The sequence below is a fragment of the Aulonocara sp. 'chitande type north' Nkhata Bay genome, linkage group LG3, assembly GCF_057382095.1.
Source record: "Aulonocara sp. 'chitande type north' Nkhata Bay isolate Kocher_YH1m ecotype deep benthic linkage group LG3, A_spYH_male_GT1.1, whole genome shotgun sequence".
Taxonomy (NCBI): Eukaryota; Metazoa; Chordata; class Actinopteri; order Cichliformes; family Cichlidae; genus Aulonocara; species Aulonocara sp. 'chitande type north' Nkhata Bay.
This window is the reverse complement of record NC_141346.1, coordinates 61234714-61306802: the sequence shown is the minus strand read 5'-3', so window position 1 is coordinate 61306802 and position 72089 is coordinate 61234714. Positions and strand designations below refer to the sequence as shown.

Sequence of the window (72089 nt, the reverse complement as noted above, 5' to 3'; positions counted from 1 at the left end):
GTAAGAAGTTATGACCTGCTGTCTATCTGTGTCAGATATAAACCAAGTTTAGTTGTAGTTTGTTTTCGTTGTGCTGACTTTTTACAGTCGCTTAGAATAACTGGTACTAGCTAGCATGACGGAGTTTATATACTGCTGGGCGGGTGCTATGAAGTTACTGATAGTAAATTTTATTTTATGCTTAAGGTTAGTTTCTCAAACTCCTCAAAATCTTAACAAATTGTGCCAATCCTTACATGTTGCACCAGGCTGATTTATCATCAAAAGTGGAGAAGTCTGTGACAGAGGAGACAGAAGAGCAGCAGAGAGAGATGGAGCAAGAGAGAGAAATAAAAGAGCAGGAGATGGAGATGGAGAGATGACTTTATGTCATCCATGAGGGATGCATTTGACATATGTTTCACATATTATAGCCCGACAAGTTACTTATAGCAATTTAAATACGAGCAATCACTTTTTGGCACAACACCGGCTATTTTTTGTGTTTCTTTTTATCGCTCTGTAGCTGAGTTCAATTGAAAGCCTGCATGCGCTAGTACCTCTTGCCACAAGTTCCCAGAATCCTTTGCGGTTTTTACCCCTGAATGACGTCACATTTTTGGTGGGCCGGTCTCTAGTCAAAATGCCCAGGCCGATTTTTTGTCCCAGTTCAGCCCTGTGCAGGACAGACAGACAGGTGACAGTCTCAGGTGTACACACTGCTACACAACAGCACCAGAGAAGGAGGATTTAGTGTTTGTGTTATTACGAGTGCTAAACAAGAGGAGTTCCAGATGGTGCAGTGGACACATGTGTGACTGCTGTGATTAAAGCATCTTTCTTTCAGCTTAACGAGTGAACCGTCAGCTCGTTCAAACACACGTTAAAGTCCGTTTGGCTCGACACCACCGAACAGAGGCAGCAATATAACATAGCTAACATTAACGGTGCAGTGAATCCTGCTTGTGCCGTGATATTCAGGACTGCAAACCGAGCAGCATCGCTGACTTTCAGCTTGTTGTGTTTGTGGATATATGACTGACTTTAATTATCCACAAAATCATCACATTCTCTGTAGGATTAAGGTCGACTATTGAACAGCGTATATTTTAAAGTAAAGGCTTTAAAACCAAGTAAACGCTGAAAGTACAAACATCACTAATGTCACATAACTTTGCCGACATGTGGCCAACAGGAATGTTTTAATGTTCTTCATTATTAAACATCTGCACATAAATAAGTGACATAATATTCAGTACTTACTTCTGAAAGTTTACTCTTCAGCCGCCCCTCTTCCGCCGTTTTCTTTCGGCAACATTATCCACACCCACCGCCGCGCCGTTCTCTCAGAACTGAAGAAACATCTTGGATAAAATGTCTTCAAGAAATTTAAAGCAGTTCAGACGCTTTTCTTTCCCAGCTCCTCAGACTGTCCACCCTGTTAGCTTCGTTAAGCAGCCATGAAGAGTAGAAGGCCAAGTATGAGTTTCAAACAATAAACACATTTATTTTTAAACCCTGCAAATAAACAACATTAACATCAAAAGTTTTACATTTCCTAAATGTATCCCACAATCTGAATATAACACCCACTTCCCCACGTTTGATCCGCTGTGTTAAATATGATTAAGAACAGAATTCAATCATTTGCAAATCCTATAAACCAGTATTTTAAATAAAGTGAGAAAATGAAATATTTAAAGAAAAATATTAGCCCATTTTGAATTTGATGGCAGCATCCTCTCTCCAAAAACTAAAGGCTTTACGATGTTTAGTGCTGGACCATGTTGGTTAATGTGTAAACTCAACAGTTTCCATTTTGATTAACCTGACCAACATCTAACATAGAACACCTTTGAAGTGGACCTCGCACCCTGTGGATAACTTCAAACACGTCGAGGTCTTCAGAGGCTGAACTTTGACCCAGCATCACAAGGAGCGCCATAAACACTTGTTACAGTTATTAGAAGGAAGCCAGCCTTTAGACATCCCCACAACGACATCGTGACCAAGGGTCTGTTGCATGATTTTTAAAATGGCTACAATGTGTCGTCTGCTGAGTCATCGTTTAATACAACAACGTACTGAAAGAGAGCATTCAGCATCTGACTGAGCTGGACTAACCTTCCCTTTCAAAAGTGAAAACTGCAACATAAAACTGGAATACAACCAACTTCTAATGAAATGTAACATTTTATAACATGAACACAGATTCCAGGTGAGCTGTGTCTTCCAGGACTGGATTTACCAGAACAGGTATGAGGACGGTGCCTGACGGGCATGTACGAGCTGGAGTGGATCCCAGCAGACACAGGGTGAGGAGACAGACGACCGTTCACGCTCACACTTATTCACCAGTTAACCTAACCCCACTACCTGAATGTCTGTGAACTGTGGGAGGAAGCCAGAGTCCCCTGAGAGGACCCACACAAACACGGGGAGAACATCCAACCTCCACAGAGACTCTCTCTGCACTAAAAGCACAAAATAAAAATCACACCGTCATGTAATTTAAGAAACTGGTCTTAAAAAACATTTAATCTAATATGTCCACATGGAGCCCGTGTTAAGGTCCGTACTGGGCTTCAGAACATCAAGTGAACAACGTCAGATGGGACCTGAGTGCGTTGTCTCCTGATAGAAAGTGCTGAGGATCAGAAGGACTCAGGGACAACACGATATCTGTCCAGCAGAGGGCGGCATTATTCCAAACGGCTCCATCCTAGAAACATGATGTGGAACAGCTGACCTGTAGATCTGCTCAAGAACAATCGTCACAGTCTGATCACAGTCAGTCCCACGTCTGCCATGTTCTCAGCTTCCTTTAGTACAGGTAGCTTTAATGATCATTTCAAGTGTGGTTGTTTCATGGAAACAGAGAGCAGACTGCAACATCTGTGACAGCCACCTCTAACACTCTGATGGACGTGTGGACAGCAATGCTGCCTGGAACAGTACCGATGTTTCAGGGCTGATGACGTTTTTGGGAGGGACATCTACATCCTGACATATCAAGGTTACTTTACTTTTACGTAAATTTGCTTTACAGAAAAATAATAGCATTTGTCATCCCTTCACAAACACACACATCGATTTAAACCTGACAGACACACATTTGGAAAGTAGACGCGATGAATCAAATCAGAAAAACAGTTATTAGTTATTAAGTTTAGTGACGGCAGCAGGGACAAAGCTGCTTTTATAAGACTTTGTCCTGCATCATTCTCATGATAAAACAGACTCAATGGCCCCAAGATATTTATATGACTGCACTTGCTCAGGTTTGTCCGGATTTCAAACTGTTCTAAAAGTCTTTTGATTGAAATCTGGGGCTGTGTTATTGAAAGCAGCAGAGAAATCGATGAACTGAAGTCCTTTACTCTCTACATGTTTGACAATCAGGTGAAGTAGAATCAAAAGCACGTCCTCCACCCCTCTGTTGGGCTTATGTGCAATCTGCATTGAATCAAGCTGAAGTTCAGTGTCTTCCATAATCACATTTCTGATGATTTGTTCAAAGACTGAGGTGAGGGCAGCAGGCCTGAAGTCGTTTAGAACTTTTGGACGACTAGATTTAGGACCAGGAACCACAACAGCTTCTTTCCCAAGAGAGGGCATGAACGATTTATTCAGAATAACCTAAAATATAGGACTGAGTTCTTGAGCACAAGTGTAGGAGCCATATGAGTTGTTCCTTTTTGTTTTGGATTAAGAGGGTTGGTTTAAATACACACCTTGTATTGGTGCACGGGTGTGGGGCGTGACTCGTGGGCGTGTTAGGTGATAAATGTGGTTGCACTCACCTGTTCACCGCACCTGATGAGCAGAAAGGTCGGGTGAGCATGAGGGGAACCTGTTGACCCCAGCTTGAGTCATTTTGATGCATTTTTGGCTGTAACTTGATGTATGTTTTATGCACTAATTGATGCCATAGGCCGATGTTGTAGTTTGGTGTAGTAATTGGTGTAATTCTTTGTGAGTTGCAGTCATTGTGTTTGTGCAGTCTGTGCATTTGTTTAATAGTTCGATGTGCTGATTTGTATAGTGGACAGTAACATGTGGAATTAAAGGAGCAAATAGTGCAGAAGTGCATCTCATGTGTTTGTTGTTGTCGTCATCAGCGTCCTCATGTTTAGCCTGCTGCGGCCATTTGCTGGAGGAGCCACAACAACTTGTCAACAGAAGAGTTTGTAGGTTTTATTAGATTATTTATATATAGTTTTATTGGTGAGAGTTTTATGGTTCGCTGTTGCCTTTTAGAGTAAGCCTGTGGCTTCACACAGCTGTTTCAATCAGGAGTCTTGTTCCCCTGTTAGGTTTCAGCAGTTTCACCTGCATTAGGCGTTGTACTGATTTGCTTTCTATTGTGCATCAGGCGGCTGAAGCCATTGGCTTGGGAGTACCGCCGCAGTTTGTGTTTAAGACAGTTTGTCTTCCTCACAGCTGACGGTATGGAGGTACATAAATACCCATCGCCAGTATGTACGGAAGACTAGGCTGGGTTAGCTAGGTTTAACAGGCAGATTAGTGGGGATGTTACTCCTGTTAATTGTGTGTGTCCAAGGTTTATTGAAAGGAACGTCATTAATTTGATGTGTTGGAATGAAGCTCTGTGGCATAGGTGCAGTTCAGCGTTTGGATTTTGTAATGTTTGAGTTATGAGTTATGTGAGTTATGCAAACAACAAAGTTTTTTGCAGCTGTTTACCTAAAAATGCAGCCAAGGCGTTTTTAAAATAAACATTTCAAACTATTTACAGAACAATCAGCTGTTCGGCATCAAATCTGATGCCACACAAATTATTTGTGCCACTGCAAAAAGTAATTTCTGTCCACTATGAGATAAAGGAGAACAACAGCCTGATACCTGCAGGCCTGACAACAGCAGATGTATCACTCCGCATCAGCCACGCCGCTTTGCTAGCTAAAACACATAAGGACGCTGTCATAGCCTGTCAACCATGTTGATTAGCTGCGTATATACACGAATGTGAATCGCATCATTGGCTGGACTATGGGATAAGGTGGCATCATTCTAATCGCATACAGGAGCAGCCGGACACTTACTGACTATTAACTACTCGATTTAAATCAAGACGCAACCTCTCGCGCTCTCACACACACACACACACACACACACACACACACACACACACACACACACTTTCTAACAGCCATCTTCAAGATAAAACAAATCAAGCTCCAATAACTAGTGAAAAATGTAAAAACTCTCCAAGACATCTGGATTAACGTTAAATCCTAATAACTGTGAACTCTTTGCCATAAATGATAAACTGTAAGATTCCTGTTAAATCAGAAATAAGATATTTGGAAATTCATCTCACAAAGGACCAAAAAGTAAATCGGTCGTTGAACGTGGAGAAGAAACTAAAAGAATTCAAGACCAAACTGAACTCTGGGCTTTTGTCACGGTTCTGGGTCATTTTGACCCAGCATTTTCAGTTCTTATATTACTTTGTATTATGGTTTGTATCCCGGTGCTTTTGTTTATTGGTATTCCATGTTTCTGTTATTCTTAGTGAGGGATTAGTTCTTAGGTTGTGTCTCGTGTTTAGTATAGGTTCAGTGTCAAGTCTGCGTCTGTTTCTTGTTTCCTGTTTTATTGTGAAGGGTTGTCTCATGTCAGTGGCTGTATCCCAATTCAGGGTCTGCAGCCTTAAAGTACGCATTTCAAGGCCGATTACGTCACAGCGGCGCGCCGAAGGCTGTCCCAATTCAAAGGCTGCTCCAAATGCGGCCGTGAAATGCATCCTTCATTTCCCTGAATTTTAAGGCTGTGGCAGTGTAGACTTCGTGGCCCAACATATCCCAGAATGCATAGCGCGGCAGTGGGTGTGGATAATTTAGCCGAAAAATGGCATTAAAACGGATCTCCAATGTGCACTGGACGACAGGAGGGGGAAATCCTTGTGAAAGTGGCCAAAAGACACGAAAAAGGTTACGGCAAAAACAACTAATCATCCGTGTGGATACTAACTCACTCGCCTGGCTAGTGCGCTGCAGAGAGGACGTGAGTAACATCAGTTCTTTTAAGTGAAGGATGTTTTTGAAAATACTGAGAAAATGTCAGGAGGCGTTGGACAAATGGACATTTTTGATAATGGCAAAGAGGATTGAACAACATATGTGGTGAGAGATGAACAATATTGTCTGGCTAACAAAATAGAGGATGAGAAGAAAGTTGCTGTGTTCCTGAGTGTCATGGGAGGAAAAACATACAACTTGTTGCGCAGCATCAAACAAAAACTAAATGTGCAAAAGAGACCGAAAGCTGCATGAAGTAACTGAGAAAGACTCAAATGATTCTCAGGAGGATTTGGCATGCCTGGAGCTGTACACAATGCAAGAGAAAGACAATGATGCAATATGGCTCACACCAAAAATACAAGAGGTTGAGTTACAGATGGAACTGGACACTGGGTCTGCCCTCTCACTGATCTTATATGAAGATTACAGAGACAAATTCCCCAATCTGAAACTGAAACACACCTCGGTGAAACTGAAAACATACACAGGTGAAAGAATAACTCCTCTGGGAAAAGTGAAAGTGGAATATGAGAAAAAGAAACGCAACCTGGAACTTTATGTCAATGAGACTGGAACGAGGCCCGAGTGCACATTCTGTGGATGAAAGACTGAAACAGAAACTTAATAACCGTGCCCAGGTGATCAAAGATGGAATCAGCACCCTGAAAAATATTAAAGCACAGATCATACTGGAGGACAATGCAAAACCAAGATTTCACAAGGCACGTCCTGTACCTTATGCTTTATGCCCCAAAGTCGAAGCAGAGCTCCAGCGCTTGGAAGAGCAAGGAATACTCACCAAGGTGGAATGGTCAGATTGGGCTACACCAATAGTGTCAGTAAGCAAGAAAGCAAGTGACAGAGTGCAGATCTGTGGTGATTTTAAGGTTTCAGTGAACCCAGTTCTCCACATAGATCAGTACCCACTTCCGCGGATAGAAGACATATTCACAGCAGTCGCAGGTGGCAAACACTTTTCAAAAACTGACCTTGCCCAGGCTTATCTCCAGTTGGAAGTAGAAGAGACATCCAGGAAATATGTGGTGATAAACACTCACAAAGGCCTATGTTGGATGTTGGATAACACCTCCCACCCACTCCATGACATGTTGGTCAGTCACAGGAGCTCGTTCAGTGAGAGACTGAGATTACCGAAAAGCACCACTGAACGACACAGGAAATCATTCCTGCCTGTGGCCATCTCCCTGTACAACGCATCCACTTAACACACTGTTTGCTGCTACAACTACACATGTTTCTTTTCCAAATATTTATTTATAAGTGACTTATGTATGTATGTATGTATATATATGTATATATTGTACTATTCTTAGTTAGCGTATTGTCTGTCTTGTCTTAATGTTGGTTTAAAATGGAGCACTGTAACAAAAAATAATTTCCCCCAGGGATCAATAAAGTATTCTGATTCTGATTCTGATTCTGATATCAGTACAACAGGCTGGTATTTGGTATCGCCAGTGTCCCAGCAGTATGGCAACGTGCCATGGATCAGGTCCTACAAGGCATTCCAGGAACAGTGTTTTCTGGATGACATAATAGTCACTGGTGTTGATGAGGAGACTCATCTGGCTAACCTAACAGCAGTCCTGGCCAGGCTAGAAAAATATGGATTGAGAGCAAACAAAAACAAATGTGAGTTCTTCAAGGATGCCATTGAGTATTGTGGACACAAGATCGACAGACATGGGCTCCACAAAACCGAGGACAAAGTTGAAGCAGTCCTGAAGGCACCAGACACTAAAAATGTGAGTCAGCTACGTTCATTCTTGGGCTTAATTAATTATTACCACAAGTTTCTACCAAACCTTTCAACAGTCCTGCACCCGCTGAACTCTCTGCTGCAACAAAATGTCAAATGGAAATGGACAAAAAACTATGAAGAGGCATTTAATTTAGTTAAGTTAAGCAGCTCATTACATCAGAGGAGGTTCTGACACACTTTGACCCCAATCTACCACTTCGCCTCGCCTGTGATGCCTCACCATATGGCATTGGTGCCGTGCTATCTCACAAAATGCCTGATCGATCCGAACGACTACTTGCCTTTGCCTCAAGGTCCCTAAATGCAGCCGAGCACAACTATACGCAGATAGACAGAGAAACACTCAGTCTAGTGTGGGGAGTGAAGAAGTTTAATCAGTATTTATATGGACGACACTTCACCCTGATCACAGACCACCGACCGCTGGTGTCCATCTTTAACCCTCAGAAAGGTATTCCAACCATGGCTTGCGTACGCTTGCTTGGGCTTTGTTCCTGGGTGCACACACCTACACCATTGAGTTCAAAGGGACAAAGCTACATGGAAATGCAGATGGACTTTCACGTCTTCCACACATGCAACCCACCGAAGAAATGACTGATCCAGCTACTGTGTTTCATGTTACACAAATGGAACCCCTACCTGTCACAAGTGCTCAGGTGAAAAGAGAAACGAGCCAAAACACAATCTTGTCAAATGATCTTACTGTGAATGGTTGGCCGTCCTGTAGTGACACTCAGTTCTCTGCGTACTCCACCCGCAAAGACCAACTATCCGTTTGCCAAGGATGTGTCATGTGGGGAACTCGTGTCATCCTGCCACCCAAACTACGTACAAAGGTACTGGACTCACTGCACGATGGACATTTGGGTGTTAAGATGAAAGGTCTTGCTAGAAGCTATGTTTGGTGGCCAGGCACTGATTGTGAAATGGAGAATATGGCTAAATCCTGCATTGTTTGCCAGCAGACGCTGCGCCAGCCTCAAACAGCACCTGTACACGCGTGGGAGTGGCCATCTGCTCCATGGCAACGCATTCATATAGACTATGCTGGCCCATTTATGGACCAAATGTTCCTGGTTGTGGTTGATGCCCACTCAAAGTGGCCAGAAATCTTCCCCGTAAAGCAAGCAACAGCTGCCAGCACGATCAATAGTCTTTGGTCACCGTTTGCACTTACAGGTCCGCCACAACAGCTCGTAAGTGACAATGGTCATCAGTTTACTGGAGAGGAGTTCCAGTGTTTCCTTGGGAGTAACGGCATACGACATATCACTTCAGCTCACCATCATCCTGCAACAAAGCTGAACCAGCCAGTCGCACAGAGGGGAAACCGCTACAACAGAAAATTGACAATTTTTTTACTGTCTTACCACTCATGCAACAACTGGACACACACCTGCAATGCTCTTCATGGGATGAGATCTGAGATCACGTCTAGATTTGCTGAAACCAGACATTCGCAAGGATGTCCAAGATAAACAGTCTTCCATGGTGGAAGCAACAAGAAACAAAACCAGGTTCTTCAATGTTGGACAAAAAGTTCTCGCCAGAGACTACAGAGACCCAAGTCAGAAATGGCATTCTGGCACGATTCGTTCACGGACCGGACCGCTGATATACACCATAAATGTTGGAGCCAACTTAGTCTGGTGTAGACATGTTGATCAGATTCTAGATGCAGAATGTCACGTGGTTCCAGAGCAACCTGAGAGGACACATCTACACCTCAAGATTCAGAAGAGTTTGCCCTCGCTTCACCACCTGAGGTTCAGGGTTTACGTGAAACCACCAATGTTCAAACACCTGAACTTTCCACACAGAGCACTATGGACTCTGACCAAACAGGCAGACGTTACCCTGAGAGAAATCCCAGAGCACCTCAGAGACTGAACTTATAGGTTTCCAGTTCATTTTGTAAGGAAAGCAGTTAAAATGTTTAAGAGGAAACAACCTACCTCTATGTTGTAAATCACTGAGTAGGTGTCATATTTCAGTTTAAGTACAATCTTATGCTTATGCATAAGCTTATGCTAGACGAGTCCAGAAGTACAGAAACCTTGTGTACAGCGTTGGAGATGAAGTTCTTCTCTTGAACATGAAACGTGGAAGGAAGGGAGGAAGACTTGATCCAGATTTTTCAGGACCCTACACCATTCAAGACATCGCTGGCAAATGTGTGAGATTAAAAAACACAGAAGGAGCAACTTTAAGAAATCACTACAGCATTGACCATATCAAGCCATACAGAAGAAGCCACCATGTAAATATCAGTGACAATTAAAAATACCCAACTCGCAGTCAGACGGTGAACAGCAGCACAGACCTGAAGATGCCTCCCTGCCATCCTACTGCTAACCCTCAGTGCCAGCAAAGTCCAGAGGATTCATTATGCACCCAAAACGGCTGACACAAGGAGTTTAATTGTGTTCCAGGACCAGAAACGCGTGAACAAGAACTTCCCTCCCGGAAACAAAGCTTAGAAAATGAAGGTGACATAGTGAACAACTCTTTTTGACCAGTTGGTCATTTGTTGCCAGTTTGGCGTTGCAACTTAATTGACTGTTGCATGACTTTGTTTGCATTTTGCAGTCTTCAACTCATATTGGATATAAAGAAACATGCAACGTGCACTGAGCTTGTGGAAGTCTGGAAATGGATCTGCCTGTCAGTAATTTTCTATTTTGCCCACCCGCTGTACCTTTCCTATTTCTCTGCGTGTAAATGCATGCCTATTGTATTGACTTTTTTCCTGTTGTGGCCCGTTGGCCTTTACCAAGCGTATCCACTACAAATCTCATGCATGCCTAAGCTAACTTACCATATTTTTCTTTTAGTAAAGAGGCTATGGCGTGCAAAGGATACTGGGCGCTTGGAGGCAGCTGTTGGACCATACAAGTTATTGGATTCCTCTTTTCGAACACTGCAGGGGTCACGGTGGTTTCTGATGAGGTAAGAGAACTTATCATTATTGAGTCTGATTTCGAGGTTCTGCTCCTTCTGAAGCATTTGCAGTGCAGAGACCATTAATAGTTTAAAATGTGCGGGTAGGTGGGGGGGGGGGGGTTTATATTGCAAAACTCTAAGGTTTCACCCATTCACTTCAACAGGAAAAAATGTTATCAACCACAACACAGATGTTGTGACATCTGTGACATCATAATACCCAGTTCCAGTATATGCAGAAAGAACCTTTATCAGCAATTCTATTCCTTTAGATGTTTTTGTGTACAGCACTCAAGCAGTTACTTCAAAAATTGTTGCTGTTGTTGTATAAACTCAGATTTTTCAAAACAGGTCATTGATGCATATCTGCACCGTGTTATTGACAGACGAAAGGTAAGTAAGAAATGTCATTTACCTACTAATTTTGAAATTTAAAAAAAACCCTATTTACTGTTCTATAACATTTTTCTATACTTGTACAGAATGCTGCACACCTGCTCTGTTCAGTAGTTGCAAGCTCGTTGTTTTCTGGGCAGTTCAGATGCCTCAACTGGTATGTTGAAAGCTCAGAAGTGGTCCAAACAGTTGACTCCTTTCTGTTGCTGAGGAAAGAGTTCGGTTCCTTTAAAGAAGACTATATTTGAAAACACCCTGAGACGCATGGTACCTAAGTAAATCCAAATTACTCTGCACTTCCAATCCCACAGATGAAGTTCCCAGTTGAAGACGTGGCTGTGCCCTGTGAACTTTGGTACACACTGGATTCTTGTGGTATGTGTTCATTTTGTTATTAATTTGCATAATTTGTTGTGAAGCAGTTTCTTGCACAAAGTGTTATTTTTAAATAAGTTTTCAGTGGCACAAACAATTGTAATTTTTAATTTAACTTTTTCTTCAGATTGTCAACATTTCTGCACAGAAAATACTGCTCATAGACCCCATGGGAATGAAGGTGTTTATGACAGGAAAATTCTGCGCAACTGGAGGTATGTATGATACTGAGGTGTTATTCTTAGATTAAAAAAAAAAAAAATCTTGTTTCATTACAAACACTTTTGTTCAACTAGGAATTTTCTGAGGATGAGAGGGCATGAAGACACCATGGAGTGGCAGTTACAGACTATGCAACACAACAAGCGACAGGATTCCTGCAGTTGTGGAGTTTTACTGTTAAAGGTAACCCGTATTCAAATGATTCAGTTTCTTGTTAGCTAGAATTAAGACTTTAAGTGAATTTAAGTGAAGTGAAAGTTATTTCGGTCAACAACAACAAAGATGATCATTTTACATAGAAGTACTTAATCATACAGTAACTGAAAAAGGAATAGGCTGAAGCCTTGTGGCTTATAATTATCCTATCCTTTACCTAATTAAGACTTTACATTCTAATTATGATCAATCTCACAGTTTGCAGAACACTACCTTGATTTTGGAGAGGTCAGTGAGGTGTCAACCACTACAGAGCCAGTTGTGCTGGAGCGAATGCAGATAGCTTGCACCCTACTTGAAAATCGAGGTAAGTCCAGTAAAGTCCTTATCACGTTAGTGCGTACTTCCAATTTAAATAGTGCTTTTCAAACAGCACAGTACAAATAGTGCTCTTCAAACACTTTCAGATAAGACCCTTCTCAAAGTCTAATTTAGACTAATTTTCCAGGAAGTATATTTGGAAAAAATGTACTATTATTTTTTAATTATTCAATAAATAATGTTTGATTAAAACCTAACTATGATTGTGTTTCAGGGAACGCTGAGGACTACTGCATTGTTTTCTCCATGTTAGATGCTAACGCTGACCGCAGCATGATTGAAATGGTAAAACAAAACAAAAGAAACACATAAGTCTTAGTATCATTACTTGCCAATCATAATTAAAATGTTGAGTAATAGTATTCACCAAACAGAATATGAGCCATTTATTTTTCCTTTCCAGGTGCAGTGTGAATCTTGCCAAAGATGGGCACATTTTGCATGTGAAAAATATAAAGAGAGCAACCAAGAATATAAATGCCAAAAATGTAGCCAGAGTCAGACAGAGACTGTGCAGAGACTGTAGAAGGACAGAGCAGCAGCAGAGCAGTCCAGATACACTGATGATCCTCTGTCAGATCCAGAGGGACACACAGGGATGATGCTGGACTCTACATTGTGTCTGACAGTGGAGCTGTTCTCAGAGCAGTTCACTCTGCAGCACTGACAGTCATCTGCACTTCTTCTCATTCCTCTGTCAGTCACTGCTGGATGAAGCTCTCCTCTCCACCTCCCAGTAACATGGCCCAGTCAGAGCGTCTCTACACACAAGCTGCTGCTGCTTCAACCTCTCTGGATCATCAGGACACAGCTCCTCCTCTCTCAGCACACACACCGTCCTGTTTACCATGACCTCCACCTGCAGAGAGAAGAAGGAAGAGCAGAGGAGATAAACGAGTGTTTCCAGAGACTCTTCATCAGCTGTCAGTCAGTGATGCAGCACATCCAGTATAAAGAGCAGCAGGGACTTCAGTGCTGGGACTGTACTAGGACTCATTGTTGCTTCACTTTTTCTAATCTTTGGATTTTTATTGAAGTTGATGAAAATGTTTTTCCCTCCTAGTTTGAGTTTGGACTTTCATTCATTAGAAGAACCTTGGTGTGTCCACTCTGAGCTCTGTAGGAACCCCAACAACAAGCCCAACAATCCAGATGGACGGTTCCAGCTGTTAACTGGAGGAATTCCATCCAAACATCTGCTCTCACTAAATTCTTCCTCACCTACAGACTGTGTTCTTCACTGCTTTAAACATGGAAATGAATGCAGTCATTGGTCTGCGTGCTGCTTTGTTCAGAGAGCTGATTGGCTGTTGACAGTGTTTGATCAGAGCGTGTCAGCCGTTACTATGGTGACCATAAAGGTCAGAAACAGGAAGTGTTTGTGTCCAATCCTGAAGCCTGTCACCATTCTCCTCTCACAGCTTCACTGAGAAGCTGCAGCTTTACAGGAAACACTGGATCTTTGCTTCATACTGACTGTGTTTAGTACAATACTGCTGACAGCACCACCCACTCACTCCATCACTCTACTGACCACAGAGTCTCCAGTCTGTAGTCTGGACTCTGCTGAAGATCAGACAGCTGCTTCACATCTGGATCCTTCAGGTTGTTTCCCCACAGGTCCAGCTCTCTCAGATGGGAGGGGTTGGACTTCAGTGCTGCTGCCAGATAATCACAGCTGATCTTTGACAAACCACAGAAACTCAATCTGTATAAAGAATGAAAGATGTAAGTTTATTAGACAAAGTGTGAGCTTGAAATCATTCAGTGTTTCATCATCTGTTCAGAGCTGAAGAAGGTTCAGAATGTAGAAGTTTAGAAAATGGAAACTCCAAACAGCTGAAGCCAACAGGAAGCAGCTTCAAACAGGAAACTGTGCAGAGTTTCAGACTATATGTCCTGATGCAGCCAGTTGGATTTTGGAGATTTGAATCTCTGTTCTGTGACTAAGTCCTTGAATCATTTCTTCCAGTTGGTCCAACAAGACAGACTAAGTGTTGGACATGTGTTGTGGCTCCATTAGGGGAGCTTCTAAATGTGATGTGATGGCCCCTCTGGGTCTGTCAGGTCACAGCACTGAAGAGAGCTCAAACTGGGCACACAGTTGTTCCAGTCTGGACCAAAGACTATATACTGGGACTGAGGGACTGCTTTGACTGCACCCACTGGGACTTTTTAAAGGCTCATGTTCTCACTTAGATCATCGATTTCTACTTACATTTCTTTCTGGGAAAAATGGGGATTACTTTGGAAACAGGAAGTATTTTCCCCAATAAGCAGCCCTGGATTAGTAAATCACTCCAACATGTTCTCAGGCAGAAGAAGCTGTCTTGTTATGAGGGAGAGAAGAAAAAGATTGAGGCACAGAAACTTGTTGAAAGAGAGATAAAGCAGCTAAAATCAGGTGTAAAAGTAAAGCAGAGGATGAGCTGAATAAAGGACACTCAAGGCTGGCTTGGAAAGGAATGAAGTCCATGGTGGGGATGCAGAACAAGGAGCAAAGATGAATGTGATGCTGAATCAGCAGAAGACTTGGACTCATTTGATTCCAGCTTTGATATCATTGATTTCAATGAAGAGCTTTGTGATTGTAGCAAAGGGCTGGTAGCTCTGAGAGTCCCACTGATGAGGTGTTTGTGTGGAAATCTCTTAGTGGGACCAAAGAGAGAAAAAGCCCTGGTCCTGATGCTGTGGGAGGGAAATGATTGAAGTGTGCTGTGAGGAACTGACTGGGAGATTTTCACACATTTTCCAGTCCTCCTTGGAACAACAGGAAGTTCCCAGCATATGGAAACAAAGGTTAAGTGTCCTATGGCACTCAGTGATGATGGTGCTGTGGCCCCACCACCTCCACCTCTTTGTAAAGGAACTAACTGTAATCTGAAGCTTCAAATGGAACTAAGACTTCCTCCACTAGGTGGCAGTGTCTGATGAGAAAGTGTTAGTGGAGCTGGCCTGGAGTCAGAAACAGGAAGATGCAGGATTTGGGCTGAAATGGGGAAAAGTGGTTCGCACTAGTGCCTTAAAGCAAGAAGGTTGTAGGTTGAAGCTTGTTGGCCTTTCTGTGGAGGTTGGATGTTCTCCCACAGTCCAATGAAATGCTGCTTAGGTTCATTGGTGCTTCTAAATTGGCTGTAGGTGTGGATGTGAGAGTGTGCTTCTCTGTCTCTCTCTGTTGGCCCTGTGATGGACTGCTCACCTGTGCAGGTGGACCACGCCTCTTGCCCTATGACAGCTAGGGCACAGGCTGCAGCCCTGTGAGCCTAAGCTGAATAAACAGTTAGCAAAAATGATCCATAGATGGCCTGAAATCCCCCAGTTAGCAGTTTGGTAGATAGCTATGACATGCTAATCCCATCCAGCAGCTGTATTCTACCTGTAAGCTGATCCCTGCTGAGCCAAAGCACTTTTTCATATACAAATTACAACCTTTAATAGAAACCTATTGGTCAGCATCTTATTAGCCTGCTGTTAGCTTCATTCCACAGAAAACTGAGAGAAACTAACAGAGTTGATAAAGAATAAAGAGAAATGTGCTGATTTAAAGCCTTTGAAGTGCTTCAGATGATCTCTGTCCACTTCTGTCCACTCATTCATTCATGTAAGCTTTCTAATGCAGCTTTGATCTTCACAGTCTGCTTCATGAAACTCATTCTAACCCTGAATGTCAGAGTGTTCCTCCTTCTCTTTCCCATCATTCATGCTGGCAGTGGAGGAGATTTGGATGTTGGACTGTGTTTTGGATGATGTGTGTATGTTTGTGTTGGACTGCTGTCTGTAAAGCAAACGCACATTTTGCTTTGGATTTCAGTGTCAGACAGACTTTAAGGTGGAATGAAGAGTTGGAGAGTTTCACAGTGAATTATCCAGTGGAGGATTTTTCTTCTTCTTTGAAGGTTTGAAATGTGAACATTGTTCTGCTGCAGTCAATGGACTAAACCAGAGAAGAAGAAAACAGACTTTACCATGAAGATCCTCAGTGTGGATCAGTATAATATCAGCCTGATGTCTGCAGTTTAGTGTCAGCACAACTTTCACATCATATTCATCTCAGCACAACTAAAACATGCTGACTGACCTCAGAGTTTCAAGTCCACATCCTGGACTCTCCAGGAAACCACACAGATGCTTCACTCCTGAATCCTGCAGCTTGTTGTTGGAGCTCAGGTGCAGCTCTCTCAGATGGGAGGGGTTGGACTTCAGTGCTGCTGCCAGATAATCACAGCTGATCTCTGACAAACCACAGCCCCACAATCTGTATAAAGAATGAAAGATGTAAGTTTATTAGACAAAGTGTGAGCTTGAAATCATTCAGTGTTTCATCATCTGTTCAGAGCTGAAGAAGGTTCAGAATGTAGAAGTTTAGAAAATGGAAACTCCAAACAGCTGACAGAGTTCATACGCCTTTGTCAGGGTCAAATTCAAGCAAGACCATGTGAAAATTAAAACACATCATCCTAGGTGAACTTAAACACCTTTGTTCCCCTTTTGTTAAGACATAGAAAAGTACACCACACAAAAATACTGCAAAAGGAAACGGTCGCCTTATGTACATAGTGTATAAACTCAAAATGCACATTTCACTTCAAATTAAGATTAAGGCTTTGAACAGATCACATAGTTCAGTTCAACATATAAGACTTTAAGAATGCACAAGCATCTACTTAAAATCTATTTAATTTATCATCCATGATATTATTTTGTACAATTCCAATGTATTTTGTTCATCTCCCTTAAATAAACAGGCAGTCTTAAAGTATGAAATATTCATATACAAACACATATAAATGTGTGTACTGTCTCAGTGGCTGATAGTACCCCACAGGCCTCAGTGTGAGCTTGAAGACATTTATAATGTTTAAGTAGTTTAATGTGCAGGTGCTGACGATAAACACATTTTGAATGAAAGCCGGGGAACTTTGGTAGCACAGAAACAAGTGGCTATTCTTTGTGACTATATGGATCACTCACAATACCATTATTTCACACAAAGGCACCAAATTAATACTCAAAAAAGCTGCAGCAATACACACAAATATAAACAGTACTTGGTGACAACTTTGCTTTTAGCCTTTAACCCTTCTTGACTACTTTTGATGTGGCCTCTATATTTTACCTTTAAAAACAGTTCATCTTGCCAATCTGTTATTTTCTCATTTTGACCAACTGTATCAGCACAATTTATCTAAATTCAGACAAAATTTAAAATACAAGTAGAAAGTGATATTTTGACTGTAGAAACCACACACATGTTTAACGAATCATCTTCATAACTTGAAATGCAAATAGAGATTGTACATTTTTAAAAATACGCACACGTTTTGCAAACAACAAAGTTATATGGTACTATTTACCAAAAAATGCAGCCAAGGCTCAGACGTTTTTCATATAATCATTTCAAACTATTTACAGAACAATCAGGTGTCAAACAATAGTTTGTGTCACTCTAACACATATGAGAACAGCACAGGGATAAACCTGCAGGTCTGACAGCAGGTGTGTCACTCAGCGTTTACACTGCAATCTGCCTTTGTTGGCTTTAAGGCAGCAACTGTGACGATCACTAGTAGAACTGACACACAAAACAAAACAACAGCTACACACTAAATACACAAGACAACAAACTAACTTGAGACCAAACACGGTAAACGTCACAAATCTCTCACGTATCAAAACTCTCTCTCTCTTTCGCTCACTCGCTCTCTCTTGCCGGTCACTCCTAAAACTTCCCCCTTTTGCTAAACAACCAAATGTCATGTTTCCATATCATTTTTGATTGGTCGACATGGTACATTTTCCCACCTATAGGGCTTTGGAGCATGATGTCACGGGAGATGGGCCACGCCCCCTTCCGCCATGACAGTAGGCCAGCCAAAGGATACCATTTCAGCTATGGATCGTACGTGTTGTGTTGTCGGTTGCAACATTAGATCACACGATCGTGAAGGCAAGAAGCTGGATAACAGGCTCTCTTTTCATCGTTTTCCGTCCTGGAGGCAACGTGAGGGATCCCATGTATCCGATATTACTAAACAAAGACGTCAGGCTTGGATTGCAGCGGTGAGACGAGCGGATATCGAGTTCTCTGCAATCCCCAGCTTTTTGTTGGTTTGCTCACGGCATTTTCTTTCCGGTGAGTTCTAAATTAATTCATATCACTCTTGAAAGGCTTTTAGTGTTATTTTCAACGTGCTGAGGTCATAGATAATGAGATAAAACATGCTAATGTGTGATGCTGCAGAACCACATCATGTCGACTGAGTAGCTTATGATTTGGCATTATTGCAGGCAAACCAGCATATGAAATGGATGTAACAAATCCAGACTGGGAACCAACACTGCACATGGGGCATGACGACATACCTGTATCAGACTCGGACCGGCACTCAAGGCGTACACAACGGAAGCGAAAAAGAGCACCCATCGGAGGTAAACAACCCCCCCCCCCCCTCTAAAAACATACTAAATTGCTATCACTGTACACTAATCCGCACATAACTTCCAGATGAATCACACACCTGTCATTGGAATATTGGTGTACATTTACCTTATGTCTAATTTTATCTTACAGGCTTTTGTTATGCAGCTGCAGAGTCTGAAGGTGTGCCCCGTGCAGAAGTGATTGATGAAGATCTGACAGAAGACCAACAGCAAAATCACAATGTCATGGAGGCAGTGGACAGCAGTTGTGTTGGACAAGTGGAGGTTGAGGTACCAGCTGCAAATGTGGATATACTGAAGAAATGTAAACCTTTTAAAATGATGACAGATTACAAACTCTCAGCTGTGTCTGTAATCAAACCTCTGTAACTTTGCTTCAAACACAACAAGAGAAAAAACTCTGAATGTTTCACATTAAAGTCGTACATTTCTCACAAAGCTCAATTATGTGACAGACATTTCATCCCATGTCAGTTTGGCCTCATCCTGGGCCGGATTATCCAGCACACACTCTGACCACAGGCCCAGGGGCCACGCACAGCTGGGCTCCATCCAAGAGACAGCAAACAAACCAACACAATAATAAAAAGCACCATGTGATCTTCTTACATCTTCAAGACAAACATAGTAAAAACATGAGCATATTTGTTTCCTGATAAAATGATGTGACAGGTAGAACAGAGTAAAGTGGTGGTGTTACTGTTAAGTCTAATTGTTGAATGTTGCCATTGTGTTTCTTAAATTTGTACAGTCTTAGTTCAAGCAGTAGGATCAAAGCCATTCCTTTGATCCTGACCACCTCTCCAACCACTCTGTGCTGGGGGAGGTTTTATTGTAGATACATCCTATCTGAAAGATCTGTTTCTTTTGATGTAAACTTCCTGGGTTTATGACCCTTTGGTCAGCAGGAGGTAACACACACACACACACACACACACACACTTACATACAGTGCCTTGTCTATGTAACCAAAGGGGGGTTGCAAGGGGAGGTGCTTTGTAAACTATTGTTTGAAGATTGTCAATAAAAGGCAGCGAGAGGAGGCCACCATTGGGGTCATTGTCGTGCTGGACACAGACGAGGCCTCCCTTGCGCAAGTAATGGATCGATCGACTGTCTTGTTTTCTTCATGATGAATAAGTCTCTAGAATTAGCGGGGCTTGTGGAAACACAGACCCAACAGTTACAGCCTTTCTCCCCTCTGCTGCCGAGGCTGTTAGTCTCTCCCAAACTCAGCTACAGGACTTCCAAATGAATGAAAGCAGCAGAAGTGGCTTTACAAATGAAAGAGGAAGAGGAGAAGAAGAGGAGAGGGAGGCCACCCTGACCATCACTCCAGCTGAAAACATCACACTTCCATTAAAGTTGGTGAGGAAATGTTGAGCAGGATGAGCTGCTGGCTAATCTGGAGGCTGTAGCAGCAGCTCACAGTCACAGTGGATTTCCACTCATGAAAAAGCTCTGGCTGCTTCATTTCTCATCTCATATCAGAGACTTTAATGTTTCACTGAAGCTGTACTGTGATGCTTCCATATTCCAGTGAGGCCTCCATAATGATTTCAGCTGTTCTGTACACACACTGTGTGCCCTGTATGGCTCAAAGTCTCTGCAGCCTGTTTTTATCTGCTATCATCAGATCTTCATCATCCTCATTCACATCCCTCACACACTCTACAGCCTCATCAGCACTGACTTCATCTTCACTGACTGATGGAGCACAACATGAACCTGTGGAGGCTGAAACACTGTCCTGTCAAACATCTCCCCGTCACCACTCCACTTCTGTCAGCCTTTAAATGAACCCTGCTCAAGTCTGTCACTTCTGTTTGGAGCCAAAAGGAAAAACTGTTGTTCAGTCGTTTGGAGAGACAACATTTCTGAAAGCACTCAAACTTCTTCACATTTGTCTTCAGACACATCCTGAACATTTAGGAACTAAAGAAAGTTTCAAACATCAATCAAAGACCTGAAATATAGAAAAACAACAACAGCCACAGTCAGTGAACTCACCTCAGAGTCTCCAGTCGACAGTTTGGACTCTCCAGTCCAGCACACAGAAGCTTCACACCTGAATCCTGGAGGCCATCATTTCTACTCATGTCCAGCTGTGTCAGATGGGAGGGGTTGGACTTCAGAGCTGAGGCCACAACTTCACAGTGAGACTCTGAGAGTCGACACAGAGTCAGTCTGTGATGATAGAAAATATAAAATGTGTTATTATAAAAGCAGAAAATCTGCATTATAAACACAGACTGAATGTATATGAAGACAAAACAGAGTGAGGTCATAATCTGATGAATCTGCTCTTCACATCTGTGCTTCAGCTCCTCTTACTGTGTTTGACATGACACAACGATTGAGTCTCTCTCAGACCTGCAGACTTTTAATGAGAATCTTTGTTTGGCTTTAATCTGCAGATGAAGGAGGAAGATGGTGTCACATTTAGGCTTCCATAATGTCCACAGTCTGTCACTGAGATCTGATCCAGAGTCAGAGTGAAGACACACATTTGGACTGTTTCCTGTTTTGACTCCAGAACATTTTGAATGAGTTCAGCTCAGTGAAGAGTTCCAGCTGGAAAGATGATCTCTGTTTGCTACCTGCTGTCAGGTACGACTGTTCACGTCCACACGCAGGAAAAACCTGCTGACTGTTACCAAACGGAGCAGAAATCTCATCACTGGACAATAATGATGAATGAACTCAGAGCTGCTGATATCAGATCTGATTTCAGGGGAACTAAACACAGAAATGATTGGCTCATTTTAGCTTTCTGAGCCATTATCTGCTGCTGTGTCGCTAGTTGGCAGAAAATGATTTGTATTCCTGTTCAGGGCTTCAGTGTTTATGAGTCCAGATCCAGGTGACAGCAAGTCAAAATGATGTTACCTGTCTGTGTCCAGCAGCAGCCTGTATTCACTTTGAATATTGTTATAACCTGACATGGATCAGTTTGTCTTTGATTGGTTTGTAAATGTCACTGTTTCCATTGGACCTGAGTGACGTACAAAGACAGAGAGGGAGAGAAAGGAGAGAGAGGATGGAGACAGCAAAGAGAGAGCAAACACAAACAGGTGAGAGTGGACAGGTGACCAAGGTCAGCAACCAATCAGAGAGCTTCTGTTTGACCCACAGTCACTGATGATGACTGCACATAACCAAGCAGTGTGTTACTCTGATATCAAATATGGATCCTGCTCTTATAATAATGATCATCAGATGATATTATTGTGTTATTTTGTAGCTGAATACGATGTTTGTGTGATTATCAGTGAAAGAAGCAGTGAGGAGGATGGAGAGAGAGAGAGGACAGAGGGTGAAGTTAGAAACACTAAAATGATTTTTCATGGATTTCATGGATGATTTGAGTGATTTCCAGCAGGACACTTAAACATGTCAGTGGACGTCCTAAAGAACATATTCACTGATATGAAACGTGTCATTGAACAGGATTAATATCAGTGGAAACATGGTGGAAACAGCTGTGACTGCATGGATGTGACACACTTCAAATCTGTTCTCCACTCTTGGATTTGGGATCCATGGAGCTGCTGCTGAGTCTGTACAATAAAGGAATGGTGTGGAAGGTTGCAGCGTACGGACACAAACACTTTGTGGTTACAATCTGATTTTATTTTCAACATTAAACTACTAACCTACACTGATCAATGATGTTAATGATCACATCTGGACTCACCCAGCCTTTCTGCAGTTCCTCACAGCTGGAATCAGTCTCTGTCGTCCCCACACTGATGTGTTGTACTTCTGCAGGTCCAACTCATCCAGAACCTCCTCTGACATCTGCAGCATGAAGGCCAGAGCTGAGCACTGGATCTCAGAGAGTTCCTTCTTTGATCTGTTCTCTGACTTCAGGAACTCTTGGATCTCCTGATGTACTGAGAGGTGGTTCATCTCCATCAGACAGTGGAAGATGTTGATGCTTCTGTCAGGAGAGATTCCATCACTGTTCATCTCCTTCAGGTTGTTGATGACTCTCTGGATGGTTCCTGGACTGATCTCTGTCTGACCCAGCAGACCTACTAAGAGTCTCTGGTTGGACTCCAGACAGAGGCCATGAAGGAAGCGAACAAATAGGTCCAGGTGGCCATTTTCACTCTGGAGGGATTTATACATGACTCTCCTCAGAAATACATCAAGTGATTGGAGATCATCGTCATCAAAAAGACTGGAAATCATCTTGATTAAAGATTTTGGTTTAAGGAAGTTCTTCAGCACCTTTGTCTTCCTGTTGGTGTGACATTGGAACATGTAGACTGCAGCCAGAAACTCCTGAATGCTCAGATGAACAAAGCAGTAGACTGGTTTCTGGAAGATCACACACTCTCTTTTGAAGATCTCTGTACAAACTCCTGAGTACACCGAGGCCTCTGTCACATCCAGACCACACTGCTCCAGGTCTTCTTGGTAGAACATGATGTTTCCTTTCTCCAGATGTTCAAACGCCAGCCTCCCCAGCTTCAGAAGAACTTCCCTGTCAGCCTCCGTCAGCTCCTGTGGACTCGTCTCATGTCCCTCGTGGTACTTGTTCTTCTTCCTCTTTGTCTGAACCAGCAGGAAGTGTGAGTACATGTCAGTCAGGGTCTTGGGCAGCTCTCCTCTCTGCTCTGTAGTCAACATGTGCTCCAGAACTGTAGCAGTGATCCAGCAGAAGACTGGGATACTACACATGATGTGGAGGCTCCTGGATGTCTTCATGTGGGAGATGATTCTGCTGGACAGCTCTTCATCACTGAATCTCCTCCTGAAGTACTCCTCCTTCTGGGCGTCAGTGAAGCCTCGTACTTCTGTTAGCCTGTCAACACATGTAGGAGGGATCTGATTGGCTGCTGCGGGTCGGGAAGTTATCCAGACGAGAGCCGAGGGAAGCAGATTCCCCTGGATGAGGTTTGTCAGCAGCTGGCTGACTGATGACTTCTGTGTGACATCAGACAGCAGCTTCCTGTTGGTGAAATCCAATGAAAGTCTGCTTTCATCCAGGCCGTCAAAGATGAACAAAAGCTGAGAGACAGCCAGCTTCTCTGCTGTGACCTTCTGTAATGTTGGATGGAAAACATGGAGCAGCTCCAGAAGACTGTACTGCTCATCTCTGATCAGGTTCAGCTCCCTGAATGAAAGCAGAACCACCACACTGACATGTTGGTTCTCCAAGCCCTCTGCCCAGTCCAGAGTGAACTTCTGCACTGAGAAGGTTTTTCCAACACCAGCCACGCCGTTGGTCAGAACCACTCTGATGGGTCTCTGTTGGTCAGGTAAGGCTTTAAAGATGTCCTGGCACCTGATTGGAGCGTCATGGAGGGCGTCCATCTTGGAAGCTGTCTCCAGCTGCCTCACCTCATGTTGGGTATGAACCTCTTCACTCTTTCCCTCTGTGATGTAGAGCTCAGTGTAGATGGTGTTGAGGAGGGTTCTACTTCCTGTTTCATCACTTCCTTCAGTCACACGTTCACATCTCCTCCTCAGACTGATCTTATGTTCATCTAAAACCTCCTGCAGACCAACATCTGCTGAAAGAAAGAAAAACAATGAGACTAAAGAGAAAGAAAACTCTTCAATGTCTGAACAACACAAGAAGTCCAGTTTTCAGAAATGAGTCCATCAGCAGACAGATGTTCAGTCTTACTTTGTACACAGCTGCTCTGACTGGCTGTCTGCAGTCCAGCTCTGCTTCTGGATCTTTCTCCACACTGTGCAGAAGCTCTGATGGTGACACAGAAAAGTCACAGTGGAGATACTTCTGTCCACCTTTGATTAGACTCATTATAAAAAGGAAAACAAAGTTTGAACACAGTCATGTTTCCAGTTCACTGACTTACATTTATTCCATGGACACTCACTCTAACCTGAAGCACAGCTACAACCCAACATTGTTGAGGCCTCATCTCCTCCTTTCCTGACTGTAGAGGTTAAATATGCAACAACCAACAAATAAAAGAATTTGGTTCATTTCAAAGAAATTCACACGGTGACCAAGTAAAGTAACCGTAGTAAAGGAGACAACATCCCGTTGATGGTGGGATTATTTGAAAGATTTGCTTTGGTCACGTCACCAAATGCAGTTGAACCACCCGTGGATCCATGTTTGACCATTCTACCACTCTGAGCTCTGCTTTTGAATCATTTTATTATTATCATCATTCATTTATTCATTCTTTGGAGGGGGGCTATTTCCTAATGCCGCCCTAATAAGCTGATGTTCAAGGGGAAATATAACAGAAACTCTTTCAGTGTTATTCATTAATAAATTAACAGATAAACTGTGAAGAAGAAAAAACTGAGATTTAAAGGAGAGAGTGAGAAACTTGATCATCATCCTCATAATACATGTTTATCAGTATCTGCTGTGACCATACTGCAGTAATAACTACAAGTCTACATTTCTGTGACTGTTGATCAATCACAGCAGGAATCTGAGCTCATCTCTGCACACAGAGCAGCTTCAGCTCTGGGATAAACTGCTCGCTTCACGTCCTTCTCAGCTCACAGACACTCATCCTGATATTTTCCTTTAACATTTGATGGTATAATTCATCTGAGTTTACACTTTATCTGCATGAATACAGAAAAACAGACCCAAACACCATAAACCATCAGTTTCACCATGTAGAATATATTGTTGTTTCCTTTTAATTCAGAGAAAAACTCTGATTTGGATTTTCTCTGTTCTCTTTGCCACAGCCCATCCCAGCAGCAGCTGAAGCAGCTGACTGTCACAACACTGAATAACACTTTAGGAGGAATTTCAGAGGTCAGTAAAGCTCCAGGTTCAACATCAGTTAATTAATCATAGTTCATCATAAATGTGAACCTGGCTGGCACACATGTTAATGTTAGCCATTTAAATATTAGCAGTTAGCTGAGGCCACAAGAAGAAGAGGCCCTAGAAGAACAATGGATGATAAGATTAGATTTTCAAGACTAGGCAGAGACGTGTTTTCCTTTACTGTCTCTTACAGAGGAGGGAGCAGATACCAGACGAGGTCACGGAGGTACGGGGAGGATTCGCAGCAGACAGCAAGACTGCCACGTCCATGCGAGAGAGCGATGGCTACGATAATCTCTGTTTTTAAGATAAGATAAGAAATAAGATAAGATAGAACTTTATTAATCCCTCGGGTGGGTTCCTCTGGGAAATTCGACTTCCAAAAAGCACAGCAACGACCGAAGTTACAGTTACAGAATTGTTATATATATATATATATATATATATATATATATATATATATATATATATATATATATATATATATACATACACACACACACACACACACACACACACACACACACACATATATATAAATACAGAGACAGATATAAATAAAATATACAAAGGGGATAAATAGAATAAATAGGAATAAAAAATAAAATAAAAATACAATGTCTCCCTATATAATGTTGTACAGCCCATGTGAGGGTTATCCTCTCTGCGAACCAGATGCTTGATTTCACACAGAGGTCCACCAACTGAATTTGATCAGTTATGGAACGATTTACCTCGACAGGCTCCTTCACTCGCTGCTTTTAAACCTCCTTTAAAACACACTTTTACTCCCTGACCTTTGACCCAGTGTGACATGTTGACTCACTACCTCAGACAGCTTAAAAATAGTCTTTTTGTTTTTTGGTGCTGCCTAAAAGAACCGTAAAATATCTGTCCTATATACAGTTATGTTCATATATTTTTGTGCTACATCAGGAAACTCAAAAACATAGTTTTTAATATTTTAATCCTTATTTTTAAAACTTTTTTTGTCATTTTTCTGAATAACACTTTAGGAGGAACGTCTTGATGCATTCTCAATCATCCAGGAAAGTAAATCTCCAAAAGTTGATTCTCTTCATCTGGACGTAGCGTAAATGTGTCCCAGCTGGACTTTTGTCAAAGCTGGAAAGGCTCCTAAAGAAAGTTCCAGTCGATCCAGGAGAGAAGGACAACCGCTGCCTAAGAGAAAACCTGTAGCTATCCCATATGTGTCAGGAGTGTCGGAGCAGCTCAGTCGCATTTTTTCTAAACACTGGGTCTCTGTGGCTTTTAAACCCCAAAACACGCTGCGCCAAAAACTGGTCCACCCCAAGGATCGGGTCCCCCGACACAAACAGAGTAACATAGTGTAGCTGTTAAGTGCAGGACGATTGGCAGGATTTATACATCGGGGAAACCAAACAACCTCTGGCTACAACACAGAAGAGCCACCTCGTCAGGCCAGGACTCTGCAGTCTATTTACACCTACAGGCCAGTGGACACTCTTTCAATGATGAGGATGTAACAGGGAGGAACGCTGGTTTGAAGGCGGAGTCAAGGAGGCCATTTACGTGAAAAGGGAAAGACCATCTCTGAATTGAGGAGGGGGCCTAAGGGTACATCTGTCACCATCTTACATGCTGTGATTGCAGCCATTCCCCAACTCTCTGTGAATGGTACTCATGACCATTGATCAGTGGTTGTTGATCAATGGTCATGAGAATTGCATAATTAAGATTAAGGAACTGACCTCCCAGCCCATTGTTCCTTCAGTGGGCAGGTTTCAGTCATTATGCAAATGTCCTGTTTATAAGATTGAATCCTGCAGTCAGCTGAGACTGAAGGAGTCACCTGGATGAGAGACGAAATGTTTCTCCCACAAAATGCTACGTCCAGATGAACAGAATCAACTTTTGGAGAAAGAAGTTGAATCAGTATTTCAGCTTTAAGAGGGTATTTTAACACAAACATCAGTCCTTCTACTTAAGTATGTTTGACACTTTGTTTACACCTAAATTAACTTTACTGTTAACCAGTTTTCATGTTTCTGTAATCCACCAGTGTGCTCATGCTTTTTTAAGTGAAAACATATTTTTAATGATCAAATATAATTATGTTTGTTATTTGTGGATTTTAAATGTCCTTGACAGAGACAGATGATGATCATTATCCTGCACTGTGGTCTCAGGTTTGGTCGAGCTAGCACAAAGAATGGCTATGTTGAACTTCCTCCTGGGATCTACACTAAGAAGTGAGTCCAACATTAGCAGGGTCTCTTTCCTTTATCTGGATTCACTTTAGCATTCACAGTCACGTGAAGCTTGTTATTAACTCGATAAGTCAACCCAGGGTTTCAGCTGAGCGCTCACATGAAACACATGGTGTTGGCAGCATCTGATCAATCATATTCATGGAGACGTGTATCAGCAACAGAGCAGCTGAGTTTGCAGAAGGAAGTCAAACTAAACCACAGGAACAATATGAGGAGATTACACACATAATAAAATACTAGCAGTAACACAGCTGCTGCAGACAAATCAGTCGTGTGATCGTGTGTGAGAGGAGAAGGACTGTAAAGGAGTTTGGTGTTAAAAGCTCTGTATGAATGTGGGAGACTTTGAAGGGCTTTAAAAAGGCCAATATAAAATAAAAGGCAGCAAAACTGCTGAGTGTGAAAGTCACCAGACTTATCAGACCTCTGTGATTAAGACCTGTAAGAACACCTGTTTGTACTTGTTGGCATTATATCAAACACACACGTATATTAAGCCTTTGTTTGAACTCTGGTTGAATTTGTTACTTTCAGACTGTGAAACATCACAGAGGCTGCAGCTGCAGATCTTTTATTCACCTGGAAATTTACTTTAAATGTTAGATGGAAAATGTATTGCTCAGTTTCACCAAAGTAAGAACAAGAATCCATAAACCTTCATAAAGACAAACATCTCCCAGAACATTGAGCTGCTGAAGTGTCACTGAAGGGAAAAACTATTTGTCCTCCTCCATCCAGCAACACCTGAAACACCTGAGTGGAAGCTCCTCCCTACACTGTGTTTGAAGCAAAGCACAAAGGAGACACCTGCTGGAGCAGCTGGAGTCCTACAGACACTCAGCCTCTTCACTACACAAACACCTCCTACAACATCCACTCTTTCCACTCTGACTGCTGTGTTTGTGGAAACACTCCAACACACACCGCTTCACATACCAACATAGAAATGTGTGAAAAAGAGCTGAGCTGATATTAAACATGAGGATTTATTCAAAAATACAGAGTCAGGAACAACATCTAGACACACATTACCTCTCAGCAGCAGAAGAACAGCCTTTAAAGTTTGCACCAAAATCCTTCGACATGTTGCTCTTTAAGGAAACACAGCTGGGTTCAGGTCCAGGAGATTCTGGCCTCTTATTGATCCTAAAAGAAAAACAATAAATGTCACAGCTTCATGAGACAGGAAGGAAAAACTGGAAATATTAAATTAAAGACATGATGAACAATCTCATAAAAATAATGTACTTACTCTTTGTCACATAACAGTCTTTTGTTAAATTTTACACCAACACCCTTCGACCTGTTGCTCTTTAAGGAAACACAGCTGGGTTCAGGTCCAGGCTCTGGATTAGTTTCAGGGTTATGTCCAGCTGAGCCTGGTACGCCCCACAGCTCTGGGCTTTAAAACAACACACACAGAGGTATGAGTGTGAATAATGATGGAGCAGTGATGTGAGTGCTGAGCTGTGACATGGAGAAGAGTCATGGACAGTTAGAGATGGTCATCTCACCTCTGAGCTTTGGTCTGGCTCTCATGTTCCCCACACAGAGTGCTTTTAGAGGGAGGGACTCCCTCCTCTCTGTCCTCACACTGATCCATGCTGCTCAATTCACATCAGCTCACACACACTTTCTACCTTCACCTGCAGAGGAAACACAAATCATTCATGTGCACATCAACTGAGAGCTGCAGAGGTCGTGTCTGATGTGTTGGACTAACATCCATCTGAGACGCAGCTTTCATCAGTTCACTACAAAAAGTGTCACAGAGCCCAGTTCAGCCTCCAAATCCTCCATTACTGTAGTCCTACAAAGCAGCAGGTCAAACATGGCTGCAGAGAGCAGCTTTATGTCAGTAACCATGTCCAGGACCGAGCTGACTGCTTACAGAGTTCATACTCTAACTGCTAGCTGCTCTGCTAGCTAAGCTAACTCAGTAACAGTGACTCTGACAGCAGTTACTGTGGAACAGCGGCCGAGCTCAGGACACATTCAGTGTGTTTAGTCTGAGTCCTGGACTCTGATTCAATGGATTCAATCCAGCTCAGAGTTTTATGTGTTCATCAGAATAAAATACATGTACTAATATAACAGAAGTAATGCTCTGAATGCAGGACTGTAATGGAGGATAAATAAGGTTTTTACAGCCTGAAAGAAACATTCAGTTCATATATTTGTAGACAGTGAAGCAGTTTTTAATACTGCAGCTGTTTCCTTCACCTGTGTGTGTGTGAGCCACACCTTCATGTGCTGCTTTAGAAATATGTGGTCTGACTGCTCAGACTGAGTCTAGGAGGAAAGTTCACACGCTGGAGAAAGTTTTGTTCCTAACTTTGTCAGAGTTCGGCTCCAAAGACAAAGAAGACGGAGCTCACAGTCTGTAGATGGTCCTCAGTGTGTGTGTGAAGCCAAGAGAGCACACAGGAGTGTGTTTATGTCAGCAAATCAGTGTGTGTGAAGAGTCTGAGGGAGTGTGTGAATGAGACTCAACACTGAACAGTCCAAGAAAAGCGTCTGGACTTCTTTAAGTTTAACTTAAAGAAGTCCAGACGCTTTTCTTTTTGTCTCCATAATGTCTCCATAATGTCTCCATAATGCTGCAATGTTATCTGCCCCAGAAACACTGTGCAGAAGCTCTGATGGTGACACAGAAAAGTCACAGTGGAGATACTTCTGTCCACCTTTGATTAGACTCATTATAAAAAGGAAACAAAGTTTGAACACAGTCATGTTTCCTGTTCACTGACTTACATTTATTCCATGGACACTCACTCTAACCTGAACCACAGCTACAACCCAACATTGTTGAGGCCTCATCTCCTCCTTTCCTGACTGTAGAGGTTAAATATGCAACAACCAACAAATAAAAGAATTTGGTTCATTTCAAAGAAACTCACACGGTGACCAAGTAAAGTAACCGTAGTAAAGGAGACAACATCCCGTTGATGGTGGGATTATTTGAAAGATTTGCTTTAGTCACGTCACCAAATGCAGTTGAACCACCCGTGGATCCATGTTTGACCATTCTACCACTCTGAGCTCTGCTTTTGAATCATTTTATTATTATCATCATTCATTGATTCATTCTTTGGAGGGGGGCTATTTCCTAATGCCGCCCTAATAAGCTGATGTTCAAGGGGAAATATAACAGAAACTCTTTCAGTGTTATTCATTAATAAATGAACAGATAAACTGTGAAGAAGAAAAAAACTGAGATTTAAAGGAGAGAGTGAGAAACTTGATCATCCATCCTCATAATACATGTTTATCAGTATCTGCTGTGACCATACTGCAGTAATAACTACAAGTCTACATTTCTGTGACTGTTGATCAATCACAGCAGGAATCTGAGCTCATCTCTGCACACAGAGCAGCTTCAGCTCTGGGATAAACTGCTCGCTTCACGTCCTTCTCAGCTCACAGACACTCATCCTGATATTTTCCTTTAACATTTGATGGTATAATTCATCTGAGTTTACACTTTATCTGCATAAATACAGAAAAACAGACCCAAACACCAGAAACCATCAGTTTCACGTTCAACGGGAAGTGGCTCAAACGTCACCGTTTCATAACGTCACCCTGAACTCCACTCACGGAGTTTCTGTCGCCATTGTAGTTTTTAAAGTCCCGTGATAAAGGCGGGGCTTTCTGTGAATCCGCACGCTCATTGGCTAATAGCTCGAGATTGACACATCGTTATCCAATGAGCGTGCGGGAACTTCCGACATAAAGTTGTTTCCTTTGAAAAACCAAAGTCTGATTATTTTTGCCTCCACTGACGGAGCCTGTTGTTCCCGCCACAGAGACACAGTAATGTCAGAGCGGTGTTAACACTCACCCTGCCTCAGCACAGCTCTCACTCTCCTCCTGCTCTCTCACACTAAACGGAGGCTCAGCTAAACTCACTTCCTCTCTACTTACAGGAAACCAGCGCTCAGAGGAGCCGACCGGCCTCACATTTCACCCACAGACACGAACAGCGTGGAATTATTTTATGTCATAAGAAGAAACATATTCATGTTAACACTCACCTGCCTCAGCTCCACCTTCCTCCTCCTGCTTTCACTTTCACTGCTGCTCCCTAAACACAGAGGATGCTGGGACTTGTAGTTGTTTCCTTCCGGTGCGGTCTTCCTCTTTGTTTGTTTGTGTTTGTGTTCAAGTTATTTCGATCATGTAAACATCAACAGAACACGTGAAGCCACACAGAGTTTGTATGTCGAGGTGGGTAGGAGGGTTTGAGGGTTTGGGGAGGGGTCAGAGGGAAGAGGTCTCTCAGTCTTGACAATCCACATTGATGGCATTGCATCTTTCAGCGTGTTTGTGGGTCGATTTGGATGCTCCAGGTGTGAGAGCAGCCACTCAGCCTCTGCTGCAGATGTGTGTCACAAGTTCATCTAGTAGTGAGACGGTGGCGCAAGATGGCGAGTTGAGCAGTCGCACGAATTAGGAGCTCGTTGAACTTGTCCCAGAATTTACTTTGTGTTCGTTATTGTTTCCACTCGAAAGTAGTAAAATGACTGCCCCAAGTATAGTTAAACCTGCTAAATTCAAACTCGACCTCAAAAAACAAGAAACAACATCGCCATGTGATGGAAAGGAAGACAGCAGAGAAGGAACGGATCATGACTACGTAGAAAAAACCTTGAAAAAAGAGTGGACGAGCAGCTAGCTGACCTGAGTGTGCAATGCAAGCAAGCTAGTACGATGCTAGCCAGCCTAGCCAAAGCGGTTCAGTTCAACTCGGAGGAGGTGAAAGAATGTAAACAAAAGGTTAAAGAGTTGGAGAGACGAAACGAGCAGTTGACCAAAGATAACTACGATCTCAAGGAGAGAGTGTGAGAGCAAGAAAGGTACAAAATGAGGTGGTGCCTCCGGATTAAAGGATTAGAAGAGAAAAGAGATGAAGGCGTCAGATCGCTGGTTATTGGAATTCTTGGCAAGATCGCACCTGATATGATATCAAAGCTTGAAGAATCTGTGGATGTGGTGCATAGAGTTGGGAAGAAGATTGAGAACAAGGTCCGACATATCATCATTCTGTTTGCTCTGAGACACGTGAAAGAGGAGATTTGGCGTCGCACCAAAGATTCGGCTGTCTGTAAGAACGGCGGTTTCCACTTCGCTGAGGTACTGCCGCGGGAGGACTGGGAAGAGAGGAGGCGGCTGTGGCCGCAAATTGAACAAGCCAGACGGGCTGGGAAACGGGCCTTTTTCCGGGGTCCTCATGGATACATCGAAGGACGGAGGATCATCGACGTTGAATGAAAGACTTGATGTAAGACTGTATACAGTGGAATATTATTAATGGGACAAAAGAGTTCTACTTAAAGTTAAAGGTTATTAGTCACTGAGTTGGTGACAAGTGTTACAATTTAAACTCATGTTTATATATTTTTCTTTTCTTTTTAAAAAAAAAAGTTATTTTCTTAGCATACTCTTATTATGGTTCACTCAAAAATTTCTTTTGGTTCATTAAACGTTCGGGGTTTGAAGGAAATTGTTAAGAGAAAGGCACTTTTTTTATTTTGCAAGGGGCAAAAATGTCACTGTCTGTTTTTACAAGAGACTCACTCTGTGGATGCCGATGTTACCTTTTGGGCTAATCAGTGGGGAGACAAGATTCTTTTCAGTCGTGGATCTAACAGATCTGGAGGTGTGGCGATTTGTTTTAATAAGTTCCCAGGGGAGATTATAACATATAAAGCTGATAGTGAGGGTCATTGGTCAACTGCAGCTTGAAGAGCGAAGGTATATTTCTAATTGTTACAAATCTTTATGGACATAATAACGAAGGTCAAAATAAACGTCTATTGGAAAATCTAACAAATGTTATTTCAGAGTTTAAAGTTATGTACCCCACAGATTACATCCTAGTAGGAGGAGACTGGAACATGACCTCAGATGAATGGATGGACAGATGGCCTCCTCGCTTAGGAAGGAGGCAACAGAATAACATTATTGAGAACTTTTCTAGTGATAATAATTTTACAGACATTTGGAGAAGTTTGAATCCTGGAGTTAAGAATTATTCATGGTTTAAACCTAATGGAGAAAGCAGGTCAAGAATTGATTATTGGTTAGTGAGCGATGACATTTTGAGGTGTACTTCACCATCTAAAATCTCCAAAGCACCCCTATCTGATCACTGTTTCATTGATCTTGTCTTAGAACCAACAAGGATGAAACGTAGTAGCAGGGGATATTGGAAATTTAATGCCAGCCTTTTAAATAAGGACAAGTATTGTGATAAAATTAGACATAAAATTACAGATATAAAAAATGATGACTCAGTAGTGGGTAATATACAGAAATGGGAACTTATTAAATTCAAAATCAGAGAATTCACTATAAAATTCTGCAAAGAACTGAACAGGGAAAAACGGGAATATGAAAGTAATTTACTTCGTGAAATAACTCAGTGCTGTAGTAAAGAAAAACTAAACGTGCAAGAAAAGAATAAATTGATGGAGTTACAAACTAAATTAGACGATCTTTACCTAGAGAAAGCCCAGGGTGCCTTTATAAGATCGAGAGCCAAGTGGATTGAGGCAGGTGAAAAGAACTCATCATATTTTAGTAAGCTGGAAAAGTGCAGACAGCAGAGAAATCTAATCTCAAGCTTGTTGATAAATGGGACTGAATGTAAAGATTTCAGAAAGATTGGAAAAGAAGTCTTCACTTTTTATTCCAAATTGTACTCCTCAGAATATTCAGCAGCTGATTCTGATAGTTTCTTTGATAAGATTCATAATCTCATCCCATGTATTGACAAGCCGTTCAAAGATCTGTGTGATTCAGAGCTTAAAATTGAGGAACTGGATTTGGTGGTCATGAAAATGGCATTAAACAAGTCCCCAGGGACAGATGGACTCACTACTAATTTTTATCAATTCTTCTGGAAGGACCTAAGAACTTTATTGTTTGATGCATTAAAGGAATCGATAGAGAAAAAAGAAGTGATGCCGAGCACGAAACAAGGGCTGATAACCCTGATCCCTAAATCGGGTAAGGATAAAAGAATTTTAGACAATTTAAGACCCATCACCTTACTAAACACTGACTATAAGATCCTGTCTGGAGCTGTAGCTGAGAGGCTAAAGAAAGGCATCTCAAACATTATCAGTGAAACACAATCAGGTTTTTTGAAAGGAAGACTAATTCATAACAATATTAGGCTGGTTTTGGATCTCCTTGAATACAGTGAATTAATCCAAGAGAGAGGGTACATCCTGTTCTTGGATTTTTACAAAGCATTTGACTCAGTTGAACATACGTTCATATTAAAAACTCTGCAGTCTTTTGGTTTTGGAGAGGAATTTATCAATGTTATAGAGATGCTATATAATGACATTAACAGCTCTGTTTTGCTAGAACATGGTACATGTTCAAGGTTTGAGGTTAATAGAGGGATAAGGCAGGGATGTAGCAGCTCACCACTTCTGTTCATCATGGTTGCTGAGCTGTTGTCTATTTTCATCATCATCATCATCATCAACTTTATTTATAAAGCACTTTAAAACAACCACAGCTGACACAAAGTGCTGTACATTGGAACTGTAAAATAAAATTACATGAGATATAAATAAAAAACAAATAAAAGAAGAGTGAAATCATTAATTAAATAACTACTGCATTAAAAAAGAAACTAAGTCTCACTGAGGTTAAAAGCCAAGGAATAAAAGTGGGTTTTAAGACGTGATTTAAAAGTGGACAGTGAAGGGGCCTCTCTAACATGCATGGGCAAATTATTCCATAATTTTGGAGCCACAATAGAGAAGGCCCTGTCCCCTCTGAGCTTCCTCCTGGATCTCGGTACCTCCAGGAGCAGCTGGTCAGCTGACCTGAGAGACCGACAGGGTATGTGGGGATGAAGAAGCTCAGAGAGGTAAGGCGGGGCAAGACTGTGTAGACATTTAAAAACAAACATAAGAATTTTAAAATTAACTCTAAAAGACACAGGCAGCCAGTGCAGAGAGGCCAGCACGGGGGTTATATGCTCTCTTTTTCGAGTTCCTGTTAGGAGTCGTGCAGCCGCATTTTGAACCAGCTGCAGACGTGAGAGCAATGACTGACTGACCCCCACATAAAGTGAGTTACAGTACTCCAGGCGGGAAGAAATAAAAGCATGGATCACTGTTTCAAGGTGCTGCCTCGAAAGAAAAGATTTTAGTCTTGCCAGTCGCCTTAAATGATAAAAACTGGACTTCACCACTGCTCTGATTTGGTTGTCCAATTTAAAATCACTGTCCAACTTAAAACCAAGGTCAGTAACAACAGATTTAAAATAGACTTCCAGGGATCCTAAAACAACAGAGGAGGACTCACAGGGACCACTGGGTCCAAACACCAACACTTCTGTTTTCTTTTTATTAAAATTTAAAAAGTTTCGAGCCAACCAAGCTTTAATGTCATCTAGACATGTCAAGAGAGGTTTTATGGAGATGGCATCCTTGCGTTTTAGTGTCAAATAAATTTGGCAGTCATCGGCATAACAGTGAAATGAGATCCCATGCCTTCTAAGGATAGAACCCAGAGGCAGTAGATACAGAGAAAAGAGCAGTGGCCCTAAAATTGAGCCCTGTGGGACACCACATGACAGAGGAGCAGAAGACGATTCGTAACCGAGAAGGCTGACAGAGAAAGTTCTATCTGACAAATAAGACCTAAACCAATTGAGTGCAGTGCCACCAATACCCACTACATCATGTAATCGAGAAATGAAAATATTGTGGTCTACTGTGTCAAAGGCAGCAGTTAGGTCAAGCAAGACAAGAACAACATGGTTACCAGAATCACATGCCAGAAGGATGTCATTAAAAACCCTTAGTAATGCAGATTCTGTGCTGTGAAGGGTTTTAAAACCTGACTGAAAAACCTCAAAGATTCCATTTTCATCTAGAAAATCTTTCAGTTGACTAAAAACAATTTTCTCTAAAACCTTGGAGACTAAAGGCAGCTTGGAAATAGGCCTATAGTTCGCTAAAACTGTGTGATCAAGGCCAGGTTTCTTAAGCAGTGGCTGTACTACTGCATGTTTGAAATTTGCAGGAACCACACCAGAAGACAGACTGCTGTTAATAATGTCAAGGACATACTGTTGTATACTAGGAAAAATTTCTTTAAAGAATTGTGGAGGGACAGGATCCCGTGGGGAACCTGTGGGCTTAATATGGCGAACCACATCCTCTAAAGAGGAGAGCGTCACAAGCTCAAACTGAGTGAAAACAGCAGCGCAAGGGACAGAGACAGAGGGGTCAGAGTCAGGAGCTGTGATAAGAGCCCTGATGGTGACAACCTTTTCAATAAAAAAGTTCAGAAAATCATTGCAAATCTCAGGAGAAACTTCCAAACAGACATTCAAAGGAGTATTAAGAACAGTGTCAATGGTCCTAAATAACACACGTGGGTTATGACAGTTGGAAGAAATAATATTTGCAAAATATTCCCTTTTTGCCTCTTTAACAGTGTTCTGGTAGCGATGCCAGCAGTCTTTGAGAATTTGAAATGATACATGCAGTTTATCCTTTTTCCACCTCCGTTCTGCTCGACGACATTCCCTCTTAACAGCACGACTGCTCTCATTAAACCAAGGCTCAGGTTTAGCCTTAAGCTGCCTGGTTTTTAAAGGAGCCACAGAGTCCATGATTTTTTGACAGCAAGAATTAAACCAGGAATGTAGGTCTTCTGTGTCAGAGGAATTATTTTGATTAAAAACAGTCACATTAAGGGGTTAACTGTGATGGGTGAACAGATAATAATCAGTCAGCTGGCAGATGATACCACCCTGTTTCTAAAAAATGAGGACCAGATTCCTTTAGCCTTGCAGGCGATCAACCATTTCTCCAAAGCTTCTGGCCTACAGCTGAATATTAATAAATGCAAAATTCTAGCTCTGCATGAGTGTCCCCTGCAAGCAATAAATAATATGCAGATCAAAAAAGAGGTGAAGTATCTGGGCATTGTAATTTGCAAGGATAAGACATCAACAGAAAATAAGAATATCTGTACCAATATAGAAAAGTGTAAGTCAATTTTAAACATGTGGCTGCAAAGGGACATAACTCTGTTTGGGAGAAGCTTGCTAACCAACATGGACAGTCTGTCCACACTCATCTATCCAGCCTTTTCTCTGCCCATACCTCCAAAACTAATTAAATCTATAAATACTCTTAATTTTAGGTTCATATGGAGGAACAAATGTCATTATATAAAGAAAAATGATGTGATTAAGAATTATGAAGAGGGTGGGGCTAATGCCACTGACTTTGATGTTATGAATGGTGTACTAAAATTGAAATGGTTAAGATCTTTCATTAGGAACAAAAATTCCTTTTGGAACATTATTCCCAATGTGATTTTTGGCAAAATGGGTGGAATAGACTTTTTGTTACGTTGTGACTTTGATTGCAGTTCGTTACCTGTTAAACTCTCAGCTTTCCATCAGCAGGTCCGTCTCTACTGGAAATTAATCTATAAACATAGCTTTACTCCTCACAACACCCCTATATGGAACAACAGGTATATCCGTTTGTGTAGGAAATCTGTGTACGTGGATGAATGGAGATCTAAAGGGATTTGGGCTGTAGCTCATTTTATGGATGATAATGGGGTCTTACTAAAACATGAGACGTTTTGTGAGAAATTTGATGTAAGATGTACTGCTAAGAGATATAAATCCCCAGTGAAAGCCATCCCAGTCCCTTTGAGATCAATGATAAAAGAAGATATTGTGCACTCTAAAATTTCTCCTGGACTGAGGCAGCTCTGCATAGCTGGAGTTGAATTTGGTGACAGCAGGTTTACAAACAAAGTGATCAGGAATATTTTGATAAATGAAATTTGCCCTAATCCGGTTAAAAGAAATTATATCCTGAAAGAATTTGAGACCATGGAGGTTAAGGCGATAAGACAAAAGTCTACAGGGAGAGCAGAATTATTAGGCAAATGAGTGTTTTGTCCACATCATCCTCTTCATGCATGTTGTCTTACTCCAAGCTGTATAGGCTCGAAAGCCTACTACCAATTAAGCATATTAGGTGATGTGCATCTCTGTAATGAGAAGGGGTGTGGTCTAATGACATCAACACCCTATATCAGGTGTGCATAATTATTAGGCAACGTCCTTTCCTTTGGCAAAATGGGTCAAAAGAAGGACTTGACAGGCTCAGAAAAGTCAAAAATAGTGAGATATCTTGCAGAGGGATGCAGCAGTCTCAAAATTGCAAAGCTTCTGAAGCGTGATCATCGAACAATCAAGCGTTTCATTCAAAATAGTCAACAGGGTCGCAAGAAGCGTGTGGAAAAACCAAGGCGCAAAATAACTGCCCATGAACTGAGAAAAGTCAAGCGTGCAGCTGCCAGGATGCCAGCATAGGAAAATTGGGTTGAACAGTGAGACTGCATTTGTGGGGTTTAGAAACATCCAGAGCATCGCAACAGAAAGGTAAATTAGTTGAATGAGTGGGGACAGAAAAAAAAGAAAAACTCAAGTTTCCTGTCTGAGACATGAGTGAAGTTTGCATTGAGAGAAATATATCTGTGACTGTGTGAGAAGAACTGTTTGGTAAAATATATGATAGCAGCCGCAGGACAATTAAATAAAGTCTGTGACTAAGTGCAGTCGTGCAGATTTGGAGAAGAAGTTTATAATTTAGTGATGACACATTGTTATAAAGTGTTTAGAAAGGGCTTAATGGGAATATTACTGTTGGGCAAACTGCGGCTTTAACAAGATTTTCTGTGTATTTAGCAGGTGAAACTCTGTCAGCTGACTTCAGACTGTCAGGAAGCTGAAGAACCTGAGGCCAACCACTGAAACATGATGTGGGCAAAATGAACAGAGGGAGGGATTTTAAAGGTGAACATTTAGGACTTACTGCAAATGTTACTATGTCAAAGTTACTGTGACTCAAACAGAGGAAATTCTGATTTTCTTATTTCCACACCCAGCATGTTTTGGGTGTTATATGCTATTAAATACTTTTAAATAAATTAAAAAGTATTTAATAGCATATAACACCCAAAATATGCTTCGGTTCACATTTAACTCCAGAAAATCATCAATCAAAACATGGATATTACCTGACCACAGATTCGTGGTGACGTCACTGCTCTTTTAACTGTTCGGTGTCTTTGTTTGTTTGCTGGTTGTAGAAATGGTTTATATGAGCTTTGAGCTGAGAGTCAGAGGTTTCTGTGGACACTGCTCATGTCGGCACTTATATTTCTGACCTTTTCTTATAACCGATTAAACATGATCTCCTCCCTTTTGCCCCCATTTTTGGTGGTGTAGGTACAAATGATCAGGCATGACATTCTCATAATAAATAAGATACTGCAAATAATTATTTCTGCATTTGTGCGATTGAAGTGAATTGAAAATGTGTATGAAATGACACTGTTTTAAAGATTTGGCCTAAATAACCTCCGGCAGAACCAGGCTCAGGAGGGGACAGTCAACGGCCGGGACTGGTTGGGGGGGTTAACAGAGGTGGAGCAAGACGAGGCTACATCAGGTGAGGAAGCAGTAGCGTCTCTCCTCCGGAACAAGTGGAACCATTTTCTCTTTTTTTTCATGCACTTTTCCACGAGCGCTTTTTTCTCCAGGATGAGATTTCTCAGCTCATCGATGGTTTCTGCGTTTTGTTCTTCAAGTTTCTCACATCTTTGTTCCACCTCTTCCAATGTTGCTTGTTGTTCTTCAAGCTTGTCTTTGAGTTGTTTGGATGTTGCCTCCTGTATCAGCTTGTCCTTGTGCATGTCTGCATTTCTCTGTTGGACCTCTTTGTGCTTGTCTTCTAACTGCTCGTTTCTTTTCTGGATTTCTTGGAGCGTGAGCTGCAGGTCTTCATGTATTTTGTCTTCTTGTTGTTTTTGCGCCTGCATTTGAGTGTTTTCACGCTTCAAGTTATTGAATTCCACCAAAATCCCCTTAACGAGCTCGGAGTTGTTTCTCGCTATCTGATCGATCCTTCTCTGCATCTGTGAGCAGCGTTTCTCCAGTTTGTCCTTTTCTTCTTCCACTTTAGTTGCTTTGTCCTCCAGCTGATTACAAAACTCTTGCAGTTTTAGATTTTTAGACTCAAAGTCCTGGACGACACGTTTTCCTTCTTTCAGTCTTTCTTGCTGTTGCTCTTTCTGTTGAAGAAGGTCTTTATTTTGGCGCAGTGTTTCATCCAGGCTTTCTTTCAGCATGCGGTATTTTTCCTGCATGCTCTTCAGTTCGTGCTGCATGTCTCGTTGCTTTTTGTCCTGCTCTTCCTTCTGTTGGAGGAATTCTTTCTTTTCTTCCACAGCTTCATGTAGCTGTCTTTGGAGGAGCCGATTTTTTCGGTCCATGTATTGGAGATCCCGTTGTATCTTATCAGTCATCGTTTTCTTGTCTTGGAGCTGGTTGGTCATTTCTTTTAGTTCTGCACTCTTTTGCCTGTTTTCTTTAATGAGGTGCACAATCTGCTCTCGGGTCTGAGCAAACTTGATTCCCCAGCCCTCATTAATAATTTTTAAGTCCGGCTGGCGCTGTTGTCTTTCTTCCAGCTCTTTATTCTGGGCTTCCATTCGTCTACATTTGTCCTCCAGTTGAAGTTTCTCTTCTTCAATTTGTTGCATTTTTTTCTGGAGAAGGTAGTTTTCCTTCCTACTCTCCTCTAACGCCCTTTGGAAGGATGAGGAGCCATTTGGGGAAATTGGCCGGCCACGCCAGGAAGGAGAGGCGGCGTAATCTTTTTGAATTGGTTGTTTTTTCCTTGGAAACATGTTGGAGTTTCTATACGATGACTTTGAAGAGCTTGTGGTGAACGTTTTGTAGGCTGCAAACACAGCTGCTGCTGAAACGAACTAAAACTTGCTGTTTCTCACCCCTACTTAAGGAAAAACATCAAAGGACTTAAGATTCTTAAGATCTATGACATCATCACTCCCTAAGCCAATGAGATTGTCACAAGACATTTTGGAATGGGGTATTTTTTTAAACTGTTTTCAAACTTAACTTAAAATTTCAGTGTTTCCTGGTTGTGGACTATTGGTTAGTCCAGCCGATTAAGAAATTAATTGTCACAAACATCCCTAATATTATATAACAGACGACAGAAAACAAGACAGTTTTTTTTCTACTCAATAGAGGTATAATAAGTTTTTTTTAATTATCCTACTTTTTAGAAAAGAGAACATTTATTAAAGATTATGTATTTAATTAAAAAACTCTGTTCATCTAAAGCAGGGGTCAGCAACCTTTAAGACCCAAAGAGCCAAAGAGCCATAATTGGCCTATCTGGGGTTGAAAGGCTCGATAAATGCACGGCGTTTCGCCGGGTACACCGGCTTCCGCGAGTGTGACGCTTATTTTGAGCGATGAAAAAATAAGAAAATATAATTTTATTTGTATATTGCAAAATCACAATAATCTTCCAATTTAGAACTACAAGTTTAAAAAAGAACTAACATAAATAAAATACACTTCAGCTAATTTATTTTCACAAACCACGCGGAGCCGCACTATAAGGACTAAAGAGCCGCAGGTTGCCGACCCCTGATCTAAAGGGTTTAACAAAAAGGGGGAGCTTCCTGCTGGAAATTGAAATGTCCCCATGTCCCCACTGGGCGATCGTGGCTCAAGAGTTAGGAGTTCGCCTTGTAATCGAGCCCCGGCTTGGACAGTCTCGGTCGTTGTGTCCTTGGGCAAGACACTTCACCCGGCAAGACACTTCACCCGTTGCCAACTGGTGGTGGTCAGAGGGCCTGGTGGCGCCCCAGGGTGGCTGTAGCTACATCACCAGTGTGTGAATGTGTGCGTGAATGGGTGGATGACTGAACGTGGGTGCTTAACTAGTTAAAAGAAACAAACAAACATCTGTCTCTTATTTTTTATGTCACACAGGAAAGAAGCTTCAATGTCTGATGAGAAGACATTAATTTGTTGGTGTTTGTGGTGTTTGGTGCAGTTTTCTTGTTCTCTGGCTTGTTGTTTATTTACAGTGGAGATGAAGATCTCTAACAAGTTGATTTGTTCACATTTGCACATCTTAATTTTTAAGAGGAATGTGTTTTTTTGAGTTTGTACACTATATGCATGTAAGGCAACCGTTTCCTTTTTCTGTATTTTTGTGTGCTGCTCTTTTAACAAAAGGGGAACAAAAGACATTTAAATCGACCTCAGATGATTTGTTTAAATTTTTACAAGGTCTTACTGAGGTGATGCAAAGTGAAACATGCTTCTTTTTTGGTAATGTGCTGGAAAAGCTTGAAAATTGACCTTGAATGTGCTTAAAAAGTGCTTGAATTTGACCCTAAAAATGTGTATGAACCCTGCATATATTGCAGTATTTACAGTTTATAGTAGGAATTTCATGGCAACAGCTAATCTTTATTTTGTTTACTGGGAAATGAAATGCTGCCAATTCACAAAGCTGTGCTTCAGCTGCACTTCCTGTTGTAGACTTGTGATGCACACAGGCTCTGTTCCAGCACTCAGCATGTTCTTCCTTATTTGCTCCACCAGGGGGAGCTCCTAAACTATGACATCTTGATAGGAGTGAACCAGGGAGAGGGGCTGAAGTTTGTGGACGACAGTGAGGACAACGACGGCATCTCAGCTGCGGCGTTCGACTACACCATCTCCAACTTTGTTGACAACCTCTACGGCTACCCAGAGGGTGAGGACGCCACCTCTGTACACTGCCACTTTTTCAATTATTCCATTTTACAGCCTCCTCTCACTTAACTGCATTTTGCAGCATCATCAGGTTTTGTCTCATTAGGAGCCGCGTTTGTTGATTTGTTTGTTTTTTTCTGTTTGCTGTATTCATTAAAATAAACGGATAATCGTCAAAATGACAAATGTGGACAATTATCAAAGCTTACATTACAATTCTGACAGCTTGAGTTCACATGAATTTTCAAAAGAATATAAAAAGCTGTGAAAGTGCTTTAAGCGTTTAAAACATGCGAGTAAAGAATGGAATCAGTAACATGTGAGCCCAGTGAAGTGCATCAAACAAGACAAGCGTGCTAAAGAGAGCCACTCATCCACATCACGGCGTGTCTGCGCCTTAACCTTTGAGGCTCTGTGGGCAGTAATGCTATCATCCCCCAGGTAGTGGGCTCCCAATCTCAGTGTCGGTGTTTCTGACAGATCGGCCTGCGAACCCCTCACAGCCGGACCACAGTCACAGTACAGACATGTTTGGATAATGCAGTCATGCTTCCTCTCTGCTGCCTGTCACTCCTTCTGTTATCAGAAAGACTTTTTTTTCCTCTCTAGATTTCTCACTCGCTTCCTGTTTACGGACCACCAGTGGGTGGCACCAGCTGTGGCCACTGCCAAACTCCATGCTGAGTTTCAGTCCCCAGTTTACTTTTACACGTTCTACCACCACTGCCACACCGAGACGCGGCCCGAGTGCCGACGCCGTGCACGGAGACGAGATACCTTACGTGTTCGGCGTACCGATGATCGGTGCCACGGACCTGCTCCCGTGCAACTTCTCCAAGAACGATGTGATGCTGAGCACTGTGGTCATGACTTACTGGACTAACTTCGCAAAGACTGGGTAGGCCTCATGTCACAGTAGTGTAAACTGTACACGTTACTGTATGTTCACTGATAGCCTTCTAGTCATCTTGAATACTTGAATCTAGGTTGCTAGTTTAATTCCCGTGTGGCTTTGAAGAATTGAACATACTGGTTCACCAAAAGCATCCAGATCCCAGAGCAGCCGGTTGGTCTTAGATAGTTTAAAGGTTGCACAGAGAATGGGCCTCCTGTCTGTATTCAGTGTATTGATTCCACATGTTACTTATAATGGAGACTGAATATAACTTTGAACTGAAACGTTTAACCTTTATGCTCCACCAGGGACCCCAACCTGCCCGTCCCTCAGGACACCAAGTTCATTCATACCAAGCCCAACCGCTTCGAGGAGGTCATCTGGACCAAGTTCAACTGGAAGGACAAGCAGTACCTTCACATCGGTTTGAAACCTCGTGTCAGAGACAACTACAGAGCTAACAAAGTGGCCTTTTGGCTGGAATTAGTCCCTCATCTTCACAGCCTGCACGACGTGCTCTTTCCCACCACTACGCGCTCCCCCGCAGGCCGTGACCCCGGCACCATGAGGCCCAGAAACAACGTTCCTCGAACCACTCGTCATCCTTACCCTACCTTCCCATCAGATCCTGAGCCCGAGGGCTCAGAGCGCCCGCCCCAGGACCTCTTTCCCGGAGACACCCGCGACTACTCCACCGAACTGAGCGTGACAGTTGCAGTTGGAGCGTCGCTCTTCTTCCTCAACATCCTGGCCTTCGCCGCCCTTTACTACAAGCGTGACAAGCAGCACGAGATGCGCCGGCACCGGCTGTCCCCTCAGCGGGGCGGCCCCGCCAACGACCTGGCTCACAGCCAGGAGGAGGAGATCATGTCCCTGCAGATGAAGGACTGGGAGCACGACGCTCACCACGACATGGAGCCCCTGCGACCCCACGACATCCTGCGGCCCGCCTGCCCTCCCGACTACACCCTGGCGCTGCGCCGCGCCCCCGACAACATGCCGCTGATGACGCCATACACCATCACCGTGATCCCCAGCACCATCACCAGCATGCAGCCTCTTCACGCCTTCAACACATTCCCCTCCACCGGCCACAACAACACCCTGCCCCACCCCCACTCCACCACCAGGGTATAGTAGGGACAGGCCCGACACAGCGCCACCTAGGGACCAGGAACACTGGCTCTGCTACCGCTCTGGAAGGGAGGCCTCTAGACGTGGGCCTTCGTTCTGTCCTCTTATTCTCTTCTTTCTCCAAAAGCAACTACACCTGCTGCGTCATGTGCTGTGAAACTTGGCAGCTCCCTCCACTGGTGGCATGTGGAGGTGCAACTGAAGTGTCCAGCAGCAGATGAGCAGTTTGGGGTGGGTGACTCAGATCTTTCAAAGATACTGTTTTCAAAGACGGTCTGCTGTTTCCAGGCTCAAGACCTCCAACATTTGTCAAAGGGACGAATGCTCTCTCGCTCCTCGCTGTTTTCTCTTTTTTACGTTGGCGTCATCTCTTTTTCCATCTCCTGTGTGTTATGTGCACATTATGCTTCTCTTTTCTACATCCGTGTTTTATTACTGCTCTCTTCCTCTCATTTGACACGCCTCCCTCCTGCTCTTCTCTAAAAATTCCCGATCTGCTGAGCAGTCTGGAGGCGGGAGGCGTACACTAAACATATAACTATGAAAACACTGATATCTTTCATTCTACCAGCATTTTTAGGTGCCAAGTAAGTACTGCTGTGTTTCATTTCTCATCGAGGGAGAAGAAAAACGAAAGAAAAATAGAGTTTCGCTATTTACCGTCAACTAACAGAGTTCTGTCATGTTCTCATGACAAAGTGCCAAACTGGCCTCAGTCGTGATTTTCTTTCTTCCATCTTCTCTCTTTTTGTTGTTTTGTTTGAAGCATTTGTTAAATTGTTGTTTTTTATTGTGTGGAAAGAATTTTTCTGAAAATATAGATATAGAGAAATGATATTATATATAGTTCTATATAAAATGTGTACAAAGGAGAAAGTATATAAAAGGGTTTTCTCAGTGGGGGATCTATGCATGAATTATTTTTAAAGACGCGGGGAAAAGGACACTGTACCTGTCGATGCACGTTTCCCAAAATCTAAACGAGTCATATCGCTCCATGTTTGCTACTTTTGGTTTTTGGTTTTCTCCCGCAGAGTAAGAGCATCGCAAGAGCATCGCAGGAGCATCGCAGGAGCATCGCAGGAGCATCGCAGGAGCATCGCAGGAGCTCCTGAAGTCAAACGACGCCTCCCAGCACTCATTTATTAAAACGGAGTCGATGCCAAAAGTCTTAAACGTTAGAATCAAAGCAACAGCTGTGAACTCAGTCATGGTGTCATGTGCAGCCTCCGTCTTACTGTCACTACTTTTTCATTTTAGGGTACGTGAGGTAAAGCGTCCGTCGATGTAGCTTGATTGTACAAAATTATTTTTCTACGTTATTAACAAAACAGAGCAGAGACTGATGCTGCTCCTGTCTGACCCCCTTATGTCTGCCACATGTGTATTCTGACTTCATATCATCACTGCTCCCTCCCTCCTCCTCTCTCCATCCTACACCGCCTTTGTTATTTAACACCGACCCCCCCCAAACTGATAATCAGACAAATTCCCAAACAGCTGACTTCACTGTGTCGACACCGTTCCTGACTATTTCTGACCTCAGCTCAGCTCTGCTATTATCCTCACATTAAGGGTTCGTTCACCTGCCTGCAGATGATCTGTGAGCTCGTCGGTTGTAAATTAAACTCTAAGCACACTGAGGGTAACCGGGAGGCGTTCAGGGCCTGCAGTGCAGAGCTGCAACATGAAAAAAAGGGATGGGGGCTCAGATCTCCTGAACAGGGTGGAAACAACACGGTGGGTTTGTGCTGTTTGTGATTCCTGCTCCGTCACTCTGGTGGAGACCACTGCAGCTCAGCAGCGCTCCCTGCTGATCCTCTGATGAAGATGTCAACAGTATGTAAACTGAGCTGATGTGCTGCTGTTTGAGCCCACGTGGTAGCGTACGTCCAGTATGGGAGAACTTAGTCACCGGTGCTGTCTTTGCTTGTGCTCTAGCTTTAGCCTGTTTGATTGTTTGTTTTCTATTTTATTACTGCCTAAAAGGGGAGGTGGGGGAAACACATGCCTGACTTCTCCTGTCAGAGGTTTTGTAAGCTCAGTGGAAGGGAAACGTGCACAAAGTAAATCATAAAACAACTGAGTGGGGCTGTGCTGCAGGTGGATCAGTGCTGTGGACAGTAGCTGTGGAAAAGAGACTGGACAAAGACTCTCAGCCTTAAATACAGGACAGAGGATGATCCGATCATCTTTCAGCTAACAGTGTCGAGCAGAAGGACGGCCGGCTGATGCGTCCGTACGAACCCTTTTGTACTCACTCCTGTGTATAAGGAGGTGGCGAGGGGTTGTGTAGTTAACCTCAGTGATAGGTTTGTAGCATAAACCTATTCGTTGGAACGTTAAGGACAATTTAATTACATAGCAAAGCAAGACACGAGTAGGCAAAGTTCTTTATGTTTCCCGTGCACGGGAGAGAACCGGACAAACGCCGTTCCTTCGCTTCACCCCAGTTGCTCTCGTCCGCTCCCCCGTAACACTGCTCTTTTATTGAGGTTACATGAATATACATATGACGTTCATTAACATATGACGTCTACATACAAACAAAGAGTACCTTGCCTGTGCGTGCGTGCGTGTGTGTGCATGCGTGCGTGCGTGCGTGCGTGTGTGTGTGTGTGTGTGTGTGTGTGTGTGTGTGTGTGGTGGGGGGGGGTCAGAGTGTGACCCCATAAAGACTTCCCTAAACCTGCTGGTCTGGAAGTCCAGCAGTTCATCTAAACAAAAGGCACTTAGCCTAAATCAGATATAGATACATTTATCCTAAATGAACAGAGGGAGTGACTTTAAGTCTGATTTCAGACTATGTCAGTATTAGTTAAGCCAAGAGTCGGGCAAAAGCTTTATGGCCCGGAGAGTTCTAATTCCCACAACATATTGTTCGATTAGTAAGCAAAACTTTTCTGTGATGAAGATTTTTGGGGTTGTTGTTTTAGTGATGGGTTCATTCTGTCAGTTAGCTTTGGCTTGTTTTCTTATTTCAATAGAGGGAGTTTTACTAAACATGGACATGTCGAGGAGCGGCTCATTATTTCTGTAACAGTGCACTTAGAGAAAACTGTCAGGTGTCGCCCCCTTTGGTGATGATGTTTTGTGCTCTGATGAGCTAATAATCAGCTCTCTTTTCCTCCTTCTTTGTTCTAAGCAGGCCTGCAAGATTGAATTAACAGTGCTGTAAAACATTGTTGTGAGAGCAAATATAAGGTGAGCTTTTCCAGATTACAATGGGCTGAGGGAAAGGTCACCTGTGGGAACCTGCGAGTTCCTGTCTAAAGGATTGCAGCGAGTCAATCCAGTCCAAGATCATAAAGAACTCTTTTTCTAAAAACAAAAGAAAGAACAAATAAATGAGCTCATATTGATGAGGGTGGAGACTCTGATGCTTTGCGCGTGAGGCTCCACTTGTCTGCTGTGCAGCCGTGACAAAGACTGGACCAGCGTTAGGATGAGTAGATGTTGACAAACAATTCACGACGCCGGTAAGAAAAGGGTGGATGCTTTGCTTTGCTTTTGGCAGGAGCACAAGAGAGAGAGGGAGACCGAAAGGTTCACATGAGAGTGGAGCTGCAGACTCCACCCTTGGGCGGCTAATTTTGGGTTGCTGATGTTTGCTTTAAGAAAATGTTGTTTTATTGACTGGGTTTAGATGATGGTGTCACATTATATTGTTGGGAAAATGCCAAATGCTGAAGGGGAGAAAATGTTTGATATTACTGATGTTACCATTAACCAAAGCAGGCCACTGTAGAAGTCAACGACATTTTATAGAAGGAAAACAGAACCAAAGCCAAATGTAGGAGTTATATAGGGGATTGGTGGACTTGTCACATTCCAAATCCAGTTATGGAATAACAAACACTGGTCCAAGGGAAAGGGCAGGTGATACGAGGTGGTGCTGGAGGGAAACGAGCAAAGTAAAGACAGCAAACCTATTTTGGTTCGATTTGATAAAGTCAAATTAAAAGAAGTACCATGACACTCAGAGGATCAACGTGAAACTAAAACATACGCACATTTTGTATGAAGCACATGACTGATAACTGTTGTGTTTTAAGTTTAGTTTCTTATAGCACAGAGTGGATCACAGTGAGGGAAGGACAGGGGGGGAACTGAGTTTAAATGTGAAGTTGATGCTAATATACAGGTTTTGTTTCTAGGTCGTTCTGGGGATGCAGGCTCTGGGTGGAGCCAGGAGCTGAAAAGATCGAACATGATAATTAAACTGATTTTATTATTTAAACACAGGTTTGCAGGCCCGGAGCAAATATACTCGAGAGGAGAATCGCTGAGGTTTCCTGAGAAATGATCTGATGAACCTTTTTCTTTTAATTTTCTAGTTGTGGTTTTGTTTGACACATGAAGATGTGTCAAAAGGGGGAGTTTTAGGTCTAATTTGAAACAATGGATTATATGATCGATGATGCAGTTCTACACTGCAATCATCGAGTCCATCCTCACCTCCTCCATCACCGTGTGGTACGCTGGAGCCACTATCAGGGACAAACAGAGACTGCAGCATGTTGTGCGCTCTGCTGAGAAGGTGATTGGCTGCAGACTCCCATCTCTGCAGGACCTGTACGCCTCCAGGACACTGGGGCGTGCAGCTCAGTCACAGCTGACCCTTCTCACCCTGGACACAGTCTGTTTGACCTGCTCCCCTCAGGCAGGAGGCTCCGGTCCATTCGCACCAGAACCTCTCGCCATAAGAACAGTTTCTTCCCCTCTGCTGTTGGACACATGAACAATAACCGTATGACTGTTCCCACCACTACCACGTGACCCTACGCTGTGTTCACTGCATCATTCCATGTTTGGCCCTGATCACCACCTGCACTCATGTATATATCTATCTACTTAGAACTTTTAATCCTTATTTTTATTTTTATTTAAGTGTTATATGACAGTATGTTTGCACTGAAGCACCGCAGCAATTTCCTAATGTTGTAAACCTGCTCAACATTTGGCAATAAAACCGTTTTTGATTCTGATTACTGTCAGCATTTTAATCGCTAGTTTAAAGGCTGCAGCTGTTGCTCTAACATAAATGTAACAGGCCTCAGTGCTGGTTCTAATAGTCTGAGCTGCTTCCAGCTTTATTTGTGAAGAGCACAGCAGCTTACAAAACACGTAGCTAGCTCGTACAGCTGCGACGTTAAACTTTCATGAGCTAAGATGACCTTAAAATAACGGGGCTACGTGTGGTGATGCTAGCGTTAGCCACGTTAGCGCGTTAACTTCACAGGTGGTCAGACTGAGTAAACAGGCACTAAGTCAGAGGTTGGGCTCTCCGTTTCGCTGCAGGATCCCTTCATTCATGCAATTTATGCAGTTTATTAAAGTGCAATTGGAAAAAGGATTTTGAAATGCAGTTTTTAAAAGCATTTCAAAAATCAGTTTATTAAATGGGAATTCAAAAATGAATTTACAAATGCAGAATTTATTCTATAATTCATTACTTAAGCACAGAATTCTTTATTTCGATGCGCGTGGCTCTTGTGGTCCTCCATACAGGAGTGAGAACGTGTTGGCATTTGGGTCCTCCTTCCCCTCATCATAGTCTGCCACGCAGGCCGTGACAGAAAAGCCCACTAAAAGAACGCCCACCAGACCAAAGCAATGGTTTTGACTTGATCAGCATTAACCCCGCCCCCTGACTTTGATGGGTGAAGCTGACAAATAAAATGTATTTATGAACAGCGATGCAGGGCCAGGAGTAGCAACGTGAATTAAATAAATACATCATTAAATAATTCATTAAATGTGTCAGTAAAATAATCAAAATAGAAAACAAACCAATAATTGATTAAATATGTAATTAACTAATTTGAATTGTATATAAACAAATATTGAAAAATTTTAAATGAAATTAATGGATAATTCATTATTAATATATATCTTTAATTGATTATGTAGATTTTTTAAATTAATTACTGAAATAGTTCATTCATTAGTGATGCATTTATTTAATGCAACCATAAAATTATTGCTAGTTTAAGTAAAATCAATTTAAGACATCAATATTAAAGGTTAACTTATGATAATGAATACATGCAACTATAACTGATGACATAAAAATGAGGATTTCTTAAGCTGAAGCCAAAGTGCTGACTCATTTGTCATGTTACTCTCAAATGTTTTCCCTAATAACAAGAACATAATTACACTTTAGCCACAAGAGGGCAGCAGCATTAATATAAGTCACATGTATATAAAGGTACAGTGATTATATTACAGTGATTTTGACAAAAACAAAACAGTTGATGGCAGTGTGTTTTTCCATGACAGAATAATTACGCACACCCCACTTTGCAGTTATTTATTTGTAAAAAATGTTTGGAATCATGTCTGATTTTCATTCCACTTTGTGTTGGTCTTTCACGTGGAATTCCAATAAAACTGATTCATGTTTGTGCTGTAATGTGACAAAATGTGGGAAAGTTCAAGGGGGCCAACACTCGGACCGGCGGCCGCCTCGGGTCTCTGCTCCTCCTGCCTCCCCTTTCCCTCATCCACCTGCTGCCTCTGTGGAAGCTCCGCCATAGCCACCACCAAACAACTGACTTATTTCTACACATCGACCAGCATCCGGCCAATCCACCACCTTCCATCGTTTATACCGTTACAAAAAAAAAAAATCATAAAAAAACATCATTGGCCCAGAAAAACGAAAAATCATCATCAGTATGCCCGATGGCCAGTCCAGCTGTGGTCGTGCCATCAGTTAACCCTTCGCTTGCCAGCTGTGACACGCGTGCCCAGGGTTGCTGACCCCTGCTCTAAAGCATCTGATCTGGATTCCTGAGATCAAATATATTTTCCTTTGGCTTTGTTTTCTTCCCATTTGTGGCTTTAATGTAGTGTTACATCCTGTTTGTTTGCTTCCCTCTGTATACATGTCCAGATTCACTGTTATGTTTCTATTCTTACATTGCTGTGTGATCACTGTTCCCTCTGCTGACTGATGTGACCTTTTGTATCTCACACTGATACTTGTCATATTTGTATCTGCGCCTAAAAGATAGAAAGTTTTCCATGCTAAAACACAGCTCCACCTCCTGCAGTTCTCCCTCTGAACCACTAGATGTCTCTGTTATCTAAATGAAGACGTGCAGCACAGCAACCACAGCAGCGCTCAGATCACACGTGTCCTGTTATTATGTATAAAAGCATGAAACAGGTGAGACAGGTGGGATCAATATTAATGTTGTGGAAATATATGAAAAAGCAACAGAAGAGTGAAAACATTTCCTGTTTCTAGAAAGATCTTTCAGCTCACAGCTGCTCACAGACTGTATTTACAAGTGACAAACTGCAACTCTACAGTACATCTACAGTATATATCAAATATATTCTGTATTCAAATCTATTGAGTGATGTTTGAAAGTCTTTCCAGGTGAGTTTGATCCAGGAGGGTCTGAAGCCAGAGTCAGACAGAGACTGTGCAGAGACTGTAGAAGGACAGAGCAGCAGCAGAGCAGTCCAGATACACTGATGATCCTCTGTCAGATCCAGAGGGACACACAGGGATGATGCTGGACTCTACATTGTGTCTGACAGTGGAGCTGTTCTCAGAGCAGTTCACTCTGCAGCACTGACAGTCATCTGCACTTCTTCTCATTCCTCTGTCAGTCACTGCTGGATGAAGCTCTCCTCTCCACCTCCCAGTAACATGGCCCAGTCAGAGCGTCTCTACACACAAGCTGCTGCTGCTTCAACCTCTCTGGATCATCAGGACACAGCTCCTCCTCTCTCAGCACACACACCGTCCTGTTTACCATCATCAGCTCCACCTGCAGAGAGAAGAAGGAAGAGCAGAGGAGATAAACGAGTGTTTCCAGAGACTCTTCATCAGCTGTCAGTCAGTGATGCAGCACATCCAGTATAAAGAGCAGCAGGGACTTCAGTGCTGGGACTGTACTAGGACTCATTGTTGCTTCACTTTTTCTAATCTTTGGATTTTTATTGAAGTTGATGAAAATGTTTTTCCCTCCTAGTTTGAGTTTGGACTTTCATTCATTAGAAGAACCTTGGTGTGTCCACTCTGAGCTCTGTAGGAACCCCAACAACAAGCCCAACAATCCAGATGGACGGTTCCAGCTGTTAACTGGAGGAATTCCATCCAAACATCTGCTCTCACTAAATTCTTCCTCACCTACAGACTGTGTTCTTCACTGCTTTAAACTTGGAAATGAATGCAGTCATTGGTCTGCGTGCTGCTTTGTTCAGAGAGCTGATTGGCTGTTGACAGCGTTTGATCAGAGCGTGTCAGCCGTTACTATGGTGACCATAAAGGTCAGAAACAGGAAGTGTTTGTGTCCAATCCTGAAGCCTGTCACCATTCTCCTCTCAAAGCTTCACTGAGAAGCTGCAGCTTTACAGGAAACACTGGATCTTTGTTTCATACTGACTGTGTTTAGTACAATACTGCTGACAGCACCACCCACTCACTCCATCACTCTACTTACTCCAGAGTCTCCAGTCTGTAGTGTGGACTCTTCTTAAGATCAGACAGCTGCTTCACATCTGGATACTTCAGGTTGTTTCCTCTCAGGTCCAGCTCTCTCAGATGGGAGGGGTTGGACTTCAGTGCTGCTGCCAGATAATCACAGCTGATCTCTGACAAACAACAGCTCTCCAATCTGTATAAAGAATGAAAGATGTAAGTTTATTAGATAAAGTGTGAGCTTGAAATCATTCAGTGTTTCATCATCTGTTCAGAGCTGAAGAAGGTTCAGAATGTAGAAGTTTAGAAAATGGAAACTCCAAACAGCTGACAGAGTTCATACACCTTTGTCAGGGTCAAATTCAAGCAAGACCATGTGAAAATTAAAACACATCATCCTAGGTGAACTTAAACACCTTTGTTCCCCTTTTGTTAAGACATAGAAAAGTACACCACACAAAAATACTGCAAAAGGAAACGGTCGCCTTATATACATAGTGTATAAACTCAAAATGCACATTTCACTTCAAATTAAGATTAAGGCTTTGAACAGATCACATAGTTCAGTTCAACATATAAGACTTTAAGAATGCACAAGCATCTACTTAAAATCTATTTAATTTATCATCCATGATATTATTTTGTACAATTCCAATGTATTTTGTTCATCTCCCTTAAATAAACAGGCAGTCTTAAAGTATGAAATATTCATATACAAACACATATAAATGTGTGTACTGTCTCAGTGGCTGATAGTACCCCACAGGCCTCAGTGTGAGCTTGAAGACATTTATAATGTTTAAGTAGTTTAATGTGCAGGTGCTGACGATAAACACATTTTGAATGAAAGCCGGGGAACTTTGGTAGCACAGAAACAAGTGGCTATTCTTTGTGACTATATGGATCACTCACAATACCATTATTTCACACAAAGGCACCAAATTAATACTCAAAAAAGCTGCAGCAATACACACAAATATAAACAGTACTTGGTGACAACTTTGCTTTTAGCCTTTAACCCTTCTTGACTACTTTTGATGTGGCCTCTATATTTTACCTTTAAAAACAGTTTATCTTGCCAATCTGTTATTTTCTCATTTTGACCAACTGTATCAGCACAATTTATCTAAATTCAGACAAAATTTAAAATACAAGTAGAAAGTGATATTTTGACTGTAAAAACCACACACATGTTTAACGAATCATCTTCATAACTTGAAATGCAAATAGAGATTGTACATTTTTAAAAATACGCACACGTTTTGCAAACAACAAAGTTATATGGTACTATTTACCAAAAAATGCAGCCAAGGCTCAGACGTTTTTCATATAATCATTTCAAACTATTTACAGAACAATCAGGTGTCAAACAATAGTTTGTGTCACTCTAACACATATGAGAACAGCACAGGGATAAACCTGCAGGTCTGACAGCAGGTGTGTCACTCAGCGTTTACACTGCAATCTGCCTTTGTTGGCTTTAAGGCAGCAACTGTGACGATCACTAGTAGAACTGACACACAAAACAAAACAACAGCTACACACTAAATACACAAGACAACAAACTAACTTGAGACCAAACACGGTAAACGTCACAAATCTCTCACGTATCAAAACTCTCTCTCTCTTTCGCTCACTCGCTCTCTCTTGCCGGTCACTCCTAAAACTTCCCCCTTTTGCTAAACAACCAAATGTCATGTTTCCATATCATTTTTGATTGGTCAACATGGTACATTTTCCCACCTATAGGGCTTTGGAGCGTGATGTCACGGGAGATGGGCCATGCCCCCTTCCGCCATGACAGTAGGCCAGCCAAAGGATACCATTTCAGCTATGGATCGTACGTGTTGTGTTGTCGGTTGCAACGTTAGATCACACGATCGTGAAGGCAAGAAGCTGGATAACGGGCTCTCTTTTCATCGTTTTCCATCCTGGAGGCAACGTGAGGGATCCCATGTATCCGATATTACTAAACAAAGACGTCAGGCTTGGATTGCAGCGGTGAGACGAGGGGATATCGAGTTCTCTGCAATCCCCAGCTTTTTGTTGGTTTGCTCACGGCATTTTCTTTCCGGTGAGTTCTAAATTAATTCATATCACTCTTGAAAGGCTTTTAGTGTTATTTTCAACGTGCTGAGGTCATAGATAATGAGATAAAACATGCTAATGTGTGATGCTGCAGAACCACATCATGTCGACTGAGTAGCTTATGATTTGGCATTATTGCAGGCAAACCAGCATATGAAATGGATGTAACAAATCCAGACTGGGCACCAACACTGCACATGGGGCATGACGACATACCTGTATCAGACTCGGACCGGCACTCAAGGCGTACGCAACGGAAGCGAAAAAGAGCACCCATCGGAGGTAAACAACCCCCCCCCCCCTCTAAAAACATACTAAATTGCTATCACTGTACACTAATCCGCACATAACTTCCAGATGAATCACACACCTGTCATTGGAATATTGGTGTACATTTACCTTATGTCTAATTTTATCTTACAGGCTTTCGTTATGCAGCTGCAGAGTCTGAAGGTGTGCCCCGTGCAGAAGTGATTGATGAAGATCTGACAGAAGACCAACAGCAAAATCACAATGTCATGGAGGCAGTGGACAGCAGTTGTGTTGGACAAGTGGAGGTTGAGGTACCAGCTGCAAATGTGGATATACTGAAGAAATGTAAACCTTTTAAAATGATGACAGATTACAAACTCTCAGCTGTGTCTGTAATCAAACCTCTGTAACTTTGCTTCACTTCAGCAGCATCAGCTCATGTTCACATGTTGATTCATGGTTTGCTTCAGTTTTTGATGGACTGCAGAATATTTTGAAGGTTATCTGCTATAAAAAGCCAGAACAGGAAAATCTGCTTCATGTGTTTCTGTTTGATCCTCAGTGACTTTGACACAAAGGCCTCTGCTGTGATGATCACACCTCTGATCAAGTCTCACAGTGTCAGCTTTGTTTTTATACATATGGATATGTGCTGATAAATGATCAGAGTTATAATATTTCCCACTGTCTGCTGTGTGCCGTGACCTTTGACCTGCTAAAGACAGTCAGCTGTGGATTATTCATTGTTGTGTCTGATACTTAGAACTGTGAGGAAGAACACTACACAGTTAATCAGGGTCCCCTCTCTCTGAATCAGGGAAGGTGGGCAGGCCGCGTGTGGGCCGCGGGCCATACGTTGAGTCTCACTGTTTGAAATGTGAACATTGTTCTGCTGCAGTCAATGGACTAAACCAGAGAAGAAGAAAACAGACTTTACCATGAAGATCGTCAGTGTGGATCAGTATAATATCAGCCTGATGTCTGCAGTTTAGTGTCAGCACAATTTTCACATCATATTCATCTCAGCACAACTAAAACATGCTGACTGACCTCAGAGTTTCAAGTCCACATCCTGGACTCTCCAGGAAACCACACAGATGCTTCACTCCTGAATCCTGCAGCTTGTTGTTCCAGCTCAGGTCCAGCTCTCTCAGATGGGAGGGGTTGGACTTCAGTGCTGCTGCCAGATAATCACAGCTGATCTCTGACAAACCACAGACACTCAATCTGTATAAAGAATGAAAGATGTAAGTTTATTAGACAAAGTGTGAGCTTGAAATCATTCAGTGTTTCATCATCTGTTCAGAGCTGAAGAAGGTTCAGAATGTAGAAGTTTAGAAAATGGAAACTCCAAACAGCTGACAGAGTTCATACGCCTTTGTCAGGGTCAAATTCAAGCAAGACCATGTGAAAATTAAAACACATCATCCTAGGTGAACTTAAACACCTTTGTTCCCCTTTTGTTAAGACATAGAAAAGTACACCACACAAAAATACTGCAAAAGGAAACGGTCGCCTTATATACATAGTGTATAAACTCAAAATGCACATTTCACTTCAAATTAAGATTAAGGCTTTGAACAGATCACATAGTTCAGTTCAACATATAAGACTTTAAGAATGCACAAGCATCTACTTAAAATCTATTTAATTTATCATCCATGATATTATTTTGTACAATTCCAATGTATTTTGTTCATCTCCCTTAAATAAACAGGCAGTCTTAAAGTATGAAATATTCATATACAAACACATATAAATGTGTGTACTGTCTCAGTGGCTGATAGTACCCCACAGGCCTCAGTGTGAGCTTGAAGACATTTATAATGTTTAAGTAGTTTAATGTGCAGGTGCTGACGATAAACACATTTTGAATGAAAGCCGGGGAACTTTGGTAGCACAGAAACAAGTGGCTATTCTTTGTGACTATATGGATCACTCACAATACCATTATTTCACACAAAGGCACCAAATTAATACTCAAAAAAGCTGCAGCAATACACACAAATATAAACAGTACTTGGTGACAACTTTGCTTTTAGCCTTTAACCCTTCTTGACTACTTTTGATGTGGCCTCTATATTTTACCTTTAAAAACAGTTTATCTTGCCAATCTGTTATTTTCTCATTTTGACCAACTGTATCAGCACAATTTATCTAAATTCAGACAAAATTTAAAATACAAGTAGAAAGTGATATTTTGACTGTAAAAACCACACACATGTTTAACGAATCATCTTCATAACTTGAAATGCAAATAGAGATTGTACACTTTTAAAAATACGCACACGTTTTGCAAACAACAAAGTTATATGGTACTATTTACCAAAAAATGCAGCCAAGGCTCAGACGTTTTTCATATAATCATTTCAAACTATTTACAGAACAATCAGGTGTCAAACAATAGTTTGTGTCACTCTAACACATATGAGAACAGCACAGGGATAAACCTGCAGGTCTGACAGCAGGTGTGTCACTCAGCGTTTACACTGCAATCTGCCTTTGTTGGCTTTAAGGCAGCAACTGTGACGATCACTAGTAGAACTGACACACAAAACAAAACAACAGCTACACACTAAATACACAAGACAACAAACTAACTTGAGACCAAACACGGTAAACGTCACAAATCTCTCACGTATCAAAACTCTCTCTCTCTTTCGCTCACTCGCTCTCTCTTGCCGGTCACTCCTAAAACTTCCCCCTTTTGCTAAACAACCAAATGTCATGTTTCCATATAATTTTTGATTGGTCGACATGGTACATTTTCCCACCTATAGGGCTTTGGAGCGTGATGTCACGTGAGATGGGCCATGCCCCCTTCCGCCATGACAGTAGGCCAGCCAAAGGATACCATTTCAGCTATGGATCGTACGTGTTGTGTTGTCGGTTGCAACATTAGATCACACGATCGTGAAGGCAAGAAGCTGGATAACGGGCTCTCTTTTCATCGTTTTCCATCCTGGAGGCAACGTGAGGGATCCCATGTATCCGATATTACTAAACAAAGACGTCAGGCTTGGATTGCAGCGGTGAGACGAGGGGATATCGAGTTCTCTGCAATCCCCAGCTTTTTGTTGGTTTGCTCACGGCATTTTCTTTCCGGTGAGTTCTAAATTAATTCATATCACTCTTGAAAGGCTTTTAGTGTTATTTTCAACGTGCTGAGGTCATAGATAATGAGATAAAACATGCTAATGTGTGATGCTGCAGAACCACATCATGTCGACTGAGTAGCTTATGATTTGGCATTATTGCAGGCAAACCAGCATATGAAATGGATGTAACAAATCCAGACTGGGCACCAACACTGCACATGGGGCATGACGACATACCTGTATCAGACTCGGACCGGCACTCAAGGCGTACGCAACGGAAGCGAAAAAGAGCACCCATCGGAGGTAAACAACACCCCCCCCTCTAAAAACATACTAAATTGCTATCACTGTACACTAATCCGCACATAACTTCCAGATGAATCACACACCTGTCATTGGAATATTGGTGTACATTTACCTTATGTCTAATTTTATCTTACAGGCTTTCGTTATGCAGCTGCAGAGTCTGAAGGTGTGCCCCGTGCAGAAGTGATTGATGAAGATCTGACAGAAGACCAACAGCAAAATCACAATGTCATGGAGGCAGTGGACAGCAGTTGTGTTGGACAAGTGGAGGTTGAGGTACCAGCTGCAAATGTGGATATACTGAAGAAATGTAAACCTTTTAAAATGATGACAGATTACAAACTCTCAGCTGTGTCTGTAATCAAACCTCTGTAACTTTGCTTCACTTCAGCAGCATCAGCTCATGTTCACATGTTGATTCATGGTTTGCTTCAGTTTTTGATGGACTGCAGAATATTTTGAAGGTTATCTGCTATAAAAAGCCAGAACAGGAAAATCTGCTTCATGTGTTTCTGTTTGATCCTCAGTGACTTTGACACAAAGGCCTCTGCTGTGATGATCACACCTCTGATCAAGTCTCACAGTGTCAGCTTTGTTTTTATACATATGGATATGTGCTGATAAATGATCAGAATTATAATATTTCCCACTGTCTGCTGTGTGCCGTGACCTTTGACCTGCTAAAGACAGTCAGCTGTGGATTATTCATTGTTGTGTCTGATACTTAGAACTGTGAGGAAGAACACTACACAGTTAATCAGGGTCCCCTCTCTCTGAATCAGGAAAGGTGGGCAGGCCGCGTGTGGGCCGCGGGCCATACGTTGAGTCTCACTGTTTGAAATGTGAACATTGTTCTGCTGCAGTCAATGGACTAAACCAGAGAAGAAGAAAACAGACTTTACCATGAAGATCCTCAGTGTGGATCAGTATAATATCAGCCTGATGTCTGCAGTTTAGTGTCAGCACAACTTTCACATCATATTCATCTCAGCACAACTAAAACATGCTGACTGACCTCAGAGTTTCAAGTCCACATCCTGGACTCTCCAGGAAACCACACAGATGCTTCACTCCTGAATCCTGCAGCTTGTAGTTGTCACTCAGGTCCAGCTGTCTCAGATGGGAGGGGTTGGACTTCAGCGCTGCTGCCAGATAATGACAGCTGATCTCTGACAAACCACAGTCACTCAATCTGTATAAAGAATGAAAGATGTAAGTTTATTAGACAAAGTGTGAGCTTGAAATCATTCAGTGTTTCATCATCTGTTCAGAGCTGAAGAAGGTTCAGAATGTAGAAGTTTAGAAAATGGAAACTCCAAACAGCTGAAGCCAACAGGAAGCAGCTTCAAACAAACACAACAAGAGAAAAAACTCTGAATGTTTCACATTAAAGTCGTACATTTCTCATAAAAACAGGACAAAGACTTGAAAAAGTCGTGTTTTTCCTTCCAGGAACCACAAGGCTTCACTTTTAAAGGTGAAGTGTGAAAGAAATGGACATATTTGAAGTCCAACACCTTTTTCCAGTCACATTATTAAAGCAGACAAACTACAAGCTCATTTTCATTCCAACAAGTCATCTTCTGACCTGGACTAACAACACTGGTCTCTATGTGCAGCTGGCTGTGAGACCAGTGCTCAGGGAGCGTCTACAAAGTGCAACACTGAAAGAACATCACACACTAGCTGTGTCCCAAAACGTCGGCTGCTTCCTTCGGAGGACCCGGTATTCGCGGTCTACGTGGGCCGGGTCCTTCAAAGACTGAAAAGGCTGGAAGTGCGAGGCTGTGAAATGGGACGGTCGAGCCTTCAGATTTGCGTCACCGCTGTGTTGGTGGAGTTTAATAAACTCGGCCGTCTGCTCCTTGCTATCTAAAATATAACAGGACACTGGCGTAAACTCTCGACCGTCTCACACTTCTGTTTAATCAGTTTCCTGTTTAACGTTTATTCAGCTGTGTGAAAATCCCGGAGGAACTTTGATCTCAGCCAAACCGATTTACTCCGGAACAAATAAAACACAGAAAAAAGGCAAACAATTACATTTTTAAGTTATCCGAGTGACTTATATATCGTGTTTCACCTGAGTAGTGTGATCAGGAGATATTTTATTTTGTATTCTTATAATCAGTTATCATTGGTTAATCATTTACCATTGTTGAATCAGTGGACAGAATAATCTTTTAATTACATCTGTGTTACTCTGAGCAAATATTAATGCACACTGACTGTCTATTGAGGTTCTGTATCATTCTTGTTATCTGCTTAAGTTGTTGCACTTTAGTGCAGTCACACCGCTCAGACCCACCAGTCCTGTTGGACCCAGGCCCGTCTGCGTTCAGTTCTGCACGTACGCCGGCCTGTAACCACATGCACGCACTTATATAACACATGCACGTTTACACTCACACTTAGTAATAATAGGAGGGTCGTCTGAGGATAGTCTCTCTGAAAGCTACACTATCACAAAATGCACAATGTATTACACACTTGTTTTTCTCTAAAGTAGCATATGATGTCCATATAAGGAGAACTTTTTGAGTGCGAGGAACTGTTATCATTGCCAGTAAGGTCTAACTGTGTGACGTCATAATGACTATAAAGCTTTCTGTCTTTGTGCAAACGAAGAAGAAGTCCGGCTCTTCCCACACTGTAATGTGTGTTTTAATAAATGATCTGTGCTGACCCAAACTATATCCCAGTCGTAGTCTCTTCCTCAAAATCCGGACCATGACAGTAGCGAAAGAGCGGGGTCTGAAAACGATGAAGCCGGGCGTCCGCTGCTCTCGCCGGCTGGAGTGACCATTGAACCCCCCGGCTTGCTAGCGAGCGGGTGGGTAACAGACGTCTCCGAAAACGTCGGCACACTTTTGCAAATATGCGATGTCTTGATAAACCAAGCAGATATTTGATGTTTACACAGCTACTTTCTCGCCTGAAAATATGTTAAAAGTTTATTTTGTGACCCAGAAAGATTAATAAGAGTAATTTGAAAACTTAGTAGCTGCCGCCATTGTTGGCAGCTGAAATTTGGCTGGGCCGCGCTATGAATTCTGGGATATGGTGGGCCACGAAGGACACACCCGACGAATCCTTCAAATTCGGGGAAATGAAGGACGCATTTGTCGGGCACATTTGAAGGAGTCGACAAATACGGACAGCCTTCATCGCCTGGCTGTGACGTAATCGGCCTTCAAATGCAGCCTCTGGAGGATGCAGCCGACGTTTTGGGACACAGCTACTAATTTGCTTCCATCATCCAACCTGAAGAGGAAACAGAGACGCCTCCCCTTCAAAGTAAAAGCTGCTCCTTTTGGACACAGTATCAAAGAAAGTCTACAGTATAACATAGAAAAGACAGAACAAAGTTTTGGTTGTTGTTAAATTGTGCAGAAATGAAACTACACTAAGCTCAATTATGTGACAGACATTTCATCCCATGTCAGTTTGGCCTCATCCTGGGCCGGATTATCCAGCACACACTCTGACCACAGGTCCATGTTGAGCAGGATGAGCTGCTGGCTAATCTGGAGGCTGTAGCAGCAGCTCACAGTCACAGTGGGTTTCCACTCATGAAAAAGCTCTGGCTGCTTCATTTCTCATCTCATATCAGAGACTTTAATGCTTCACTGAAGCTGTACTGTGATGCTTCCATATTCCAGTGAGGCCTCCATAATGATTTCAGCTGTTCTGTACACACACTGTGTGCCCTGTATGGCTCAAAGTCTCTGCAGCCTGTTTTTATCTGCTATCATCAGATCTTCATCATCCTCATTCACATCCCTCACACACTCTACAGCCTCATCAGCACTGACTTCATCTTCACTGACTGATGGAGCACAACATGAACCTGTGGAGGCTGAAACACTGTCCTGTCAAACATCTCCCCGTCACCACTCCACTTCTGTCAGCCTTTAAATGAACCCTGCTCAAGTCTGTCACTTCTGTTTGGAGCCAAAAGAGGTTAAAGATTACGCCACTACATTCTTGTCTAGAAAATATTAAAGTGTATTTGGTGACACACAAAAAAGGGTAAAAGTATAGTTTGGGTCCACACATGTCCAAACCCTGGTGTGTAGGCCTACTTAGTATTGAGAAAAGCCCACTAAAAGAACGCCCACCAGACCAAAGCAATGGTGTTGACTTGATCAGCATTAACCCCGCCCCCTGACTTTGATGGGTGAAGCTGACAAATAAAATGTATTTATGAACAGCGATGCAGGGCCAGGAGTAGCAACGTGAATTAAATAAATACATCATTAAATAATTCATTAAATGTGTCAGTAAAATAATTAAAATAGAAAACAAACCAACAAAATATGTAATTAACTAATTTGAATTGTACATAAATACTTAATGAATTATTTTAAATGAAATTAACCGATAATTCATTGTGATTTTGTTTTGTGTTTTGATGAGCTAATAATCAGCTCTCTTTTTCTCATTGTTGTTCTAAGCCGCTTATCCAAAGGTAAGGCACTACCTGTTGAATTATTTCCAAAGTGTGCCAAATTGGACATTACAAATTAAAGTCTACTCACTGAAATTACTGGGGAATGTCTGCTTTGATTTTGATGAGAATCTCATGACAGTACTGAGGATTTAATGCAGTTGGACTGCTAAAAATGATTGAATGCGGTTGGACCGCTAAAGGATTTAATACGGTTGGACCGTGGAAAGCAGTTGGACTGCTGAGTGATTTTAGTATATTAGGGAATTTGGTTATTGTTTGGGGTGGAGCCCGTATTGGTTATAAGGTTGGACCTGCTTCAGTCTTACACTTTTTTGGCTGTTTTACTGTTGTTCCAAAGTATTATAAATTATTCAAGAACGTCAGTTGGACTGATAGGAAGCGCAGTGCTCAGAGGTAACGCTTGCCAATGCCAAGGACGCTTAGGCATTGTCCTCGAAGAGGGATAGTCAGTTGGTCACTGTGGAGCTTGGGGCACTCCAGAATAACTAGGAGTTAGAGTCTCCTTACCGTTTGGAACGGTAGTCTGCGCTTTTTTGGCCAGCAGAAGTTGGACTTCAGGCGTGTAACTTTAACTTAAAACTTCGGGGTAAGCCTTGGCTGTGAAATGCCAAAAATAGAGCTTCAGGCAAAGTTTGGGTTGGTTGACGCTTTTAAATTGAGTTAGGGATTTTAGAGATGAGGCCAGAAACTGTTGGACAGATACTGGTTAATTGATCACAAAAAAGTTGGACTTTATCGGTTGGACCGTTAACTTAAATTTGTCGAAATTGTTTAGGCGCTAAAGCTGACAGATGTGACAGTGGTTGTAAATATAAGACGTCTTTGTAATATAAAATAAGAGATCTCTGTGTGAAAGGAGTCTGAGGCAGTGCTGGAGCTATTTTTAGACTGTGTGTGTGTGAGTGTGAAAATGCAAATTAGTCAGCAGTGAACTGTTTAAACCACAGTTGGTTTTACAAATACTGCTGCAAACATTGTTGAGTGTGTGTTTAAGACGCCATTTATGTTCATTAGAGGGCTATAAATAAAGTTTTGAGTTGCCGTAGTGGATGTATAGTAATTGACTGAGTTTTGATATATAAATATAGTGAGTGCACTGTATATATTTAAGACTAACATATTACTTTTAGGAGTAACCTCTCATCAGCAATAAATGCTGGTGTGTTTTATTTTTTCTATTCTATGTGTGTGCTGTGAGAATTAATAGAGGTTTCAATTGTTTTCTTTGACTTGCTCTTTCTGATTATGAAAGGCATGTCTGAAATACTCTTAGGAAAGCGTGTTGTGAGTATATTCCTCAACTCTTGTCACAGTTTAAGTGTGTGAATGCTGTGAGTAGCAGGCTTTGAGTGATTGGGTGTGATTTGTACAAAATAATAAATAATAATAACACTATGAAAGTTGATAGTAGAGTGAGTGCAGAAGTGGAAGTGTGAGAGAAAAGGCGGTGTGTGTGTGAGACGATCTGACAAACGCAAAGAATTTAGTATATTTAGAAGTGTGTGCGTGAAATAAGGGTGAATTGTTTTAGATCAAGACTTAGTAAAACAAGAGTTTTATTAGCCTGTAAAAAAAACAAAACAGGAGAGATAGAAACAGAAAATATGGTTCTGAGCAGCTGCAAGGTTGACAGGAAATGGTGTGTGTGACAGGAACTTTGCATGCCCATAAAAGGAACTGACTGTGACAAGTGAGCACACAGAGAGAGAAACATACGAGTTAAACTCCAGGCAGATGAAGCAAATGGAGGTTTTAAGAAAAGAAATGAAAAGGATATTAATTGTATGCTTTAGTGTGTCAATACAGGTGGACTTCTTTCAACCTAGAATCTTGAGTACAAAACCATTGATTAACAGAATTGGGAGGAAAACAGGCCAGATTTTGGCTTAAAATTTTACAGCTTGACCTCCCACTTGTCCCAATCCTGAGAAGAAGCTCATAGGACAGTTAATCTCCTGATGAAGACCGACAGAACATCGTGGACTTCAAGAATTAACAGCAGGCAAAAGACAGTGCAACTGAAACTACACTGACGATACCAGCAGCAGCATGGAAGAAAAGCACGTGATGGAAAATGCACGGTGAACTGCAGGCTGGTAAGAACAGTGTGACATAACTGTTTAAAGACACTGAATGGGATATTTTGCCAGGCTGGGATTTAATCTAAAAGGAAAATACTGAAAAGGACACTAAGAGAAGGGCACAGGGGCCAGTGGGAAGGTGAAGCCCAGACGAGTTCGACTGCGAGAATAGAGGGTACAATTGGGTTGAAATTGAAGCCGGAACTCAGGATGGTTTAGGGATGTCCACGTCACAAACAAAGAGGTAAACAAAAAGAAGGTAAAATAAAGAGAGAAAATAACTGACAATTACATTAATGAATAGAAGACACACATACAGATATTACATAGATTTATTTTTAGGATAAAGGGGAGAGCTTATACGTAGAAATGATCTTTTTATATACATATTGCATTTTGTGCCTTTAAGGGAGTTGTGGCTCAATTCGTCTCTTGTGGGTCACGAGCCTTTGGCTAGCGCTATGATTAGCCAATCTACTGTGAGGATGATATGAGTTATTGAAGGATTGCACACGCTTACAGACACAGAGTCCATAAACACACATGACAGTATTGATTCCAGGCAAAAGGCCTCAAATTAATTTAGCGTTTAACTGAACTTGAGCTGGCCCTGTAACAAGTGACAGAAAAGAGGAACTGAATAGGAGTTTCTTGCTTTAGAGAAGGACCAAAGGAAGGAAAGCATATATTTTGGTTAAGTCTGATAAACTAGAATGAGAAGGTATTGTTACATCAAAGGAGCAAGATGAAATAAAAAGGCTGTACCAAAAACAGGCTATAACATAGGAAATGTGAGTTTTAAAATGAAGTTAGTGTTAACACACAGGAGTTGTTTCAAGGCAGCGTTTAGCTGTGATAAAATGTATGCATGAGTAATTGCTTATATGTTTAAACTTAATTGATTAAAGTGGTTGTTTTTTTTTTGGATCTTTTAGTAGAATAGGCGCTTATAATGATTTTCTTGTGAAAGGAGATTCTAGGTCAGAGTGGAGGCCTTGCAGCAGCGAGAGTTCTGTGTACAGGATGTTGATGATTAGATAAGGCAAGCGACAGGAAACGCATGCAGGGACGTGAAAGCAGCGTTTTAAGAGTTTTAAAATGATGAGTAACGTTGAAGAATATATATAAATACAAGTCAATAAGTCAAGAAGATAATTAGGATCAGGCTTTTGATTAAAGAGTCCCAAAGATGATAAGTTAGGGAGGTGCAGGAAAAGGTGTTTTGTTTGCTTTACAGAAGATCTCGGCGACCACAGGGGGGTGAGGATCCTGGAGGCCCGAGGCATGATGGACCACAAGAGAGGGACGCAGAAAAAACCTAATCTTACGCATGGAGTGTTCTCGAGGGGGAGCTGGTGTTTATTACTGGACCACTTAGATGACATGAGGTTGTCTGATTTGCTGAGCCAGAGGACGGCTAGAGAGGGTCAGAGCGGGAGTGGTGACCCCGATGTCCATGATGCCATGGATGGACATGGAAGCAGCTGAGTGGGCCGAGGAGTGACCCAACACAATGTATTGTGACCTCTGGTGTTCCAGAGGTCGAGAGAGGGAGTATTGAGATTGGAGAGATATTTTGCTGCTATTGTTAAAGGCTCATGTTCTCACTTAGATCATCGATTTCTACTTACATTTCTTTCTGGGAAAAATGGGGATTACTTTGGAAACAGGAAGCATTTTCCCCAATAAGCAGCCCTGGATTAGTAAATCACTCCAACATGTTCTCAGGCAGAAGAAGCTGTCTTGTTATGAGGAAGAGAAGAAAAAGATGGAGGCACAGAAACTTGTTGAAAGAGAGATAAAGCAGCTAAAATCAGGTGTAAAAGTAAAGCAGAGGATGAGCTGAATAAAGGACACTCAAGGCTGGCTTGGAAAGGAATGAAGTCCATGGTGGGGATGCAGAACAAGGAGCAAAGATGAATGTGATGCTGAATCAGCAGAAGACTTGGACTCATTTGATTCCAGCTTTGATATCATTGATTTCAATGAAGAGCTTTGTGATTGTAGCAAAGGGCTGGTAGCTCTGAGAGTCCCACTGATGAGGTGTTTGTGTGGAAATCTCTTAGTGGGACCAAAGAGAGAAAAAGCCCTGGTCCTGATGCTGTGGGAGGGAAATGATTGAAGTGTGCTGTGAGGAACTGACTGGGAGGTTTTCACACATTTTCCAGTCCTCCTTGGAACAACAGGAAGTTCCCAGCATATGGAAACAAAGGTTAAGTGTCTTATGGCACTCAGTGATGATGGTGCTGTGGCCCCACCACCTCCACCTCTTTGTAAAGGAACTAACTGTCATCTGAAGCTTCAAATGGGACTAAGACTTCCTCCACTAGGTGGCAGTGTCTGATGAGAAAGTGTTAGTGGAGCTGGCCTGGAGTCAGAAACAGGAAGATGCAGGATTTGGGCTGAAATGGGGAAACGTGGTTCGCACTAGTGCCTTAAAGCAAGAAGGTTGTAGGTTGAAGCTTGTTGGCCTTTCTGTGGAGGTTGGATGTTCTCCCACAGTCCAATGAAATGCTGCTTAGGTTCATTGGTGCTTCTAAATTGGCTGTAGGTGTGGATGTGAGAGAGTGCTTCTCTGTCTCTCTCTGTTGGCCCTGTGATGGACTGCTCACCTGTGCAGGTGGACCACGCCTCTTGCCCTATGACAGCTAGGGCACAGGCTGCAGCCCTGTGAGCCTAAGCTGAATAAACAGTTAGCAAAAATGATCCATAGATGGCCTGAAATCCCCCAGTTAGCAGTTTGGTAGATAGCTATGACATGCTAATCCCATCCAGCAGCTGTATTCTACCTGTAAGCTGATCCCTGCTGAGCCAAAGCACTTTTTCATATACAAATTACAACCTTTAATAGAAACCTATTGGTCAGCATCTTATTAGCCTGCTGTTAGCTTCATTCCACAGAAAACTGAGAGAAACTAACAGAGTTGATAAAGAATAAAGAGAAATGTGCTGATTTAAAGCCTTTGAAGTGCTTCAGATGATCTCTGTCCACTTCTGTCCACTCATTCATTCATGTAAGCTTTCTAATGCAGCTTTGATCTTCACAGTCTGCTTCATGAAACTCATTCTAACCCTGAATGTCAGAGTGTTCCTCCTTCTCTTTCCCATCATTCATGCTGGCAGTGGAGGAGATTTGGATGTTGGACTGTGTTTTGGATGATGTGTGTATGTTTGTGTTGGACTGCTGTCTGTAAAGCAAACGCACATTTTGCTTTGGATTTCAGTGTCAGACAGACTTTAAGGTGGAATGAAGAGTTTGAGAGTTTCACAGTGAATTATCCAGTGGAGGATTTTTCTTCTTCTTTGAAGGTTTGAAATGTGAACATTGTTCTGCTGCAGTCAATGGACTAAACCAGAGAAGAAGAAAACAGACTTTACCATGAAGATCCTCAGTGTGGATCAGTATAATATCAGCCTGATGTCTGCAGTTTAGTGTCAGCACAACTTTCACATCATATTCATCTCAGCACAACTAAAACATGCTGACTGACCTCAGAGTTTCAAGTCCACATCCTGGACTCTCCAGGAAACCACACAGATGCTTCACTCCTGAATCCTGCAGCTTGTTGTTCCTGCTCAGGTCCAGCTGTCTCAGATGGGAGGGGTTGGACTTCAGTGCTGCTGCCAGATAATCACAGCTGATCTCTGACAAACCACAGCCCCACAATCTGTATAAAGAATGAAAGATGTAAGTTTATTAGACAAAGTGTGAGCTTGAAATCATTCAGTGTTTCATCATCTGTTCAGAGCTGAAGAAGGTTCAGAATGTAGAAGTTTAGAAAATGGAAACTCCAAACAGCTGAAGCCAACAGGAAGCAGCTTCAAACAAACACAACAAGAGAAAAAACTCTGAATGTTTCACATTAAAGTCGTACATTTATCATAAAAACAGGACAAAGACTTGAAAAAGTCGTGTTTTTCCGTTCCAGGAACCACAAGGCTTCACTTTTAAAGGTGAAGTGTGAAAGAAATGGACATATTTGAAGTCCAACACCTTTTTCCAGTCACATTATTAAAGCAGACAAACTACAAGCTCATTTTCATTCCAACAAGTCATCTTCTGACCTGGACTAACAACACTGGTCTCTATGTGCAGCTGGCTGTGAGACCAGTGCTCAGGGAGCGTCTACAAAGTGCAACACTGAAAGAATATCACACACTCATTTGCTTCCAGCACTTTCACACAAACATCTACTGTCATTATTGTCACCAAACTCTGTGGATCCTTTATTGCAAATTCAAATGGGATCAAATGGTCAGACAAAAGAGGGTTATGAGGAAATATGATGAAATGTTGTGTATTAGCAGCAAGTTCTTGAATCATTTTCCTCAGAAACCAAACAAAATGATTGACAAACATGTTTTTACAAACTCAGTGTTGGACTTGGATCAGCAGGATAAGCTGATGTTTAAAGGCATTTGAGTCTCGCTGTATGAGAGTCCAGTTATTACTCAATATTTATGGATGATGTTCTTTCAGTGTTGCACTTTGTAGACGCTCCCTGAGCCTCACAGCCAGCTGCACATGGACCAGCTGACATTACCCAGCATTAGAGGCGGCTGTAAAAAAATGGATTTTCCTATTTAAATGGTTTTAATTTGAATAAAGCGATGTTGATTCATTCAATCCTGAATCGATTTTTAATATAAATGTATTTTGCCAGAATCTCAGGTTAAAGCTCCCAAAAGTATTTCAACAACAAGCAAACAGATAAAACAGTAAATGAGAGCAGCTAAACACACAAAGATGGAAACACAGAGCGTGGATCGTTCACTCGACGGCACGTACACGGACACGCCGTCGGGGCTGAAAGTGGACAGCTCACAGATCCTGAAGCTGCAGGTTTCATCTGTCTCCAAACAAAACTGACTGAACCAGCAGCAGAAGAAGATCCAAACTACGCTTTACGTTTGATGAACATCGTCATGAATTCTCTCTGACTTTGACGTTTACTTCCTGCACAGCTCTCTCTCTCTCAGTGTACTTCAAGAACAGTTTACCTTCAAAAATCTGTTTCCTGCATTATTCACTGCTTATTACGCACCAGTCTGCTGTTGTGTTCACTGCTGTCGGCCTCCCAAAACAAAGCCTCATTTCTGCTGTTCAATACTGAAGAAATGTAAACCTTTTAAAATGATGACAGATTACAAACTCTCAGCTGTGTCTGTAATCAAACCTCTGTAACTTTGCTTCACTTCAGCAGCATCAGCTCATGTTCACATGTTGATTCATGGTTTGCTTCAGTTTTTGATGGACTGCAGAATATTTTGAAGGTTATCTGCTATAAAAAGCCAGAACAGGAAAATCTGCTTCATGTGTTTCTGTTTGATCCTCAGTGACTTTGACACAAAGGCCTCTGCTGTGATGATCACACCTCTGATCAAGTCTCACAGTGTCAGCTTTGTTTTTATACATATGGATATGTGCTGATAAATGATCAGAGTTATAATATTTCCCACTGTCTGCTGTGTGCCGTGACCTTTGACCTGCTAAAGACAGTCAGCTGTGGATTATTCATTGTTGTGTCTGATACTTAGAACTGTGAGGAAGAACACTACACAGTTAATCAGGGTCCCCTCTCTCTGAATCAGGAAAGGTGGGCAGGCCGCGTGTGGGCCGCGGGCCATACGTTGAGTCTCACTGTTTGAAATGTGAACATTGTTCTGCTGCAGTCAATGGACTAAACCAGAGAAGAAGAAAACAGACTTTACCATGAAGATCCTCAGTGTGGATCAGTATAATATCAGCCTGATGTCTGCAGTTTAGTGTCAGCACAACTTTCACATCATATTCATCTCAGCACAACTAAAACATGCTGACTGACCCCAGAGTTTCAAGTCCACATCCTGGACTCTCCAGGAAACCACACAGATGCTTCACTCCTGAATCCTGCAGCT

General features: G+C 42.1%; 1 protein-coding gene and 2 pseudogenes across 1 annotated transcript; 1 reads left to right on the top strand and 2 right to left on the bottom strand.

Annotated features, from left to right (window-relative positions):
* Positions 1–16344: 16344 nt before the first annotated feature.
* LOC147336445 (protein NLRC3-like) lies at positions 16345–29365 on the bottom strand. Its single transcript, XM_086287030.1, has 7 exons — positions 29277–29365; positions 29015–29164; positions 28795–28908; positions 24368–24444; positions 22424–24251; positions 20737–20913; positions 16345–16540 (listed from the first exon to the last, which is right to left on the bottom strand). The coding sequence occupies exons 1-7, from the start codon at positions 29363–29365 to the stop codon at positions 16345–16347; spliced, it is 2631 nt and encodes an 876-aa protein (XP_086143156.1).
* Positions 29366–32693: 3328 nt separating this feature from the next.
* Positions 32694–46491, top strand: LOC147336443 (neuroligin-2-like; annotated as a pseudogene).
* Positions 40239–41379, bottom strand: LOC147336444 (uncharacterized; annotated as a pseudogene).
* Positions 46492–72089: the final 25598 nt, after the last annotated feature.

Coding starts and splice junctions, on each gene's coding strand:
- LOC147336445 (XM_086287030.1), bottom strand. CDS start 29,365: ATGGATCAGTGTGAGGACAGAGAGGAGGGAGTCCCTCCCTCTAAAAGC. Junction 29,165..29,276: donor AGCCAGACCAAAGCTCAGAG/GTGAGATGACCA, acceptor GTTGTTTTAAAG/CCCAGAGCTGTGGGGCGTAC. Junction 20,914..22,423: donor AGGAACTGCAGAAAGGCTGG/GTGAGTCCAGAT, acceptor CTATCATCACAG/ACTGACTCTGTGTCGACTCT.